This window comes from Lates calcarifer, linkage group LG23 (genome assembly GCF_001640805.2).
Source record: "Lates calcarifer isolate ASB-BC8 linkage group LG23, TLL_Latcal_v3, whole genome shotgun sequence".
Classification (NCBI taxonomy): Eukaryota; Metazoa; Chordata; class Actinopteri; family Centropomidae; genus Lates; species Lates calcarifer.
The window spans coordinates 13,781,697-13,853,785 of NC_066855.1; the positions used below are offsets into that span (position 1 = coordinate 13,781,697).

Sequence of the window (72,089 nt, forward strand, 5' to 3'; positions counted from 1 at the left end):
GTAAATGTTTGTTTCTTTTTTTCTAAACACATAAACTGAACTAATTATTCAGCCCAAATACAGTTAACTCACAGCAGCAGTTTCAACCAGTCTGAAACTGAACAGATTTCCTAGACAAGTATATATTTTTACTTGATAAAAGTCTAAGAACAGCCTGATGGTGTGCTGTTCATTCAGTATGGTGCACTACTCTGACTGATTTTTCCATTAATTTCCTCCACCAACGAGGTAATTGGAGGTAATAACTGTCTGTTATCTGTTGGCAGGATTACGCAAAAAGTACTGAACCAATTTGCACTGAACTTGGTGGAGGGATGAGGCATTAGCCAAGGAAGAACCTGTTATCCAATTCTGTTGGTGATCTGGTTAAAGGGGTGGATACAGGAATTTCTCATTGATTTTCTTAATATTTCTTTTAATATTTAGGCCTTGGCAGACTTCTACTGAGTGCCATAGTGGTTACAGCTGCGTCTCCAAAAAGATGTTTGACATTACAAAATCATTAAATAAGAATGTATTCAAATAATCTTTTGGCTAGGAACAAATGTACAGTATGAGAAACACTGAGATACTATTTATAGTTGATTTAGCTTTGCTACTGTCTCAAGAACAGACAGTGTGTTTCAGCGAAGTTTGCTTCTTCTTTCCTCATCTTTCGGTGAGCAAATAATGACACAGACGTTTTACGGTGGTTACGCCCCCTGTGGGAGTGCATTGGTAATAACTTTATTGCAAAAATACAGGTTCCCTCTTTCCCCGAGCAACAACACCCCAGAACTGACACACACAGTCTACACACACCCACAAACAGTAAACCATCCTCAGTAGTCGTCACTCTCCACACTTCTCTGTCTCTCTGACCGTCATGTCATTCCCAAACACACACTTTCATCCTTTAGTTTACATTCATTCACTCGCTGTCTCCATTTCGCTCTCTCCTTCTGTGTTGCTCTCTTTTGCATTCCATTGGTTGAAACATAGTAGTAGATGCAGAACAACAAAGTTCACCAGCAGCATTAAAACATGAGATTCTCTTTCTCCTCTCTGCGTCTCTGCCAGAGTCCATGAGAGCGCCCGTGGGTGGGTGTGTCTGCCTCCTGACTGTCTCTGATACAGGATTGTGAGGGAAGGTTGATTTGCATAGCGGACTCATGCGCTACAATTGGCTACATTCTCCCACATCCAGAACCCAAAAAAAAAACCAACCAACCAAACAAACAAAAAAACAACAACAAAACCTGAACCTAAATGAAAATTAAAAACAGCAATGTTAAATATGCTCTCTGAGTTAAGTGCCAACCTTTGGTTTAGTTACAACGATCAATCAACATCAGTAAATTCTTGAAGAACTTGACATTGGCCAGTTGTTTAATAAGGACTTTGTTATTTTATATGATATTTAATAGAATAAAGCATATAATAAATGTACTCTACACATGTCAGAATGCTACTCTGTAAAGGGGGGAGTGAATTAAGTCATAACTGTTCATTACTGTATAATAACTTCATACAACTGAGGAATGGTTGACATCTCTGAAGAAGATAGCTCACTGGCTGAAAATATACCTCTAATACATATATATCATATAAAGCATATTCATATTAGACATGTCACTGTCTCAGGCTGAAGATGAGCGTTTTTCTATTCACATCTGAGGTCTCAAAACCAGTTTCAGTGGGTGGGAGAAATAATAAAGTGTGAATTCATAAGTGCCACTGAAGTTCACCTGAGGCCTTTAAGTAAAACAAATGCCATCGACTTCTCTCCACCTGCTTCTCAGTCAAATAGCCTTCGGAAAGTGCACTTCTGCCGAGTAACCTTGCAAAGCGCACTTGAGTCATCTCTGCTTTTCATTGATAAAGCCTAAAGAGAAGGGTTCCCTAACCTACATTCTCTCATTCCTTCTCGACTTTCCTCCCCTGCTGGCCTATTTCTGGTGCTACTGTTTCCTGTTTGGAAGAAAGAAAGCAAGTGAGAATAAAAGAAAGAGGCAAGAAAGGAAAGAAGGAAAGGAAAGAAGCAGAGAAAAAGGAAGCGCTTTTCTTGTTTAATCTCCCGGTAGAAACGGGAGAGCTGTCATTAGGTCGGCGAGCGGTTTGGGGGGCGGAAACTCCAGCTAGACACTTGTGAAGTGCACTCCACTCGTATTTGAAATGCAGACATGAGGAAGTACCACTTTTAAGTTTATCAATATTCGTTAATTATCATTATCAACATTCCATAAGGTCTTATTAATTAACATACAGGTTTCATACATGAGTTTCTGTACATGACTTTTAGTTATTAGAGAGTTCGGTCTCGGGCGGCTTTACTGTGCGCGCACACAGGAAGAAAAAACCAAACAAATCCTAAAACAAAAAGAGAAAAAATATGGCTGTCCATCTGAAACAGACCCAGTTCGGCTACGTGTGCGTCCAACAGGAAATGCCCGTGAAGAAAGAGGAAGAGGCGTGGCTACTTGGTAAGAGCCTCCCCCTGAGCTGAGGGTCCTGCGGCATGAAGGGCGAGTCTGCCGAGAGCTCAGGTCCCAGTCAGACCCGGCCGAAGAGCCGCCAACGCCAAACCGACAAAACACCACTGAAAGCGGCATGCTCGCCAGGCTGACTGCACAGGGATGCCCTCTGAAAACCCAGGGGGAGACAAGAAACAACAGTCCTGGGAAGTAGGGGGGAAAGGTTGAGGTTGTAGTTGGGGGTCAGAGTGACTGCATAGACAGAATAGTAGGTTAAAGGAGGGAAGGGAGGGAGGAAGGCAAAGAGGGGCTAAGCAGGGTGCTGCAGGCGCTGAGGGAGGCTCTACGTCAGTGCAGATGTGCATGTGTGCGTGCATGTGTTTGCATGTGCATGTCATTTGAGGGAGAAGGAGAAAGAATCAGGAGAAGGAGTTGAGTTTGATCCTCCTGAGCCAATTCCAGGTCCGTCAAGGCGAGGCCGTCGAGGACCCCGGCGCTACTGCCCCAAGTGGAAGTGGACGCGGTGAGACATTAGTGAAGCAGAGCAGGACTCTGGTCAGAAGACAGCTTGACCCCCGTCAGACACAGCCAGAAACTCCCTGCACCGCCCGACAGCTCCTGGACAAGAAGAGAGAGGAGAGAGTGAACAACAAGTCTGATCAACACAAAGGTGGAATTTAGATTGAGAAGTCTGGAGATAAGGTGAAGGGTTGAGCAAAGAGACAGATTTGAAGTGGATTCCAAATGTGGATTTCATTAGAGGAAAGATGTGTTGCAGTAATCAGTTCATTCACTTAGAAATTTGTTTGAGGTTTTCATGTGTTTGAGGTTTAAAGAGCTCAGGTCAAATCACAAACATGCTGATGCGCTAAAATAACGTGCTGTTTGGTGGAGGCGATAGTGTATATTGTAAAAAAGACTGTTGTGACGTTGTTTTTTTTATCTTGTATTCATGGTAATTTCTCTTGTCTAGTCTGTATAAAGAAACATGAAACAATCTCATTTACCACCCAGAGTGAGTTTACATGCATATGATTATCCTTCAGGATAAGACCTTTCCATGGAAAATTAGAAACTTGGTCATTCATCTCTCTGTATACATAATCATAACAGTATCCAGGTTTCTAAGCACCTGTGTGTAGTTATGTCTTGATCTGGTGAATTATCAGAAACCTGGATCAGCTGTTTGTATTCCACGGTTTCCCGTTTCTGTCGTAGTACTGCAGATAATATATCCAAGTTTCTGAGACCTGGATATGATATTTACCTGCACAAAACCATGATACTATGTCACTGGCATACTTTAGTGCCCATAAGTAAGCATACTACCAGATGAAGGTGAGATAGCCTAAAACATCTGGGGAATGAACCACTGTCTGCAGAAGACCGGTTGTGTTTCATATGGATCCACCTCAGATCCAAAACAGACTAAATACAAATCTGACAGGCTTAAAGAGTCAATGTGTCTACTTGTTTTCTAATTTGCTTATAATGTAGGTTCCAATATCTCAGACACTTCCTCCAAAAACGCTATTTTCTACTTTGAATTCCAGGCATGGCTGACAGTTTCAGTTTGATATTTTCTATATCTTTCTGGGGGGAACAAAGAGTTACTTTGTGAGGGACAGAGCCAGTTGTTCTAAGCTGTAATCTAGAGCAAAATAATGGAATTATTACCAATAATAGATATATTTAATAGTCTCTCTGTAGAGAATATTGGCATATGACATGTTCAGCGACATCTTGTAGGAATACTTCAGATCGATATGCATTAGCCCGAGCTCACGCTGTGGGGGTGTGATTTTTGCACTCTAAATGTGAAGAAGTGTAAAAACCTGAGCTGACACCTCTGCTTGTCAGACTATTTGCTACCTTTTAAGTTCTACAAAAGGGAGACCTTACATGACACAAACTGGGCCATTTCTGTGTCATTTTGGCCTAGAATAAATCTTCAAAGTTTGGAAATACAAGCCCTGATTCCGTTGGTTGCTTATTCCACAAGTTGTCTTCATCATCAAGTTACCACCCAAAAGAAGAATAGACTTATTTAGGTCATTCACTTCCCTGTCTTTTTAAAATTATTTTTTGAAATGACATTTTAGTATTATTTATATTTTAACTGTTAAGATACCTCCCTGTAGCATGTGGTTGCAGTTAGGGTACAAAATGTCCATGATTTCTGCTGGAAATTTTAAATAAATTTGACACATGACAGATTCGCACAGGGATGAAAATCACCTTTGGCTGTCCACAGTTATTACAAATCAGTGCACATCCCCAGGATATAGCTATGTGCAAATAGGGGCTTAGCCTACTTTTGTGCCAGATGAGTCTGCTTTGCCAGAAAGTAAAATGTTGACCAGAAAATTAATAAAATATCAGGAAAACACTTTTACTTTGCCATTCTGACCTGATTTTAACCGTGCACTGAACATACTCATCTGACACGCAAAGTAGCTCAACCATGGAAAATCCAGTAAGTAAACTGTTCCCAGTCTTTAGCAGATGACTAGTAATAGACTGGTAAAAGACTACAAGTGTAACTTTGTATGAGCTCAGCGCAGTGTTTACCTGTGAAGCAGTGGAGGGAGGTGGTGATGAGAAGGTGTTGGTGATGAAGAGGATGGAGGAGATGATAGTGGTGGAATAGCAACAGGGACTCAGAAGAGAGGAAGTAAGCAAGGAGAGGCACTGACATCAGCCTGCTTCACCTTTGAGAGAGAGAGAAGGAAGAGAAGCAGAGAGCAGGAGGACAGGAAATTGAAAGCAGGACAAAAGGAAGAAACAGGACAAACAGCAGGGAAGAAGAGCACAGGGAAAAGCAATGCGTAAAGTGCCACGGCGGGAAATCAGGCAGATGTAGTTCAATAGCACGGCCACAGGGAGGCAGCAAAGCTCAGGAAGTCACACTCACAAAGCTGCGGGTTGCAGTCAGGCGGCTGCGGCGCGAGGTCACCACTGTGCCGCTCAGGCTGCGTCCAATTCTCCTCAGATTTTCCCCATCATCAGGCTCCACCCCAAAACGCAGATCCCGCAACATCATTGGCTGCAGAGGGAGAAAATGTCTGTCAGATGCAGGAAAATGGATCCAAATGATGACTGTGAGTGAACATGTGAGGGTGTTTTGTTTGAGAGACTGCGTAGGTGTTGACCTTGTTGAGGTAGGTGGGGGTGCTGGTGCAGTCTGCCCCGTACACACTCCTCTCCATGTCTGCGTTGGGGGTCTTGGAGCGAGCCTGCCCTCCCACCCTGGATATGAGCCTCTCTGATGGGCTGCAGCCTGAAAACACACACAGGAGGTCAAAACATGAACAAAGTATGCTCTGCAGAACATGACGTGGCTTTTGATGGAGGATTGAATCTTTATATTCCCTGTGTTTGTCCCATTTCCCATTAAGATGAAGATGAAAAAAAAAATTGTCGCACACAATTTGACAACTTAATTTAGATATTCAGTATGAATGCTGTTCTAGCCCTTCACTGAAACAATATATCACACTTAGTGAGTAAACGGTTATGCTGCTTTTTAATGGTTGCACCGTTTCAGCAAAATAATATCTCTCTGTGTCGTGCATCAACATTTTCCTGGAACTTTAAGGTTTTGGCTAGAATTACTAAAATACAAAGTTCCGTGAGTTTCGTAAAGTAATGTGACAGCACACAAGACAGTCTCCTCAAGTACCACAGTGCTAATGATTAATGTCATTTTCAGTTTGTGATGATCAAGTCCGAAAAATCTGCAACAATTGTAAAAAAGCAATTATTAATTTCCCCAAGCCCAGGGCAATGTCTATAAATTGCTTTTTTTATTTGACACACAGTCCAAAATGCAAACATGTTCAGACTAATATTGTTAAAAAAAATTGGAAAAGCATAGTTGAAAAGCAAGAATCACGTAATGTTTGATTGATAAATGAGTAACACAGTTAGCATAGTTGTTGATACATTTTCTGATACATTTATCTGATCTGACTGATCATCTCGCTCTCTGTGCAGCCTATAGGGATTAATATTTTACTGATGCACTTGTTCATGCAGTCAGAATAAATTTCAATCAGTATTAACCTTGCGCTAGTTTGAAGCTGGATTATAGTAGCTCTTAGTTTTGAGCATATGTGTGTGTCTGTATGTGGGTGAGTGGGTGAGTGTACCTGTCCTTCCAGCCTGCAGACTGGCCTGGTAAAGGGAGTCAAGCTCAGACAGCTCAGCCTCTTCGTGGTCACAGCAGGGATCACTGTGTTGGCCTGGGGCATGCTGGGAGCTGTAGTGCCCTGGAGAGGACTGGCAACTGTAGCTGTGGTTCTGGCTGGACATCTGCGGCCTGATGGGAACACAGCGGTCTGGGGGCGTGCTGTAAGGCGTCACCACGGCATCAGGGCGGTCCAAACTCCAGGAGGACCAATGACGCGTGCCGCTTTCGGAGGCGGCTCCGTGCCTCGGCGAGTGCTGAGCGGCACCGGTGGGGGAATGGGGCCGGGGGGGCTGCCAGACTGGCGTGAGAGGTTTCCTTTGCCCGGAGGCTTCCAGAGGGGAAGACGGGGGAGGAGTAGAGGGCAGAGGGGGAGGGTATGTGTGTGTGGGTTCAAGGTGTGTGGCATGTACGGTGTGTGTAGTGTGTGTATCCCAGAGACGCAGAGGAAGCGAGGGCAGAGAGATGGCTAAGTGCTTCCCCAGAGGTCTGACACTCACCCCCCTGCCTGCAGCAACTCACAAAGCCTCACCCCCGTCCCCTCCCTCCCATCCTTGCCCTCTTCCCCTCTCCTCCCCACGCATCCCCCCTCCTCCTCCTCCCCTCGGCTGGAAGGGGCACAAGGGTGAGGGATGGTGAGGGTGAGTGGGGGACGATAGGGTGGAGGTGGAGGGGGCGGGTCCGGGCCCAGATCAGCGTCCTGGTTGGGCGTTGCCTGGTCCTCTTCCTCCTCCTGATTGGGTGTCAGCAGTACTTGGACCGGGCCAGGCTGTTCACTGGAGGACACAGGAGAAGGAGGGTGTCAGTCAGCCAGCAGCACGAAAAAGAAAAAGAAAAAGAAAAAAACAAAAACAGGACTGCTCTGACGTCAGGTGAATTACTGCATAGAGGGAAGGTCACAACAGCATACCAGGATAAACAAGCAGACGCACACAAACAAACACACACACACAACACAAGCTCACTTACATACAGAACAAACAGCTACAAACACACAATGACGCAGCCTTGTGCAAGCATCGCTTTATGCATGGGATTTCACAGCCATGCTGTTTATGAGTCCGGCAGAAGCTCAGCCGCACTGACAGACAGATCACGAACTCAACTTTCTGATCTGAACATACGCAGCTCAAACAACCAAAGATTTGACTTAAATCTGATTCTCTAAACAGCAGTCTACCCTGCTGCACTGAGCACTGGTGCAGTACATCAACACTGAAAATAAATGTGGCCTCTACTGTATAGAGTAATTCAGCCTCACAGGGCCACTACATTACTTTATTGATTTACATACATTGATATGTGGAGGATATGATATATGTTGAACATTAGAGGATCCTCTCTGTAGAGACATCGTACACACACAGTGTGTAGTAAACTAGTGTGTGTCCATGTGTGTGTTGCGATGTGCGAACAGCAAGTCTGTAAATTTGTGTGCGTGTGTCTATTTTGATGTAAGTGTGTGCAGACCTGTACTTGTCTACGTGAGAGCCAGCCCCCATCCCCCACATTAACTCTCCCGTCTCTTTTCAGCCTCAGTAATTACCCAGCAGGCCTTGCAGCAGCGAGCTATAAATCAGAGGCTTGTGTTGATCAATAGAAGAGAGGAGGAAGGTAATAAAAGAGGCTGAGCACTAAGCTTCACCTCCTCCTCTTCCTTCCCTTCAGTCCTGCTGTTAACAGTTTATTAATTTTCAACAAATTCAGCTTCAGTTTAAACAGAGACTAAACCCAACATTAACATGACTAAATTAGCACCTACAATCAGCGTATCTATGAATTCATTCGGTTCCAAGTGCAGCATAAAGATTATAACAGGATAATGTGTTAGATTAGATTTTAAGATTCTAATAGTCACCTTTAAGGCACCCACAGGATTAGCTCCTGACTATATTTTTGACTTGTTAACTCCATATGAACCTGAGTTGAACCTGACGTGCTCAACGAGGTCTTTGTTTGTAGTTTCTAGCTCAATAGGCCACTATTGAGCTATTATTTTAAAGTCTGTGCCTCTCATTTTTATTTTATTTATGTTCTGCATCACTCTGAAAAATGTATTTATCAGGTTTGATTGTTTGGTTCATAAATGCCAGAAAATAGTGGAAAATGCCTTTCACAGTCTCCTAAAGCCTAATCCGACATCTTCAAATTGGATGTTTTGTTTACTATCACATAAGACACAGACGTAAGTCCTCAAAAGTGTGAAGATGGAACTAGGAAATGTTTGCAATTTCTGCTGCCAGTAGCTGCCAGTTAATTTTCTGATGATCAATGAATCAATTAGCCAACTCCAGTATTAGTGAGCCTTTGGTTCCAAAATCTGCGGGCTGCTTGGACCCTGTTATACATTCTTTGGAAGTCTAATTATTATCATTATTTAACTACTAAATGTGTGTGGTGTATTATCTCACATTCTAGATGTGCAGCCTCGCTCTTTTTAAATATTAAATTTGACGTTTTTTCACTCAGCACTTCTTGTACGAAAACTCCGCTGCTGAAACTCACGTCTCCCTACTCGCACAAAGAAACTATCACATCAGGAGGGAAACAGTCTGGCTTACTGTAACACACAGACAACAGCGGCAGAGAGCAAAAAGCAAACCACAGCACTGGATCTGTGACTGCAATCGCACGGCAGCACACAGGACAGAAACATAGTGACGGACCGCAGCTTTACAGCACACAGAGGGACAGATCAGCAGCACACAAAGAGCAGAGGGAAGCCTTGGCAGCACACAGCTACAAAGAGCAGCACAACAACAATGAAGGGAAGCAGTGAAGCACGGAAAAGCAGAGAGCAACTCAGCCTCTCTCTTTTTATTCTCGATGGCCACACAGAGCCCAGCAAAGCAGGTTTTTACTGCACTGCAACAAACACACAAACACAAAGGGGGATAAGAAGTTACTGTATATAGTCAAGTGTGTGTGCGTTTGAGAACACGCACACACATACACACATACAGCAGGATGTGAGGGTGCAGTGCTAGGGGTTACAAAAACAGGGGTTCTGGGATTTTTGGACAGCCAGAGCTGAAGACACATGAGGGTGCTGAGGTGTTTTTTTCAGACAGCCAGCACCCAGAGGACACACACACACACAGGGGTCCTGAGGTGGGTTTGAGGACAGCTTGAGCTGAGGACACACACAAAGTGAGGGAGGGAGGAAGCGGGGTCTGAGGTGATACTGAGACAGGCACCGTTGCGGACACATAAGGGGGGACAGTGGTGGTACCTGTGATGCCCCTGTGGACGGGCGCTTCCTGTCTCCCGTTCCATTTCCTGTTCCTGCCTGCGTTTGATTGGACCCCCAGTGCTCCTCATGCACGCAGCTACAGCCAATCCGCTATGAGCGTTAGCCTCATGCAGGGGTCTGAGCACAGCTGAAGATGTTAACAACAGAGCGGGAGATAAAAAGGAGAAAAGACAGGAAGATATAACGACAGAGTGGCAGAGAAAAAAAGTGAGGAGACGGAAAAGGAAACAACAAAGAAGAATATGAGAAGGAATAGGAATAGGAGATTTAGATAAAATATGGTAAAACAGGTGAGACAAAAGGAGACAGAGAAAAGAGAAGCAGAGCAGAAGGAGTGGTTATGAGGGGGCTTGCATGCATTACGCTCCTCTAAGTCAATGTGTGTATTTTATACATGTATAGAGTTGCAAAGTAGGAAGATTTACTACAGTTGTGCTCTTTTCTGCATTAACAAAGTTAAGTTATTGACAGTTGGAGAACTTCTTTGGATTGGTTAAACCAAACATTAACATTACCCACTGTGTTAGCAATTTATGGTTGTTGTTTTTTTTTTATGTCAACAGTAAAAGCATGTGCACATAAAAGCTTTTGGAGGGAAGTAAACTACAACCTCCAAGGAGCATTACACTGAGAGACATGCCACCACAGAGCCTACAATTCACTTGTGTGCGCTGCTAACAATGAGCTACAGCCAGAAATTACACTTTGTAGAAACCTGATGAAACATTCAGTTCTCGTTCAGACTTTGGATCAATTTTAGATAAATTCATGGCGTGGTATTTTATTCCCAGTTACAACATAAAGGCGTTCCAAATTTGCTGCAGCTCTGAGGCTCATGGGTATCGTAGTATTTTGGCTGTCTGCCATACCAAAAAAATGGAAAAAAATATTTCTCAGAAACAAAAGTGAAATAATTAAAACTGACAAATAATAATAAGGATCTAAAGATGACATAGCACATTGAGTCTCTTACAAATGGAAGGTTGAAGTCATAAGCAATAATTATAACAAGTAGCTTATGTTGGAAAATGTTAGCAAACTTAATATTGCTGTATAACAGACTGAGTCAGTTCTTTGAGTTGGTGACTCTTCTTTACTTGTGCCATTGTACCGTTACAGTATGCTTAATCAGCAGTATCTTGTAATTTCCACTTGGCCATGATGGCTACTGCTCAGTAAAAGGACAGTCACTACAATATCACTAGAGGAAAAAATACCTCCAGACCCAACATCTCTTCCCACTTTGCAACTGTATTGTAAATGTATCAGTATGTAAATTTGTAATGTAGTTAGTAAATCAAAAAGTCAACATTAGATACGTGAGGAGCAAAGTTGAGGCTACGTTCATTAAGCTACAGACACCAGACAGGGGGGGAAGAAGGGAGAGATCAAAAGATTTGTTTTCAAAGAAAGCTTTCTTCAGTGCGTAGCCTTGTGAACGCACCCTGAATGGTGTTAGTTTGTTATAAAAAAGATGCAGAGAAGGACAACAAAAGAGCAGCCATCACCCATCTTGGCTTGCATTTTGCATACTTTTGATTGATAGAGACAGAATAAAGGAGGGTTGATGGCAGCTCTGTTGCTGTTGTTGGCTGTAACGTCCTCTAAAACACTGAGGCAGATTGTCTGGAGTCTGCCTGAAACCATCGATACGGATGTGGGAACCCAAATTCTGTTATGTAATTGCACTGATAGTGATGCCATCTGTTCGTTCGCAAGGCGTCCTTTCACTTTCATCAAGGTTGAGTGTGCTCACAGGGATGTGTGTGTCTGTGCGTGTGTGTCAGGTACATGAGGCTGAACACACCAAAGCACACAGTAGGACAGGCAGGACACAACATAATAATCCCTGATATAGATTTAGTTAGTGCTGAGCTGGAGGGGAAAACCTGCACACCTGCAGTTCATACATGACTGTCTCACTCATACACACACACACACACACATTTTCTGAATAGAGAAACACACATACACAGAAAATGTAAAGTTGTGGATGTATGGATGTATGGATGTATGGATGTATGAACCAAATATGTATGAAAATATACACACACATGAGCCGTCTGTCGAGCCAAGTCTCAGTCAATTTAAGTCTCGTCCAAGTCAAGTCATCAGTTTGTAAATTGCAAGTCAGGATACGTGTCTTGTGTCTGAATACTTATGAATAATGTTAGTTGTGTAGATCCTTTCAATGCATTCATAACTAAACAGCCCAAGTGTCTGTGCAGTGTCATTTGCCTTTAAGTCTAAAGTAAGTTAACTCACATCAGTCAAGTCTTAAGTCTTGGTGGTGACTTGAGTGTCTTAGTATTGCCGACCCATAAAGGCAGGAGACCTGTGAGAGACAGATTAAACAAGGCTAAGAGCCATGCTAGCAGCTCCTGTGAGGCTGCATTTAAGCACAGCTGTGCGTTGAGCTAAATGCTGATGTCAGCATGCTAAAACGTTCACAGTGACAGTGCAAACATGCTGATGTTTAGCATATTAATTTTAGTTTAATGTGCTAGCATGCTAACATTTGCCAATTAGCACTGAACACAGACGACAGCTGAGGCTGTCTTTTTTTGCAGGTATTTGGTCATAAATCATATTATTGGACACATTAAGATTTTGACCTGATGACGGTGTTAGATGAAAAGTGAAGTGGTCGCCAAAGTCATTACAATTAATCCTGTAGGAGACATGAATGTCTGTGCAAAACTTCATGAAAAACCATCTAGATGTTGAGATATCTCAAATCCACAAATCTCAAACTCACTGTGGCGCTGGAAGGAAAGTCAGGGCATCACCAAAGTCATTAGGATCCGTCTTTTAGGTATCATGGAATATCTGTAGGCTACCAAATTTCATATTAATTTGTCCAATAGTGATGAATTGACGCACCAACACTGCCATCCATAGAGCATGTGGAACAAAAGAATGTGCAAAATGAATACAAAGGTTGAGACATCTCAACATTTAGTCCCTAGTATGAGACAAGATCCAAAAGCACTGGATCCTACACTTCCATAAAGTACATTTGTATATGTTATGTTAGACCCTCCCTGTACCCTGGAATTTTCAAAACACTATGCCCCCATTTTGTAACAACAATTTGTAGTCTTAAAGTCCAAAATGAGATTATTCACCTGATGTACATTGACCAGTTGTGCCAGAAATTGACCAAATTCCTCCAGAGCCACAGCAAACATTCCAGTCTTAATATTCCCTGTGACTTGTAAGTTGACTGTAATGTGTAACATTGGTGTAGCACTCCTTAAAGAATGACTTAAATCCAAGTCGTATGTCTGTAGCTCTCTAGCTCACAGTCTCACACACACGAAGATGCACTGTACAGAACAGGTACATACATCACTATTTATGTGTACGTAAATGAATAAGCATGAACACAATCAACAACACAAGCATACTCAAACACATACTGTATGTAAAAAAAAAAAAAATCAGAGGAGAATACACACACACTCAAAAAGTTTTTGTAAATTAAGAAACACACACACACACACACACATTGTAAACTCCCTAGAGTTTGGTCTGAGACATCAGAGCTCTGAACTTAGACAGGGATTTTGATTTTAAATGTAAATCACTGAGACGCACGCGCACGCGCACACACACTTATTCTGACATAAAACATTCAAGGATGACACACAAAAACCCAATATATACAGCATGAGTTAGAGTAACACACACTGAACTAACAGACAAATAAAAAATACCAACGTAGGGAGACAGATGGAGAGACAGACGAACAGATGGGAACGAGGACAAAGAGGAGGTCAGACAGAAGCATGGACATACAAGTCACTGTCACTGCTGAACTAGACAACAGGTGATAATGTGACCTTAAAGCTGCACCGGGCAAGATTTTAACATTAAAATACACTTTGTCACGAAATGACGCAAGAGCAAAAATAACACAGCCCCACATCCCTACAATTGAAATTCCAGAGATGTGCCCTGGTTTCCTTTTTTTGGAAGTGGCTCTTGACTATCTGGACTTTCAAGCATACGATGTTGCCCCGTGCATCTTTAAATGCAGTTCTTCTTAAAGGGTCAGTTCGCACAAAGTTACAAAAGAAAACATATGCTCTCACCTCTCACTCGTCATATATAGTTATGCAGACAGTGAAGTTTGGAACTGAAGTAATTCTGACCAAAGACATAGTCCCTATGAACTGATGTGAACATGATCAATGAAATTCCATTAACCTCCATTGTATTGGAGTTGAGACAGAAATCTAATAGACATATATCGTAAAACTTGGGCAAATAAAACCAAAACCATCTTCATTGCTAGATACCACTGGTGAGACGATGAGAAAATATGTTATTCATAATTTTGGTTGAACCAACATCTATGCTCTCATACACCTCTTCCCTCTCCTGTGCTACCAACTCCTACCCTCTGTTTTTCTTTCATCCGTACCCTGGTGTTGGAGCTGGTCCAGGTCCATGAATTTACTGGGTCTGGGGTTAAATCCCATGGCTGCCTCTCGCTCGGCCTCCCTCCGCTTCTGCTGCTCCTGCTGACGGGCTCTCCTCGCCACCTCCTCCTGTAGCTCGTCCAGCTCACTGCGCCCTGAGCCTGAGCACACACGTGTAGACACACACATAATGAGATGAAGAATAATGTGAGAATCAATCAAGTCAAATGCAAATTACAGTTGATAACATTTAAATACATGCAGAAATATGCACCTGTGTTGGTGCCGCTACCCCAGCTGGGTGAGGGCAGCTCCTGCAGGATGGCACCGCTGCTCTTTGATTTGGGCACCGAACGCCATGAAGGTCCTGACATCAGCACCCGTTTTTGTTGCCCCACCTCCCTAAACAGACAGAGAGAAAGAGACAAAAGGGGAAAATGTTGAGCAGACGATACAGACACACGAATGTGTTTATTGATTGAATTGTTGTTATGATCCAGTACTGTTGGACCATTTGTCGTGGTTAATATCACTTTGCTGATAAAGTGAAATTGAATGGAAAATCAAGAGTGACAAAGAAACCAAGAGAGGGAGAGACGACGAACAGCTGAGACAGAAAGGAAGTGACAGTAATTGTTATTTGTGAGTTTCCTACCTGTCGGGGCTGCTGCTGTTCCTCTCACTGCTCTCGTAGCCACTCTCCATCCTCTGAATCAAACGTGGCTGGTGCTCCACCCCTCTGAGAGGTGGAGGGGCAGGGGGACCCATCGTCCGCCCGCTGCCCAGAGACCTGGGCTGCCCGACCAGCCCAAAGCCCGCCTCCAACTCCCCGATCTCCCTCCCTTCCACCTCTTGCTGCCCTGGTTGTGTCGGTGGAGCAGGTCCCGCCAAGGGAAGGGAATCCTGGGGCTCTGGGGGGAGAGAGGGACCGGGCAGGGTGTTGTAGCCCAGAGAGGAGCCTCGCTGGCGGTTGAAGATGCTATCGATGTTCAGGGCCTCTCTCCTGGGCCTCCAGGTTGGCCTGTAGCGGCTTCCAGAAGAACTAAACACAAAGGTGTTAACACAGGATGTTACACGTTGTCAGGAGTGGTAAATACAAGTTGCTTGACTTTTAAAAACTACTACCAAGAAAGTAGAATAGCTCAAAAATACATGACCTACAAAATGACTTAATTACAGTTCAGGCAGGACACTCACTTAGAGCTTTAACCATTTATTGCAACAATAATATGTGTTTTAGTTTGGCTCTGCTCATGGGCTGCTTAAATATGAGAGGGCACAGACTGAGATATACATCTGATGAACATGAAGACATATTGTAAGAATCATTTGAAATTCAAATTTAAATTCATGTTAATTCAGGCAGAAGCTGGGGAGATGAAGGCAGTTAAATTGCTGAAAACAGGAAATGGTGTAGCAACAAGGATGCAGCGCTTGTATACAGATACTTTAGAAAGAGTGCCATATGTCTGTATAAAACAGTGTTGGATATTGTGGTTGTGGCCATCTGTCATTGGACAGTATTAGGAGCATGTGACCACAAAACCTGAACTTAGAGGATTTAGGATTCATTAATGAGTCCACTTGTAACTACCTTCAAAATACCCTATAAAGTTTTGTTTTATTTAAATAGAGCAGCATGACTAACACTCCTGAGCAAATACCAGAGGTGGTGAGTGATTTTAGTAAATAATTAGTAAATTCACTCATGCACTTATGTGCATTTTATGCTACTTTAATCTTCTTGTAAAACTGTAGTAAATTGTGTTTAAATCCAATATTTCACAAAAAAGCAACAATTATAGACACATCTGCATTAATCATCTCAGGACCCCTCAGATTTATCCTAACACCCTTTATAGAGGGAGCCTGACCTGTTGTGTAAGTGTATGTTAAGTGTTTAAAATAAGTTACAATAGTGACGATGCATCAGTGTTAACAATCTAATAATGTGCAAGTTTATATTGTTTGAGAGTGAGTTCTAAGGCAGGACGTCTGAAGTCCATGTGTGTCAGTGGTGCAGTACCTGGACTTGCTCTCACTGCTGGTGCTTTCATCCTCCCAGTGGGGGCCCCCAACCCCACCCTCGCAGCCCCCTACTCCTGACGAAGAGGAGGAGGACAGGGGACGAGAGGAGGAGGAGGAGGAGGTGAGAGGCCGGCGGGAGGAGAGGAGGAAGACGGCCGTCTCCTTATACTCCTGCAGGGGAGGAGAGGGAGGACGGGGAGGACCCTCCACCGCTAACTCTGAACATGGGAGAAAAAGAAGACAAAGTAAATCCAATAACATTTTTATTTATCCCACAGGGGGCAATTACGTAGGCAGCAGCGCAAGTAAATATGAGAATTACCACTAACGAGGCGCATAACCTGAAGAGTCTGCAGCAATGAAGCACAGGAACAAACAACTCACTTCATTTCCACTGAAATTTGAAAACTGACCTTTGTTTGCTCTTGTACTTACAACAAGTACTGCAGTTAAGTACTTTCTCTTACTCTCTGAAAACACTGTATTTGCAGTTGTTTGGAGCTTCCGGGATGTCTCGACTGAAGGTGCAGCTGCACTTTGTGAGTATAGATAACTTTGCTTCCGGACTTCAGTATTACCTCTGGCGTCAGCACTGTGCGGCGGTGTGCCGATTTCGTAATTACAGACCACCGTGGTCTGGGATTCACTGGAGAGGTGGCTGCCCGTGGACTGGTGGAGGGACCGGCTGCGAGAGGCGCGGTGACTCGAGCTGTCCGTTGAAGAGTCAGTACGAGTATCGCTGGATATGGACGGCTCCCGACCTGAGGGTGGGGGTGGGACAAGAGAAACAGAAATGACCTTTCAGTTAATCCTGCAATCCCATATGTTTAGAGTCAAAGGCAGGAAAATAAGTTCAACCTCTGCAGAATATGGAAGCAGAGGTTGGATTATAGGGTTTAAGGTCAGAGCTTCAAAGCTGTAACCTTGCATGCCCCTGGATGATAAACACAAAGTAATCTGATCTGATCTGTAGCAGAGTGTGTCATCTTTGCTGTACCGGAGTCTTCGCTGTCGTAACCAGCCTTGCTGCTGCAGTGCTGGAGCTCCAGCTGCGGGTTGGAGCTGGTACAGGGGTTGGGGCTCTCCTGCAGTATCACCGGCGTCCCACGGGGGTCAGCGTAGAGCAGCAGCAGGGGCTGATAGTGGCCTTTGATACAGCGAGACACCACGTCCTTCCACTTAGGGCCGATCTGGAGGTGCAGCAAGGGATCACACACACACACACACACATTTCCCAGCTTTATGGAACATAACTCATACTCAAATATACAGTGATACAACATAAGACCAGTTTTAGCACTGCACCAAGATTTAAACAAAGACAGGGATTAAACCTTAAATACATAATCAATCACAATCCGCCCCCGCTACAAAAGAACTGACCGTGCAGCACACAAACTAACACACAGCACAGTTCCAGTTGTTCCTGCTCTCACAGGCACAACTGGAGATGCAGCAGATACTGTACAGTGCACCCTCCCCGTGTTGCAGCATGCAGACTCTGTGAAACTGTGTCTCACCTCTTTGACGTGGGCGTCGTCGAAGTACATCCACTTGCGTATCTTGGTCTGGAAGAAGAAGGTGGAGTAGTGCTTACCGTAGTAGCACACCATGCCCACCAAGTAGAGCTCCGCCTGGCGAGCCCTCTCCTCTGTCACACGGTAGAACAACTACAGAGAGAGAGAGAGAGAGAGAGAGAGGAGGAGGGAAGGGAGGAGGAGGGGACAGGGAGGGAGGGAGGGAGAGATGCAGGGAAGAGAGGGAGAGGTGTGCGGTACGGGGGGAGATAGAGACAGAGGAGTTAATGTGAATACAAGCACATTTTTGCTCACCTAGTATATATGCTGCATGCAGTAATCCTTCACATACTGCCTTTTCTCAAACTCTTCACTTTCCTCTCCCTGTATACTGCACACAGCGTACCGTGCTGCATATCTGCTGCAGCTTTTCATGCAGAAATAATGCACAGATCTCACATTGATGTCTCAGTAAGGTCAGCTGCTGCAGACAGCTCTGCTGCTTTTTGCAGGTTTTACACAAAGACTGTGACACAAGTACTGAAGGTGTTTGTTCAAGTATGTTAACGTAACCTTCTATATAATCCCATCTCATTGTATCCCATATGGTTCAATACAGTAAACTTCAACAGTTACTTCAATACTTATTGATTACTTATTTTTAGTCAATTGATCATTAGTCTACAAAAGGTCAGTTAGTTTCCTCAGCCCAAGACAATGTTTTCAGATTGCTTATTTTCTCCAACCAACAGTTTAAAATACACACAGACACAATCTCATACATTAATCGATCAAAATAGATATTTATCATAAAGGATTGTCTATAATCTAATCTAAGGAGAGAAAGGACATAAAAGAGTGGAAGGTGAAAGCAGATGGAGACAAAAAGTGAAAACAGGACACACTGGATGCAGATGGATTCACTTTTTGTGATCTAAAAACTACACAAAAGCAGAAAATGCGATAGATTATGCCTCCGATTCTTATCTAACGACCAGCCTCGTCTCACAACCGTGGGATAAAAACTAGAGAAACGGCAGCAGGCAGAGACACGAGATAGAAGATAGAGGAAAGAATTTGACTCACTGTAACACATATTCATATTCACTGATCCATTATTCATACATATCACTTCAGAATGCGGCTGGAGATGTTACAGTGGCATTAAAATGCATCAACATTACTCAGTCATGACACGGAGCATCGGGGGTCGAACACGTGTGTCTGTGAGGTGTGAAAGCTGCAGCAGGAGATGCTCTGTATCAGACTAATGGAAGTGCTGGAACACGACTGATTCCATTCTGTATTTGTATTTATCATTAAGTATGTGTTTGTGGGATTTTAAAAGTGCATCCTTGCATTGTGTATATGTGTGACTGTGTGTTTGAACATGCTTCTGGGTATTTGTACCTCTGACCAGGAGGCAACGTTTCTTTTGTTACTGTTTTGTATTGTTTGTTAGCTAGCAGTCAGCGAGAACTTCATAGAGAATTTGAGACAAAGTCAGAGGGAAGTTCTGCCCTGGGACAAAGGATTCAAAGAGATTTAATTTATTTGCAAGTCCATGAATTCACTGTATTAACCCTTTCAACTCTCTGGACACAAAATACTTTTATAACAACTATCCTGAAACATGTATAGTTCTACTCTCATGCAAAATTATGGCATTTCTGAGTGGCCAAACTTGTCCTGACTGTTACCGTTTTAGTTTAACATGTTAGCATGCTAACATTTGCTAATTAGCTCTAAACACAAAGAAGGTTTTATTTTTTCATTTTTATTTGAAAAATACAGTGAAAATCTGTCCTGATGGTGGTGCTAGATGAAAAGTCAGGGATAACCAAAGTCATTTGGATTCATCATCTGGAAATGACAAATGTTTGTAGCAAGTTTCATTAAAGTCCGTCTGATATTTGGATGGGCTGTGAACCACACAGCTTGACACTGCCATCCCTCGAGTGCTGCCACTAGAGATGCTGGCACATGTGTGTTTTTATACTTTGACTGTCACATTTTCTATTATTACAGCCTCAAAATTAAAAGAGCCTTGTGAGACACTTAAAAATGCAGTCACCTCCACAAACATCTGTGCTTTATTATTTCTGATTACTGCCATTCATCTTAGAGTGCCTCTGGATCATTGGTACACACTGTGCACAAAGGCCTTTTCACTAACAAATCTAGTGCATTGTGTCTGTGTACTTGTGTCAGTGGTTGTGCGTAACTGCCTGGCTGCTCACATAAGCATATGTAACATACGATAATGGAATAATGAGTGTATAACAGTGTGCGTCATGTGTGTGTGATTCCCTTACATCTCCCAGACGAAGGCAGGTCCCCAAGCTGTGTATGACGTCCTCCGCCAGGTCAGAGTGGTCTGAATCCCACACCAGCCCGATGGACACAATCTCTGGTGAGTTCATCAGCACCCGGCGGATACGCAACACCTCCCCACAGTTACTCTGTAAAGGAGGGAAGGAGGGAAGGAGAGGAGGTATTTAAAAAAAGGAGAGCATGTGATCAAACAGGTTTATTCATCCTGTGTTAGGAGGCACGCAGTGTAACAGTGGTGCAAACCATCCCTTTATTTGGCAGTGATGAACACACGCATGCATGCAGATACGCACACAGATAGAGTGAACAGTACAAGAGTGAGGGGCAGAGATAAAAGGCAGGAGAAAAGAGATGATGAAAGGACTGTAAGAGAGAATGACAGAGGAAGAAGCACTGTGCTGAGTTGTATTTGTCCCTTGGGCCTTCTGTTGAGTTCAGAACCGTGTGTTCTGAATCCTTCCTTTGAGTCATGACCCACCGCAGAGCTGGTGCACACACACACACACACATACACGCACAAGCCTCCACACATGCACACACACAGGCATGCACACAGTGCTGGCGGAGCGGGCTCGGAAACAGCCTGAGAACACCCTGGCAACCAGACACTTTGCCAAACACAACACACACACACACACACACACACACATATATGCACAAACACACACAGAACCTCTCCCTTTGTGGGCGGCGGGCTGTCTTGCACTGGCACCAGAGATGGCAGGAAGGTATTTTGCCAGGGTCTGCTTCTCAATTCTCAGAGAGGGACACAAACACAAGCCTGGGAGCAGCAGCCAAACAGCACAGCACTGAGACACAAGCTATCTGTTAGTTTAGGACACGTTGACGGGACCCACAGTCTCAGTTAGCTCTCTGTGGTGTCTCACTGCTGAGAACAGCCGCTGACAACATCATTCATCAAATGATCGTACAAACAGATTTGCCCTGCTTCATAATACAACATTGATCGGTGCAGTCTCATCTCTGAATTTTATATGCAAAGATTTTTCTTTTTTTTTCTGCTGTGGCTATGCAGACCTTTCCCAGAGAGTGTGAGTTATATAATAGTGCTGCTGGTCAAAGGATACTGTAGGTTTGCAGAATGCTGATAGTGGCATTCTTCAGAGCAAAATGAAACAACTTTAGGAAAATATTTGCGCTTATGCTTCCTCACGATTCATACGGCACCAAAATAAAGAGACAATCCCACTTTTTATCAGCGTAAGGGCAGCTGAGGAGGCAGACTGCTGATGTAGGACTGATGAACAGTAAAACCACTGGGTGGAAAGTTACTGAGTACATTTATTATACTTAGAGGATGATTCCAGTTTATTACAAGTTAGGTCTTATTTTCATAGTTTTGGCTATCATTTCTACAAGTCATGATACCATTGTACCCACCCAAGTTATTGCTGGGATGTGGTAACGTGGTGACCTCGCTACAACAAAGTCCGACAGGGCAAGAAACATGAGCGACAGGTTGTTAACAAGTAAAACAGTTTAAGCTGGATTGTTTGAACAGCTTTATTAGAGGGTAAAACTAAAGCTGATGCACAGGTTGAGTGATAATTTTACGTTCTTACTGATTACTGATTGTTTGATCACTCATGGTTCGGATCACGTCAGACTCCTTTTTAGCGATTTCTCTGTGTCCCCAGATCTCAGCAATTAACTTGGCGAGTACAAAGTTATTATACCGATAAGAATCATGAAATCTACAAAATCTACAAAAACAAAACCCAGAGGCTTGTTCCACAAAACCGACAAGCGCTGTTATCATGCAGAATGCAAATGATCGCAGTGTAATTGTTGCTTGCAAATTGCTGATACAGGGCTCCAAAGGGCTCTTGCATGCTTGTGTCTGGGAAATGTGTCAAAATGAGCTGAGGGGCATTTTCTCCCAGTTTGCATGTCTCAGATTTAGGGAAACAGGCCCCAGGTTATAAAAAAGTAAAATTAGTCTTTAAGAACAATTTTGAGATACTTGTATTTGCTACTTTATACTTCTATGTGTAGGAAATATCCAACTTTTATCCCCTCTACTTTTATTTAAAAAGCAATAATAAGTTGTTACTTTGCAGATTAAGATTTTACATAAAAAATGGTCAGTTTATGAAATGTGATGCACTGTTGCAGATTAAAACAGTGGTAAATAAGATCACATGAATCTAGTATAATCTAATATGTTTGATACTTTAAGTACATGGAGCTTATGCTTAGAGCTATCATCAGATTCTGATTCTGGTCCTATATTGATAAATCCTGATTAACACATGAAATGTACGTGATGTCACTTTTTCCTACAAAGTTCTGCCCACTTAAAATGACACAGAAGGCTCTCGTGTGAAATTAATAAAATTGATCTAATTTTTTTCTAAAGTTGTGTGTTACCACTTGCGGCAAGAGGCTGACTGACAAATTAAATTCAATTTAGTTTCTAACCAACCAAATTTCAAACACCTGAAAATCATGTACCCAGTACTTCACAGTCTCCTCTGTCCTGTCTCCAATCTGGCACCTACAGTATCCTCCAGCAGCCTCACTCCATCCAAATACCATCACTTTGTTTGAGCAAAGCCCAAGGCGGTAATAACAAAAGATCAGTGCTGCAAGTGATGGAAGATAAACAGAGGCAGGTTATGTGAGTCCCGCAGGACTGCGCACACACTGTCAGCGTTTGGACTGTGAATAAGCTAATGGTGTTCATTAGTGTGGTTGCGGTGGTGGTGGTGGGTGGTGCCGCCATGCGAAAATAGGGGCAGCTGCTTGACTGTGCCCAGAGAGGAGGCTCTTTGTGCGGACACTTTGGCAGAGAGTGGGGCGGGTGAGAGGGGCCAAGCTGGATCTATTCAGCAGCAGCACTTTCCCATGTGGCAACAACAACAACACACAAACCTCCAGGACAAAGGAATTGCACACGTTCCTCTGTCCACCCCTTCACTACCTACACCTCTCTCTGTCTCTCTCTCTCATAGTTTCTTCTTTCTTTCTCCTACAGTAAACTCTCTTCAGTTTTTTTCACCCATAAATACACCCTTGAATTTAAAGGGAGTATGTTGGTTTTAAAACAACTTGTCCTGCTCACCTTAGCGCTCTTTAGTTTCCTGCTACAAGAAGGTGATGATCAGCACGTTTTTACTGTACAGGAGGTCAATGAGGACAGCTCAGTAAATGTTTTCAGCAACAGAAAGAGAGAGAAAAATGAATAGAAAATGCTAATAAGCCGATGGTTATGTAACAGAAACCGACCAAGTAAGAAGGTAAAAAAACAAATAAGACATGATGAAACTACCAAATTGGTTATGCTGCAAATTATACTTTAAAAAATCTGATTTCAGCATGTTTTTTGCATTATTTACTTTCTTACATTAGGAGGGGAAGTTAGCAGATTATTCTTCTTTTCTGAGAAACAAAACTCAAAACCAAAAGTTCAAGATGAACACGTAGAGGGACAAAAGAAAGAAGAAGAAGAAAGAAATGGCCCTAATCTGACGGGGTTTAGTTGCCGAGTGGAGTATGTGTTCCATATGTTGTGAGTGTTTGTTGTGTGTGTATACTGTGTATGCTCTCACAGGGCAGTTGCGCAGGTCTCCCATGTTGCTGGCGTTGCGGAGCAGCTCTCCAAACATGTCCGGTGTGGGTTTTTCTCTGCACTCCAGCATCCTCACTGCCTGGTTACTGCAGCATTAGACACACACACACACACACACACACACACACACAATAATTGTTATGAATAGAAGAAAACATCTAAAACAATTTCAGTTCTTTAAACTCTTGTGTCTTTGTTTCTCCGGGCCGCATTTAGATATCGACACATGTGACGAACAACACGCCGTAGAATTCAGAGATTTGCTCGGCAGATGTTCAGCCAGAAATACCACAGAAAATAAAACAATTGTCTGCAAATTATGTCTGGCCCTGCATATTGCTTAGGCAACCATTCACACACAGCTACACTGACTCTGAGTCAGTCCCACAGGCATTTCCTCATCTGCTTTAATAAAGAAGAGGAAATGAAGAAAAAGAAAAGAAGGAAAAGTAAGAACAAATCTAGATTACACAATCAGAAATTAAGGCTGTGAAAAACAGCAAGTTTCGAAATCCTTTCTAATCGTGGTCTTTGACCTTCGTGAAGTTGCTGTTACTGAATAACAGTGTAGAAACAGTGATGTTGTTACAGTTATTAAAGGGCAAACTCATCTATAACTAGAATCATTTGATCAAAAAGCTTTACTTGTGGAACAAAACCGTATTTTTGAGACAGGTTTCCTTTGGCAAAGCTGAAAGCAGTGATACAGAGCTGCATTCATCCCTTTTAAGTGCAGTTGTCCTCTGAAAGGACAAACTCAAATGTACGTTATTATTATCTGTGAATACCAAATGAACTTGTGAGAGCTTGTCTGCAGTTTGGTACCATGTGTGGGATTATGTGTGCAATGAATCAGCATTGTTTTTCCTGGTGAAGTATTCCTTTAAGAATAACGATTTTTAAAAACCATCCAAATCTCTCCTCTTCCCCGCTCTCCTCCCCCCTGTCCTCTCCTCCCCCCTGTCCTCTCCTCTCTTCTCTCCTCTCCCCCTCTCACCCCTTCCATTAGCCTGAAATGAACTCAACCTCTTCACTCCCCTCTCTCAGTCGATTTTGCCCTCTCCTCTTCAGATGCACAGGCAAGATGTGAGGCTAAGAAAGCAGAGAGAGCAACAACAACAACAAACACACCAGCCGGGAACACATTTGTGCCTCTGTTTACTTATGTCTGAGTTCTGCTTGAACCAGATGTTTGTTTTATCTTTTTGTTGCCCGCTGATTATCTTACTCATGTTGACTTTTGCATATTTGGCTATCGCGACTGTAAACAACAGGCTCCACTAAGGGTAAAAATAGCTTGGCAGTGCTAACAGGCACAAACACGGAGCGGTGGCACCACTGCTGTGCCCCACAACTACCTTGACACAGTGTGTTTATTTGTACTCCCCCCCCCCCCCCCCCCCCATTCATCCCTCTATTTCCTCCGCCGTGTTCCATTTCCAAAAGGGATGTGGAGTGATATATCCTCTTATTTCCCTCTCATTCGTAGTCTTTTCCGACCCACTGTTCCACTTATAGATTTATGTTGCCCCCTGGGTCTACTGAATCAAACAGCTGATTGATTACTTCCCCTGTTCCTTATTTCATTGACTCAGAGCATGTGCAATTTTTATGTAACAGCTCTGAGGATGCGCACATGCTTCTCCCTTGTGTGTGTGTGTGTGCAGGCTACCTGAACACAGGAGGGGCATTATGCACAAGCTCACCTGCTCTTGCATATGCATGAACATACACGTGCGTGTGCATAATGTGTCTGTGTGTACATGTGCATGTGTGTGTAATTGTGCTCACAGTTCAGTGTTCAGCAGGGACCCGTGCAGGAAAGAAGAGAACACGCTGTACCTTCCTTTACTGCCACCCAGCCTCAGCTTGCTGCCAGATTTACTGCAGTGTGTGTGTCCGTCTGTGTGTTTGGGTGTGTGTCTGTGTGCGCGTGTGCGTGTGTAGGTGTGTGTCTGGTCTTACCAGAGGGATGTAGTGGAGATGTAATGAACCATCTGAATGAAGGGCAGGGGGTCTGACGTGGCTCCACAGCTGTTACACACACACTGCAAACAACAAACACGTCCTCAGATTCATCACAGGACGTCATGTTTTTCAAAATGTTTGCGCTGAGGATTATTTTTTAATTAAAGCCCCAAAAGTGAACCAAGTAACAGCTCTTTAAAGTGACAATCTCCTACCTGTTCGAACAGAGTCATGGCAAACTTCTGGTGTGGTATACAGTGTTTGGCTGTGCAGATGTCCTCTCTGCTCTCAGCGCTGATGTGGAAGTGGATACGCATCAGGAGATTCTCCTGAGAAACACAGACAGCAAAACGGACGTCAATTAACGTGTTTGTACGTGTGTGATAAGTTGGGATATGCGCTTGTTTATATTGTATACATGTGTGCAGCATGTACATGTGTTGGATGTGTGTGTGTGTGTATGTTTGATCGTTCCTCTCTGTTGGTGCTCTTGTTAATCCGACCGTGGGAGCAGCATCTATATTTCATAAGAAGCCGACGGATTCCCTGACTGAACACATTTACTACCAATCGATCAGACAGCGCCTCTCAGGCACACACATAAAACACACAGACACACACACACACACACACACACTGTGGAGTTCTTGAAGCCAGAAAAAAAGAGACAGAGAAAGAGAGTGAAGGTGGAGAAAGCAACAGGAAGGCTTGAGGAAAGGGAGTGTTGTGTGAAAAGAAGATGAGGAAAGTGTAAAGACTTTTCATATTTAAAACCTGTACTAATAACATTTTCTTATCGTAATTTTCCCCTTTTAATAAATGACCAGGTTTATTCCAAAATAAGACACGCACCGTTTGAAAAATACAACACCCTCGCCATCGAATATAACTACTGTGAAGATATTTGCATCTGAGGAAGTAGACTTCAAATGTTATATGATAAAAGAGCATAAAGGCTACATACACATTACTGAGCAGTGTCTTGATCAAATCATTAATATGAGATATGTGCTACTAATGAGTCATGTAGTGATGTGGTGACCTGAGTGTGATCAGATCTTAATAGTGTATTTTAAGAACTTTCATCTTCAAATATTCAAATTCAAATTCAAATTAGTCGTTTTAATTCGTTTTTCTTCACTGTTGTAATTCAACTTCATAACTTTATACAAATGATTTTAAATGGCAGATTAGCCGGTGTGCTTGGATGTGTCCGGTTTCTTTGTTGTGCTGGTCGGTGTGGTCACGTGGTTAAAATTAGGCCTCCACTTTCTATCAGTTTAAAGACACAGGGGCCGGACAAAGTAGCAAGGAATACCTCACAACACAATGCAGTGTAATATACCAACAAACACCAACTGCATCCTCATGAACAAGAGTCAAAACACCAACTGAATATTAAACACTTGACAAAAAACACATTTCTTTGAGGCAGCTGTACTGGATATCCCCTGTCCCCTGAAGATTTCTGACTGCAGTCAAGATCTGGGAGTTCCTCAAACAGGGCTTTAGGCAACCCCTCAGCTCTCCCATGTGTGTGTGTGTGTGTGTGTGTGTGTGTGCGTGTGTGTGTGTGTGTAGCCATGTGTTGTCACACACTCACAAAGCACTCGGCAGCGTCGTCCATGATGCCCAGTTGAAAGCGTTGTTCGTCTTGGAAAGTCTTGGCCAGAGCGCTCCGCAGTGCATCTGATGGCAGCACACGCTCACTGCTGAACTGGAACTGAGCAAAGATACTCTGCAAACACACACACACACACACACATACACACACACACACACACACACACACACACACACACCATATAGAAATCCATTAATTCTTTATTTCGCTGCTACAAATATATACTGTGCCAAAAATGCTTTTCCTGAAAGACCCCTGCATTGTTGGAGTGCGTCCATGCACACATGTATATATTAATGTGCCTATGTATTTTTATTTATTTCTCTCAGACTGAAACAAAACCCTCTAAACACATTTGTCCTGTAAATCGGCACCATGTTCTGTCAACTGACCCATAAAACAGAACCAGTGGAACTAGTTGTCAGCTTGTCAGGACCAAAGTGCTGCACAACAAAACCCAGACTGGACTAAAACAAACGCCTCACAGCACAGCTGGCCTCAATATCAGCCCATATCAATAATAAATGGCATTTGTAGTGCACTTTTCTCTGACAAAAACAGCTCTCAGAGTGCTTTGTAGCAGTAAAATAGAAACCAAATCAAACTGTTGCGGGGGGGTGCTCGGAGAGAAAGCTAGGCCACTTAAGTGTGTTTTGAGGGCAACGTTCAGAGACCAAAGAGGAGGATCAGTCAGTTTGGAGAGGGGAGAGTTGTTTACACTCTTTACATCCAGGCAGATCCAGACAACTCCTAGACCAGTATCATGACCTCTATATGACCATCCAGTGTTTTCTGTTTTGTCCTGGTGCTGCTGTATTATTTGCATGTGTAGGGGTATTATCATTATCACCTCTGCCATTTCAAATGCTCCTGACAGATTTCCACTCAGTTGTATGGAACGTTTGGTGAAGGCGAAACGTCTGTATTTGTAGTGTGAAGCACCTTACATCTCCTAAACCACTGCCCTCCAGTTCTGTTGGCTCGTGACCCCTTTTAATACACCAGTGTCTATTTGAAACTCCTCATCACAGCTGTCAGGAGTCTATGAGTTGAGAGTTTTCATCTCTACACTACTCAGATTGTGTCTTTTAAAAAAAACTAAAAAGATTTGACTGTTAGATTAGTTTATTTTAAGTTCATTTTAAAAAATCACATCTTTTTTGCTTTCCCTTTTAATTATCATGTGACTCCTCAGATTTATCTTGTGATCCACCCGACAGGCCCTGACTCCCAGTTTGGGAATCACTGTCTTAAACTGTGAGGCACAGAAGTAAAATTTATTCAAGATAAAGCTTGATACCGATTTTATACAGTCATCAACAAATTTGGTTCATAAAATATTTGGATGACCTGAGAAAATTGATTATTGATAATCAAAAATTGATATTCATATTTGTATTTCCTGTATAGTTGCCACATTTCTTTAGGCATACATTTTTGACTTAAGCACCTTAAACACATTGTGTAATTAGAAGCAACTTTAGTTGATAGGTGTACATGTTTACTCTGAGCAACATGATCAATTCAAATGGTCGTAACCTTTATTTTCTCCTAATATCTTGGCTATCAAACAGCAGGACCATGTGTACTACTATCTGATCCAGATGCAGAATTAACATCTCTAAATATTTTGTTACATTTAAAGGACAGTGCAGTCTTTGTGGAGTTAGATACATTCCGAGTTCTTTCTAGTTGTTATTACTGTTGTAAATAGTGGCAGAAACAGCAGCAGTAGCAGCAATAGTTTTAGTTGCAGTAGTAACCGACAACATGGTCAGTTACTCTGTGGCCCATGTGGGTTAAAAATTACTAAGTCCAGATTAATCATCACTGTAAATGTGGGGATTTAAGTCTGAACATGAGAAGTGAAACTACAGCTGAAGCAGAGTCAGTGAGACTAACTTTTGACTGAGGGTGAACTGAAGGGAGCTGAGGACGTCTGAAGTGGGAGAGATAAGAGCATGGATGCCTCTCTCCAGATTGCCAACGGATAAAAATGACCTAATTTTTTGTTGGTAAGAATTCTCAGCTGGAAAAAGCTAAACTATTTTTGACCAACACTAAAACAGCCCAAAACAGAAATAAACAGGAGCCGGTTTGATGTGTCAGAGCAGCGGTTGGTGCTGTGGACTCAGACTGCTCCTGGTTTTCCATCCCAGCAGTAATTCAATCACTGATTAGACGGCTGGACTGAAAACCAGCAGGTGCTCGGTGTCCTGAGGACTCACAAACAATGTATTAAGTGACAGAAAGAAATTCGAACATAGTCATTTCAGCAGCCCACATGAATCATCGGTTTGTATCCACACTGGCTCCATTCAAGTTACTAAATACATTTAAGGAAATTTTGGGACTAAGACATGTATGTTTGTCTCTCATTTGTTTATCTATGGAAGCAGCTTACAGACAGCGACAGAAACAGTGCATTTAGACATATTTTAGTGTAAAATATGAACATTTAGGAAACTGAACATCTGGTTGGACAGCGCCGAAGCAGGTCACACTGCAGGGTTGATTGGAGAAATGTATATGAATGTTTTGATACTGTTCCCACCATAAAAACTTTTAACAATCGTCAGTGATTAGAATTAAAGCAGAGCACAGCTGCTTTTCTTTATCATGGATAAAACAACAAACTTTTAACAGTTACCTTTAAAGGGGATTGAATGCTTGATATTTAAATGGTTCTAGGTGGTGCTACTTTAAAACAGAGACTAGTGCAGAAACTGTTAGTTGATTCATTGATTTATTGAGCAATTAATCTCTGTCATAGTTTTTCATGCACAAATGCCAAACATTCACTAGTTCAAGCTGCTACACTATGAGGATTTTTATAACAAACTCTCTGGGTCTCTCTTTGGGTTTGGGAATGTTTGACTACATCACTTTAGGCTTAAAAAGTTTGGACAGTGAAAAATCACCATTTTCTGACACTTTTAAACCAAACTATTCACTCATTAATCCAAAAACATAATGGCAGAATAGCTAATGAAAATAATCATTAGTTGCAGCCCGAAAAAAGAGATAAGACTTTATTGAGCCATGAGGGGAAATTCACAAATAATAAATATTGCAATATGAGTAGCAATATACACTAATGTTTGTAATGTTTGTCGTGTTGTAAGTTTGTAATGCATAAAATCCAGTTTTTATGTTGTGGCTGATCAATTTATATCTGAATCCAAACTGAACTGTTTTAGTCTGGCTAACAGAGAAAAAAGTTTTTTTTTTTAAATGAATTGAAATGGTTTTAAAACTTAAATTATAAAACAGTTGTTGAAAATATTCAAAAAAAAAAACAAACTTGGTGCAGGTCAGATGCTGCACTGTGACTGAGCTGAAGTGGAGAGTGAGTCAGACAGCAGCACTGATGGAAAATCACAGCTTACTCACTTCTGGTGACTGGTGAGCTTCAGTTACTGTAAAACTTGAAAACTAAAACGCTGTGTTAAGAAAAGTCATCGGCTTTGGAAAGAGGCCATTTTAAAATACTAAACCCTATCACTTAAAAGTTAGATTAATATGTGACTAATTTGCATGAGTGGATACATTTTGTAAGAGACTTAATGCCTTAATTGCCAATGCAAAATGCTCATAGTGAACATATCTGCAACATTCACTGTCTGTGTGTTTGACTTGTTTTCCAACAGCATTGTCCCAGTCTGGCAACTAAAGCATGATGAATGCTTTTCTGGTTATTTTTAGAGACAAATGTTTTGACTTGATTAAGGTCAGCAATAGATCAGTTAATTAATATATTCATTATTGATTGATCTACTGATTATTTTTTAGATTTTGTTTATTCAATTATTTAGTCTATGAATTGTAAATAAATAAAGTGGATAAAGTTGGAACAAAAGAATATCTGGTATATATGAAGTCCTGTACTTCATATGTCAAACCATTCAGCCCGACCTCCACCCTATAGCTTCTGCGCCATACAGGGATGTCACAATATGCAATATACAAGTTTGAAGTATCTCTGACTGGTTACTCAACCTAAAACACAGCAAAAAGTTTTCTTTCCTCAACCACAACTCTACCTAGGACACCAACTTTAACTTTCCAAACTTTCCAAATAAGTTAATGAGTGTTCAAATTAATATGAGATCCAGCAGGTATTCACATCACAGAATCCATCACGAGTCAAACCTAAATCTGTGTGAGATTCAGAGGAGTCGTTTCCTGGATGTAGTCACAGTTTTATTTCCCGTCTTTTTGTGTTTGCTTATTTTGAAATGTCAGAAGTCGTCATTGACATTTTGGGAGCAGATTACCTGTTAAAGATGGCTGTAGGCCACAATAGGCTTCAGCCTGTGAGTGTGGCTGAGTGCGTGCAGGCTGAGGGTTGGCAATGGGAAAGGTAATGCAGTCCTGCTGACAGGGAGCAGAGTGTGTGTGTGTGTGTGTGAGAGAGAGAGAGAGAGAGAGAGAGAGAGAGAGAGAGAGAGAGAGAGAAAGGGAAACAGAGAAAGAGAGAAGAGGAAAAAGGCAATGTGTGAGCAATAGGGTGTGTGTGTGTGTGTGTGTGTGTGTGTGTGTGTCTGTGTGTGTGTGTGTGTGTGTGTTATGGTGGCTGTGCTGACTGCAGCAATGCGCCAAGGAGAATGGAGGGGGAATATACCCTACAGAGAGAGGGAGGGAGGGAGGAGAAGAGAGGAGAGGAGGAACAGGGAGGGATGAGGCAGAGTGAGTAAGAGAGGGAGGTTTGTGTGTGTTTAAATATATATATATATATATATATATATACGTGTGTGTGTGTGTGTGTGTGTGTGTGTGTGCGCGCGCGCGCGCAGTGCTCTAAGTGTGAAGACAGGAGCAATCTACACCAACTCCCACATTCATTCATCTTTCTCCTTTCTTCTCTCCCATTTTCTCCTCTTCTTCTCTCCTCCTATTGCGGTGTGTGTCTGTGTGTGTGTTCAGGTATCTGCATCTAAGTGTGTGTGAGTGTTTTGCTGTTGAGAGAGATAAAGTGTTGCAGTGATTTCTAGAGGGATAGCCACAGGCAGCCTCTGAACTTATGTTTACTACAGCGGCGGGCGTCTTTATCTGCTGCAGATAAACCGAAATTCACACACAATCCCTCCAAAATAAAAGAGCCCATCACAATCATTTATCTCTTTGGTTCCCTAAAATGGATGTTTGAAAATTTAACACACCATTAAAGTTCATTTGGTGTGTGTCTCGGCTGGTTATTCAAAGACTTTTATCTCCGTTGCCGTGGGGACTACAGCTACAAACAGACTTAAAGAACAACGTTACATCTGTTCATTTCTGACAAAGGGGAGGTGGTGACAGGATGGTTAATGGAAACTGACAGGAAAATGTGAACACTTAACACGGCGACAATACCTTTGATTCGTACACCCACAGCTGAGTCACACACAACACGCCCACAAGCCCCTTTGTGTGTGTGTGTGTGTGTGTGTGTGTGTGTGTGTGTGTGTGTAGCATCCCAGAGTGGTAAGAAAGATTTGTGAGAATCTCAAGGTGCATGTGTGTAGCGGTTTAATGTGTGCAGCATGCAAGTAAGATTTGTGTGCAAGCGTAGGGGTGTCTGTGTGTGTGCATGCGCGCACAGCATCCCAGCGTGGGCTCTCTGCTAGCTCAGCGCTTTCAGTCAGCCAATTAATTACAGAGAAGCGCTTGAGACAGAACAGCGTGTAGAACACACACATCGACACTGCTACACACACACACACAGGCACGCACACACACTACTACACCACAGCACATTACACACAACTCTTCCCCTCACTCAGACACATATTTGTCATCATTGATGCAACAAATGGCTGGCGCAGAGCTGCATAAGCCTTGTTCATTATGAGGGTTTCATGATGTTACAGATCTTCATCTTCTGTTTGGCCACTTTCTATCAGCAGCTGCTGGAACACAACAGTGATTCAACCTGTAACTATGTTATAAAAGCTTTTCCGTGAGCAGTTCCTGAGCAGCTCTTCACTGGTTTAAAAAAAAAAAAAAAAAACTGTCTGGTGCAGAGTATGTGATGCTTTTTACACAAGAAGAGAGAGAAAATGGCTAGTAGGTAAAAGTCCTGCATTCAGGTGTTTAAAAGTAAACAAGCGAAATATCAAGTATTTAGTTTAATTTAGTTTTTGGCAAAGGAAAAGAAACTAAATGGGAATTGAATGAGATGGGAAAGAAGGACAAAAAGAAGGAAGCGTGAAAGGAAAAAAGGACAAACTGAGAAGGAAATGTTTAAAAATGAAGGAACACAGTGACAAACCAGACAGAAAAAAGGAAAGAAGGAAAAAGGTAAAGAGTAAAGACAAATCATATTGTTTCACCCCTGTCTCCTAGAAGTGACATTTCTACACAATGAAACTGCAACAGCAAATACTTTTTGTAGGAAACGAAACTACGCCCAGATTACGTTTGTTGTTGACTCCTGTATTTGGCAAATATGTTGATAGTCAACATATCAGCTCAAATTTAGGGTCAATAATGTTTTTGCTTTAAACTGCTTAAACTATACGTAAAATGAATGATGGACATTGACACTGTATCTCTGATCAGAAAGACTTTAAAAAGCGCAGCCTTGTTTTTGTCGTTAAAAAGATGAAAGTCAGGAGGGGAACAAGAAAGAGTGTATTAGCGATGACATGACTGTATGTAAAGTCGTGTTACTCTAGTTGACAGATAAATGTAGTGAGGTAAAAAGTACAGTGTCATCTTCTGAAATGTGGTGGAGAAAATGTTGAAAGCCCATTAAAAGAGAAACACTCAGGTAAAACTAGTACCTCATAGCACACGAGTACACCACTTCAGGTAATGTACTTCAGTACAGACCTATGTTTACATTTCTAATATCAGTGTTTGTGCATCAAACAGAAGAAATAAAGAGGAAAAAAACTTTAAAAACTCAAACTTACTCAGCAGCAAATCGCTGTTCTGTTAGAAAAACAAGTAATCTGAGAGAAAGTGCCATAGAGAAAAACGTCAGAGTAATGTTCGCTGCTTCAGGTTTACAGTTTAGACCACCATAAGCCATTAGAGGACAAAGAGATTGTTTTTACCTTTAAAGCGCAGAAGATACACGAGTCCTCCATGCACTTGTGCGTGGTCAGCTGTCGAAAGCTTCGGCGAAAGATGTCGAGATGCCACAGAACCTGGGAGATAAAACACACGCATTTATTCACAAAGAAAAAAACAAAACAAAACAAAAAGGATCAACATCTATGATTTTTAATGGGATATATATTTTGTTATTAGCCCTATGAATAATGTTTGGTCACTGGACCTGAGGCCTATTTCCCTTTCTGTCTTAATCCTTTTCTCACTGTACTTTGTTCATTTGCTACACTTTTGCCCTCTCTGTTTATTTCTCTGTGCTGCAGCAGTTTTTTAAAAGTTTGTTGTTGTTTAATTCTTCATTCCTACAGAAGTTACCATCCTGTCTATTTCACAGGAGGAATGGACACAGTAGAATCTACTTAAATATTATTTTCACTGGGCTTTCAAAGCTATCATGTTAGTTTAAAACTTGTGTGTCTCACATGATGCTGCTTTTTACCACAGTGTTGCTTAAGTTGTAAGTAGGCAAACAAATACAATATTTTTAGACCAGTGGTTAACACATCCAAAAGTCCCATTTCCACACATTTAACATGTGACCTGTATCTAGATCTGATGCGATTTAGGGATAGACCAAAAGTGCCACAATATTTGCTGATTCCTTTTTTTGTACTGTAAATTTGAATAACCACATCACCACATAGTAACAAGAAAACATTTACTTGCATCACATGACATTTTACACAGAAATAAGCAATAATCACTGGAATAATCATATTAAAAACCCTGTTAAAGGTGCAGATACACCTCAGCTAAAATTGGTGATGACAGCTCGCAGTTGCCCATTGCCATAGTAACACAACATGCTTTCTGGCAAGTTTTCCAGGTGCACAGCAGTCGGAATTAGCAACTGACAGAGCAAGTGATGATAATATTTGAAGGGAAGCGTTATTATGGAGGGGTGCTGTGGTCAAAAAAGCTTACATTACATTATCTGGATAATGTGTGTCAAATATCAGATGTTTGAATCGACAAACAACTCATGTCTTCTGCTCGTGAGTGAACCTTTCTCACAAAAGTTTCTCGCTGAAAATGATGAAGCTGTTCTGTAATATTTTTGTATCAGGAGGTTAAAAGCTCAACTGGCTGTCAACTTACTATGGCAACCACAGCCGTTCACTTTTCTGTAGGGCTTTCTTAATTATCCTAAATGTTTATAAGGAGAAATAATGTTGAAATCCTGGGGTCTGGTTTATCATAAACTATTTTTTTCTGTTTTGAGTGTATACATTTAGGCAAAACATGATTTTCAATCAAGTTCCCTGTTGCTTTAAAAAATTAAGCAATATTTGCTGTGCTAAAATTGAATCAAATGACTTCCTGTAATGCAAGAGGTTTGCGGAGAATCAACACCACAGTCTGCAGCTCTGTGTGGCGTTCAGCCATTTTCAGCTAATTGTTTTTCCCAACAGCTCCTACTGAGTGTGCTCTCTACTTTGTATATTTTCAGCAACCAAAGAGAGGCAGAGGCAGAGATTCGATGAGACAGACAGACAGAAAACAACGAGGAAGAGCACATGGAAACTGGCAAAGAAGTGGTCTGCAAGAGGTAGACATCTTCTTGTTCTCTCTCTCTCTCTCTCTCTCTCTCTTTCTCTCTGTCTCTCTCTAGTGCATAATTAGAGGAAGGAGCTCTTAGTACATTCATTCAGCATGCTGAAAGATAATATTGACACAACACTGTCCCTCAGGCTTCGACTAAAATCTGCAGCACAGGACCACACACGCACACACACACACACACACACACTTACAGTATGCACACACAGTTGAAAGTCTACACAAAAGACACTCACACTCACATACACAAAACCAATATATATGGCAACCTTAGCAATACAGGTCTGCTCTGTGTGTGTGTGTGTGTGTGGTGTGTGTGTGTGTGTTAAGGAGAGAGTGATAGGTGGAGGAAAGAGGGGGCGGAGGATGACAGACTGCATGCTGACGCCAGTGTATGCGTTCTATCTTTCCCCCCTCTCTGTTTCCCCTCCTCTCTGTAGTTTATTTGGTCGTGATGAATCGGCTCCCTGCACAGCACTGCAGCAGCCACAAGGAGGGCACACTCTCTCCATGCCCATCTCTCTTTATTAGTATCTATCTATCCATCTATTTATCTATCCATCTCTTTTTCTCCTCCTCTAAGTACACCTCTCGTCTTTCTCTGCTGTTCTGCCATTTGTGTCATTTGCCCCCTCCCCCACCCCCCGGCTTGAAACAATAGAAAGACTGCAGGAGCTTCTTAGGGAAAAGAAACTACAGTAAAAGTAATTAGCAAACATAAAAAGTGATGAAACAAACACAGAATAGAAACTGACCTCATGAACTTATGCTTTTGGGAGGTCGCCATCTCCCTGCTACATGTCGTCACTGTAATTTGTGTGACTGAGTTGAAGAGCCTGTATTGATTGCTGCTGGTGGTCGTGTCTCCTTGTTTGTGATGTCAGATGTTTACAGGCTCATAAACATGATGAAATACTACCTGTATTTTCATGGTGTCTAAGTTAATGGTATGGTATGGTATTAACAGAAATTTAATGTATAACAGTCAGTAATTATCTCTATTATGAAATCCAGTGCAGTTCTGTCATTGATAACAGCATCACCGTTTACTGTTCATACTCTTAACACCTTATCAGAGCTGTATAAAGTCACAGCTAACGCTAACAGAAGATCTTACTGCTTTAAAGTCATTTTACTGGGGCGGCTTGTATTGTGAAGCAGCCACAGGAAACACAATGCGTTTGTCACCCCAGTAAGCGCTAAACGTGTTTTGTGAAGTAGCTGCTCAACAAGATTTTACTCTACTGTTACACCTTTTTTGCCGTTCCCATGGTAACCTCGGGTGTCATTAGGTCATCAGGCCAGAAATCTTACGTGTTACAACTTTTGTTCAGAGTGAATAACCACGACACCAGATCACAGGAAAGGTTAGCTTTAAAGTTCCCTTGTGCCACTTCTGAACTGGGGAAACTGGACACTCATACTTTGAGGGACTTTAAAGTCCTGAAAGCACTGATCAACAGCAAATGTGGTCACAAGTGACGATACTGGAATAATGGTGAATTATAAGTATAAAAAAGGAGATTATTACACATAGATAAAGGCATTTGATATGGCTTATAAACCCCTCATTACATAGATTTATTTTAAAGTGGCACCTATCATTTTAATAGGTATCACTGCACAAATAAAAGCAGAAAATTGTAAATACAGATAAATCTAAAAAGATGAAATGTTTAATCCTTTCATTATACAGGCATAAAGGGAATTAGAGACACGGCTGCTGTTGTTAATGACAGGAAGTATTATTGTTGTCACACTGAGGTGTTGCGATTTCTGGCACATCACTGAGGTTGTGTGCATCAACTGATGAGCGTCAGACGGCTCTTATGAACTCTAATCACATTCAATGTAGACAACAAGGGGATCTATCTAATCTGACAAGCTCAGTCTCACTCTCAGTCATAATCTGCTCTACATGCCTCATACCATTGTAGGTTGATTTCTACCCTCCATGACCGCAGCTCCTCCTGTTCTAGTCTCTTATTACCACACGTGGCTCTGGCATCTCTGCATTTTATGTATCACATGATGCTGCTTATTTCTGCACTTTTGACCTCTAGTATGTTATCTGCCAGTCAACAGACCCTTGTTTTCACACAACATTTTAACTTGTCATAGCAGCAAAACCACAGTTATTATTAATAATGATAACAACATCTTTGTTCTATTAATGTGTCCCAGGAGGCTGAAACTGAGGCAGCTAAATGGAATTCAACCATTATTCATTTCATTATTCACACCTGTGTTTTTCCTACTGTGACACATCTAAAATATCCTCAGTGAAAATGGCTCTTAAATTTGCTGGCATTCCAGCTATTCCCTCCGTGCCCTGCAGCTGTCCTCAGCATTTCCTGCCTCTCATCATAACCTGACCTCCACTTCGACCTTCACACCTGCTCCCAAACCTTTCATCAACCCCTGAGTATACAGTATATACAGTACATGCCCCTTTGATTCTGAACTCCCTGCTACAAACATCAACAACCACAGCTATTACAGCTGTATTTTTTGCTGGGTGCTGCAGGCCTGGTGGGGTTTTTTTTATACTTTCTCCAAAATCCTGCATTGCTGCTTGGATAAAACTGGGGATCAAATCTTATACTGCAAAATAAAAGTATATAACAGTCTATGCAGTAAATGGCCCTGTATCCTCTAACATACTGTACCAGAACCGGTAATACAGTACCATCACATCAGCAAAAATACTCAAATATGGTATCTGTCTTGAAAATGTCCATCGCTGTTTTCTTGTCGGTGGTTCAGCTGCAGTGCCAAAGTACAGCTGGACACATGCAAATACTGTATAGTGAACATGATTTGTTCTTATTGCTCAGTGCTACGGCCAAAAAACATAAGCAATCGTGGGAACCAGTTTTGTAATGGGTCCTGGAGCAAAGCAAAGAATCAAAGTTACCACTGAACTAAATTTGATTTTGATTTGTAGTTTCTGTGGCACTGTATGGATCATACTGAACATAGTACCAGTCAGAAGTTTGGACACACCTTCTGATTCAATGGGTTTTCTTTGTTTTTATTACTTTTTAAATTTACTTTCTACATTGTAGATTGATGACAGGCTTTCAGTTAACAGGTGTGCCTGTGAATAACCCTATTTGACACTGTTCTAATCTATGTTATGACATTAACCACTCAATTAAGTAAAGAGAAACGACAGTCCATCATTACTGTAAGAAATGAAGGTCAGTCAATCCAGAAAATTTCAAGAATCTTGAACTTATCCTCGAATGCTATGATGAAACTGGCTCTCGTGAGGACCATCCCAGGAAAGAAGACCAAGAGTTACCTCTGCTGCAGAGGATAAGTTCATTAGTTACCAGCCTCAGAAACAGCAAATTAACAGCACCTCAGATTAGAGCCCACATAAACGCTAAACAGAGTTCAAGTAGCAGACGCATCTCAACATCAACTGTTAAGAGGAGACTTAATGAATCAGGCCTTCGTGGTCGAATTGCTGCAAAGAAGCCACTTCTGAGGAAGAACAACCAGAAGAAGAGAACTGCTTGGGCCAAGAAACATAAGAAATGGATGTTAGACCAGTGTACTTTGGTCTGATGAGTCCAAATTAGAGATTTTTTGATTCCATGTCTTTGTGAGGTGCAGAAAAGGTGAGCAGATAGTTTCTACATGTGTGGTTCCCACCGTGAAGCATCATTGTTGGTGATTTATTCTACATTCAAGACACACCTAACCAGCATGGCTACCATCCCATCCCATCTGGTTTGCACTTAGTGGGATCATCATTTGTTTTTCAAGAGGACAATGACCCCAAACACACTTCTAGGCTATGTAAGAGCTATTTGACCAAGAAGTAGAGTGATAGAGTGTTGTGTCACATGTCCTGGTCTCTACAGTCATCTGACCTAAACCCACTTGAGATGGTTTGGGATGAGTAGGACCACAGAGTGAAGGCAAAGCAGCCAACAAGTGCTCAGCACCTCTGGAAACTCCTTGAAGACTGTTGGAACACCAATCTAGGTGACTACCTCATGAAGCTGATTGAGAGAATGCCAAAAGTGTGCAAAGCTGTTATCAAAGCAAAAGGTGGCTACTTCAAAGAATCTAAAATCTAAAACATACTCTGGTTGGTTTAACATTTTTTTGTTTACAACATAATTCCATATGTGTTCCTTCGACATTAATCTGCAATGTAGAAAATAATACCAATAAAGAAAAACTATTCAATCATAAGGTGTTTCCAAACTTTTGACTGGTACTTTATACCTTTCTTTATCTATATAAATTGGTTTTATTTCTGAAGGATTAGACATTATAGCTTTTTATTAGTGACTTCATAGCCTACTGTGAACTTTAGTAGATCTCTCATTTGTTCTTTGACTTTATCTGAATTTGTGCTTGAAAACCCTTTTCTCATCTGATACAAAACTGTTAAACTTACTATAATTTGATCACTTGATTTCATTTGCAACATTTGAGTTTTATAATTCATTCTGGTATTACTGTGAAGTGCCAAAATGTGAGTATAAATGAAAAGAAAAGGCAAATTTCTCCTCCCTACACTGCATCACACACACACACACACACACACACACACACACACACACACACCACTGCCTGACGAGTGAACCCATGTGTTTCTGCTCCATCATAGCTCACATACTCTGTAACTCCTTTAGCTATTTTATTTTTACCTGCGTTTACACAGTGAAAAAGTTGCTGAGCATGTACATAGACTATACCTTGCAGCACCCTCCTTCGCTCTCATTAAATTACACACATCCACAACAAATCGCAGCTGATGCTGCCACCACCCAGCAGCTCCACTGCAGCAGCAGGGAGTTAAGTGCCTTGCTCAAGGGGCTCTTAGGGGCAAGGAGGCAGGAGAGATTATTTTAACTTACTTTCAGCGCACTAGTTTTAGAGCATTAAACAGAGCTTGGTTCTGCAGTGCTAAAATAATCAGTTTTATATCAGCTTTGTTGATCGATTAATCATCAGAAAGCTTTTTAAAAGGAAAAATCCAAAACATTCAATGGTTTCTGATAATTTTCGGATAACATTTTTTTTGGACTATTGGATGTGATCTTGGGCCCTGGGAAATTGCAATGGCCATTTTTCCTATTTAGTATTTACATTTCATAGACCAAATGAAGAAATGAATTCATTAAGAGAAAATCATCAAGTTGCAGCCCAGCTGCTAATAGAGTGAGTCTGTTCTACACCTGAACTTTGACCCCTAATTGTTCATGTCAAACTTTGATAACATAAGCAAACATGCACATACACACAGAGAGAAATACACTGTAAAACAGCAAACAAGCATCTCAGTTCTTCATCATTCTCTTGGTTTATCCTCACTCATCTGTGTCCTGTTAAACATCCTCTGCCCTCATGTGTGTGTGAACATGTGTGTGTGTCCTTGAAGTGGCCCACTTCCCTCCCCACTGAAGCTGCTTTGCCTTTGTTGAAACATATTCTTCATTTCACAGATAAACTTCATGTCCTTCACTTTGTCTTTTCATCCATCTCTTCCTCCTCCTCTCCATCCTTCCTTCTTTATCTATCTTTTTCCCTTTCGCCGCAAACACTCTTTCTCTCCCTCTTACCTTATTTGACTCTTTAATTCCACTCTTTCTCCCAGCAGTACCCCTTTTAGTCTTCTCCTCAGTTTTTTCATACTGTATACTCCTCATCCCTCTGTCTTCTCTTCTCCTCCTCCAGCAACTTTTCCTCTTCTCATCTATCCCTCTGCTCACTTCAACTCTCCCTAAGCTTCTGCCCCATCACCTCCTTCCCTCCTCAGCTTACTCCAACCTCTCTCTCTTCTTCCCTCTCCCTCTCCCTCTTTCAAGCCAGTATTCAAGAGGCATTTGTGTGTGTGCGTGTGTGTAGGTATGACTGTGCCAGCTGGAAGTCTTGGGAGGAGGGAAGCGTGTGTGTGTGTGTAAAGAGAGAGAGAGAGGAGATGCAGCAGTAGCAGCGCAGTGTAAGCATCTCCACACACAGACTGGATGTCCACACTGAAGCCAGACCGGCAGCAGTGCCAAAACCCACCAAAACACGCAAACGCCCGTTAATATGGCGCTAATCTCATCCCTGTTCGCATTTAAATACTGCAGTGTGATGAGGGGGGAGGTATGTGAACTGTGGGTGCATTGTGCATTTAGTGCCCATCACTAGAATACAGACGCCTTAATTCTTTTTTTGCCAATAATGCATAAACACATTAATGACGTTTCACATTGCTGCGACAGTAAAGCACAACAAGAACTCTGGCACAGCGCTTTAACAGCCTGTATTTTTAGCATGGAAGGGTGCGTTTTTGAAATGCAGTCAGAAAATTTTAAGGACAGAGACACATTTTTTGTCATTGTCTTGGCTCTGTAACTCCAGCATGTTGGATTTGAAAGGAAACAATGACTCTGAGATTAAAACGCTGATTTTCATATTTCATATAATTCTGTTTGCACTCACACCAGATAATTGGTCTTGGAACTGTATCCCTTTTTGTCTTTTTTTTTTTTTAAACTATTTGACAACATTTGTCTAATTTGAGGGAATAGAATGTAATAGGACAAGTTATAATGGCATAAAGTCAAATTGAAGTCATCATATTTAATATTTCAGTGATTAGTTGAAGTCTCCAACCCACAGTTTTCAACTGGACATCTTCCTGTACTGGCCTGTGCTGCTGCCACATTCATTTCTTGTGTCTTTTTGGCTTAAGTCTGGTCTTCAGTAAGGGTGGAAAAAGTTTGTACCCACTAAAGTGTCCCAAAGCCTCCAAATGGTGTAGTTTGACTACAAAACTATTTGGAGTCCTTGGACCAGTGTCACACTTTTCTTCTACTTTTGTGAAAACTGGCTTGGTCAAACACCCCCCAACTAAAAATAGTTGACACAAGCCTGTGGATTGAGGTCAGGTGACCGACTTGGCTAGTCAAGGCCGCTACATGGTTCAAAATATCTCCATGAAAAACATGTTACTCTCCTAATACTTTCTGACTGCCCTGAATTTGTGTGTGTGTGTGTGTGTGCATGTTTATCCAACTGACCTGCAGAGCGCTGTTGAGGAAGCAGCTGTTCTGTCCCGGCTCGTTGCTCAGGCCTTTGCTGGGTGCGATAGAGGTCATGGTTCTTGGGGTCACCAGCCCCTGCACCCCACCTACCGCTCCACCACCCGACGCAAAGTAGTTCCTCTTCCACGACATCACTACCTGGACGCCCCCGTTTCCACGGTGAGGCGGGGAAGGGGCGGGGCAGCAGACCAAGCAACGGCCTCTATGTCACTCCCATGAGAGAGAAAGAGGGAGAATGAGAGAAAAGCAGAGGAGGAGGAACTGGAGGGAGGAAGACGAGGGAGGTGGCGGCCGTAGATTGAGGAGATGCGGTGTGTCTTGAAAGGGGATTTGGCACCCATACAACCCTCCCCCTCTCCAGCCGTGTTTTTCCTTTAAAATCTGTTCGCTTGCTGGAGCCAGCGGTTGGCTTTTTGTTTTTTCTTTTTTTAGCTCCTTGGATTTAGCAATTTGTGTTTGAGGACATGAGAGCGTGTCCAAGGCGTCCTTTGGCAGATTCTGTCAGATAAATGTTGATTAGGCAGCACTGCTGCTCCCATGTGGAGACTCCTTCAGTGCTTTTCTTCTCTTTTACTTTGCCTGCAAGACACAAAGACCAAGCTGTTAGGACTCACACAAAGCCGTAAGAACTACCTTGAGCAGTTTTTTACCAACAGATGCTGGTATTAAAACTATTAAAACTACTAAATTAAAACACACAAAAAAGTGGTTTTGAGCTGTTCACTGTATATATTACATCATATAATGTATATGGAGAGTTCTGTCAGTAGTGGGAATATTGCTAGCAATGCAAATAGAAACTCCAAATGTTGTTTTCAGGGTTAAAACTGGACTTAAACACCATGTTTGGATTAAAAAGGTAACCACTGTTGCTAAACTGATTGATGACAACATACAGATGATTTTGGGGCAACTTAAGAAGGCAAAAAATATTTATAGCTCACCCTTTAACTGGTGGAAGGAGAGTTCATCTGCATAGTGATATGTAGCTAACACTATTGACTTAGCCTTGCCAAAACATTTGGTTGATTTTCATGTGTGTGGGGACAGTATTACACTAAATATTTGTAATATTGCATTTGGGGATTACAGCAACATAATGCATTAATCATTACCTATATGTGAGATGGTTGCTTATAGTGCCAAAATCATAGTAGTTTAACAGCCAACTTTGCGGCACTACTGAGACTGTTTAGCCCTTCTTACTGCATTGTTTTGGTTTTTCTGTACATTTTGTATATGGTTTAGTCTCATCACGCTCACCAGCCCATGTTTACATAAACAAGCCCCACTGTGCACAAAGATAGCAACAAAGTTAGCAACTAGCTTTTAAAGAAAGTTGAAAATGTGGCAGCTAAAGAGCTAGGTATAGAGTTGTTGGAGGCCAAACCAGAGCTAACGTTGCTCCCTGTCTTCAGAGGGTAACTGTTTACCCTGCCAAGGGCCAACAATCGACTGCAGCTTTAAATGTATAGTTCTGATTGTGTTTGTGCCATCAATCATGAAAATCATCACATGAACACAACAATGTTAGTCAGGGTAACATTGCATCAGTGATATGACAGAGGGGCCGCTTGGAGAAATCTGTTATGTCATTTTATAATCGGTACTTAGGGACTTCATCTGGAGCTTATGTTGGTTCAGCATCGCTATGCAGAGTTTCCAATCATGTGTTTGTGAGATGAGAAAAAAAAATAAAGCAGTCCGTGTGTGTTTGTCACCAGACAGTATGTGTGCGTGGGTGTATGTACACGAAGTTGCATAACACCACAGGGCAGTAACTAACAAATCCGCAGTGCCCCCCTCCACCCTCCCTCCCTTCCTTCCCCTATAGCCTCCCCACTTTTTGGCAACGCTCCCTTGCCTGGTTGTCGGGTTGCATTGCCGCCACAGCACCCCCTTTTGGCGAAAGGCCAGAGGGCGCAGGGATGCTGCGGTGAGCAGGCGAACAGCGTGGGCTATTGCCATGGCAATGGCCACATGGGACTGGGGTGGCGAGGTGAGGTGATGAGGGGGTGGGATGGAGGTAGCGGGGACATCGTGACAAGTGAAATGCATCAGAGCGAATATGAAAGGAAACATTATGCAACTGTTAGATGGCAACTTTGCAATGTCAGTTCATTTACTTGTCACACAGTCCTCCTGCCATACTCTCTCTCTCTCTCTCTCTCTCTCTCTCTCTCTCTATCTATCTATCTATATGAAAAATACAGAAATTCACATTGGATACATTCATCCATAAACAAACAAATCCAAATTGCCAGAGGATTTATAAAAGGATTTGGCTGGCATGCCCTTGTGTGCCATTTTTCCTCCACAGCACAGCATCCTGAGCTTCTGTCTCAGCATACAGTGTGTGCATGTGAGTGTGTATGTGTATGTGTGTCTCCCGCTGAGCCTGTGTGGAGTGTGTGATCACACATCCTCTCTGACTGCACCCTACAGCCACACACAACCGCGATCGCTCTGGCAAGCCCTCGCACAAGCGCTGTTTATGTGGCCTGTGTGTGCGTGTGTGTGTGTGTCCACATCTTCGGCTAGTTACCATGGAAATAGGCCAAGCAGCAGGCACGCGGGGGGAAAAGCCGAACCATGTGATTTAACAGAAAGACACACTGTGCTGCACTGGTTGAGGAAACACACACACACACACACACACACATACACACAGACACACACACAGGGCTGGCGAATGATGATGATGTGTATTGATGCTGGAGAGTTCCTGGAAGCCAGAGTGAGTCAAGGCACAAGTCAATCAAACTCCCTGACCCTGCGCTTGCAGGCATAAGGAAACCAGGACCTGTGGTCTCAGCCCAGACAGCGACCACACATGGAAGACATTTCCACGTGTGATGCTGAGGTGAGGACACTGGTTGTACATCCACACACAGACGCTGTGTGTGTGTGTGTGTGTGTGTGTGTGTGTGTGTGGCTTCATAGTCTAACCTTGTGGAAATCAGTCCCAGTTTGACTTTAAGTGTGGGGAAATTGTCAGAAAGTGAGGTCCTGACTTCTTCAGTGGTCAGGAGGGAGATGTAGGGTCATTTTTAGATTTAGGACCAAGTGTAGATTATACTTAAAAGGCTGGTATACCCAAATCACAAAAAAAGACTAGGTTTTGATATTTCTGTCACCACCCCAATACAATTAAAGTAAATTATATTTGTGGTGCTCGAAGTACGAAAAATGACCTTTGAAAAACTCAACAGAAGTGTCTCTTTGCCCTGGATAATTCGCAGACCTCAGTGTCAACAGTTTGCATTGGAAATACTTTCTACTTGAGAAATAGTCCCTATAAAAACAGCTGACAGATGACTGTGAATTTTTAAATGTCATTTTCAATGCTGTGAGCACCACAAAGAAAATTCCTTTCACATCCATTGTCCTGGGATGGAGGAAGAAGCCTCCAAAACCTCAACTATCTCAACTATCTGCATGGTCAGATACTACAGGCATAAGTGAAGAAATATGCTTTTTAGTCATTTTAGTAAACAGACCTTTTACCCTTTTCAACTCCACAGACATTTGGTAGGTTCATCATTACCCAGCATTATTCAAACCCACAGAGCTGTATTTTATATTCTACTCATGATTCAAATGTTTCTAAACTTACCAAACAGGTCAGATTGAATTATAGAGACATGTTCTATGTAAAGATTACATTATGTAAAATGGAATTGAATTTTAATACACTGAGTGGCTAGAAAAAAGGAAATGGGACTCTTGTGATGCAGTGCAATACAAGTTGATTGGTTTGTGTGTTGACTCAGTTCTAAGGTGTGTTTTAAGGTTGCTGTTCATGGTGTTGTTGCGAACAAAACAATTAAGGGATATGTTTGATGATAATCTCTGCTTTCTTTTCTGGTCATTCAGTACTTTACTCACAAGAAGTGTGACACAGCTTCAATAATGATTTTGAACGAGCACATACGGGATGTATATGTGATGCCAAATGGTGTGGGAAAAGGTTTTATTTGACTCTTAAACTACTTCAGGAAACATAAAGCCAGCGAGGGCACAGCTGGGAGCATTGGGGGACAGGTAGCTGTTTTAATGGTTTCACTACACTGTCACCACTGCTGCCACACCTACTGACACTACTAATGCTACTTCAACTACCACTAATACTACTCCTCCCCCTATGTTTACTGCTAATAATCCTTCTGTGACTAATCTTACTACTGCCATAGACATCAGCTATGCACAATACTACATCAGTTGCTTCTACTCCTTCCTTGTAAAACCTTTTCGATATCAAACCCACTTCTTTCCTCCTCCCCTGTCCTCTCTCTTGCTTTCTCTCCCTCTTACCCTTTCCATTCTCCAACTTTTTCTTAAGTCACCAAGTGACGTGCAGACCATCTGAGGTTTGCATGAGTTTGTCCGACAGAATCTGAAGGATGGCTCCATGCCTATTTGATCCCCAGTGCACTGTGACACCTCTCTGATCCACATCTTGACGATTAATGTAAACATTCTGCAAAAACATCCCCCCACATCCATCTGTCATTCTGCAGCTCCATCAGATCAACATTTGAGAGAATGGCACGACATATGACACACGGATCATGCATTCTTTCCATTTTTCTCTGTTAATCTGAGTGCCAGTGTTGGTTTTCAAATTGTTTGCTCTCTTTCTCTTCCTCCCTCCATCGTTTCTTTCCATCTTTCTCTCTCTGCTTTGGAAAGAACATGAGACGTGTGGTGTTTTGGTGATAAAGTCTCACGTCAATGTGAGGTCATTTATTTCTCCTTGGGACTGGATTTCGCATGTGGTTGTTTTGCTGTGGTCTGTATTGGAAGTGCAAGGTTTCCCTCCAAGTATGCAAAGCACAAAGTATCAAACTGGAAAAGCTGAATGGAAATAACAAAATTGCGAAGTATGACCTCTCATGTCTTATAAAGACTTAAACTCAACTATTTGTATCAATAACAGTTACTCAATAAGTGCGAATATTGAGGTGCCAACATTTGTCTAAAACAGTGGGTCCCGAGTTTTTGGCTTATGACACATTTCTGAAGGGTGAAGCAGTTTCATATGCATATGAGCAGAGAGCAACTAAACCAAAGAATAATGCTGCCCTGTCTGATTCTTTTACTTGAATAGTTTTTAGACCCCTGAAAAACTAACCAGTACCTCTCATAAAAAGAACAAAGATTAGATAAAAATTGAAAAGGAAATAATGTATATTCCTGTTTTTATTGATTAAACTTGCCCTCCTATGGGGTCCCAAACTCCAGATTAAGAACCACTGTTAAAAAAAAATGAAAACATGCTGCATGACCTTAGATATGTAGACACCCAAAAAAATGTATGTGACCATCTGAACATTACACTCACATCTCATTCTGTATTATCATGCTGCTTCAACAGCCTCAACTCTTCTGGTTTCAAGCTTTGCAGATTTTGGAACCTGGCTGCAGGGATTTCCTCCCATTCTGCCACAAGAGCATTAGTGAGGTCAGCCACTGATGCTGGGTGATAAGGCTTGGCTCGCAGCCATCCCAAAGGTGTTGGATGGGGTTGAGGTCGCAGCAACTGTGCAGGCAAGTCCAGATCTTTCACACAAACTGGGGAAAACCTTCTCTTAATGGACCTCACTTTGTGCATAAAGGGGACTGTCATGTTCAAACAGGAAAGGGTCTTCCCCTAAATTGTTGCCACAAAGCCCGAAGCATACTATTATCTAAAATGTCATTGTATTTTGACAAAACAGTCTATTCAGTAGCTGCTGTGGAGCTTTTGATCGCATCACATGATCCTCCTCAGCAGATGAAGTTGCCAATTTGTCACTGAAATCTTAATTTTTCTGCACAACTTCTTTGGACTAGGACTTCAATGTTGGAAACTGCAGTTGGCAAAACAATCTCACCACAAGGTCCATTAGTCGCTGGACTTCATCTTGTGCTTTTGAGCCAACACAGTGAAAAGTCCTTAAAATGCTCAGAAAAAAATCTATTAAAACTGGGTAAACTCTATCTGCCGAGGATGATCGTGTGATATGATTGAAAGCTTCTGCAGCTGCTAAATGGACTTCAACTGCTAATTGCAGTGAGATTGTTCTGCCAACAGCTGTTTCCAAGGTCAACAATAAACTTTGAAGCTCGAGTCATTGTACCATGTAGCCTTATATTTCCCTTAACTGGAACTAAGAGATCTAGGCTAAACGTATGTGGAAAGGGGTGTCCACATATTTTTGGCTATATAGTTTGTGTCCAACACGTAAAATATAGCCTCACCAAAAGGTCACGTATTTCCTTTGTTTTGATCCTCAGACCCCGTATGTCTAAAATTATAACACAAAAATCAGCATCTTGCCCACTTGTCATTATTATTTCTTGTTGATGCTGATTTGTTCTCTGTTTTATGATCCTATTTATTCCCCTCAGCCGCATGGAATGCATCTTAAAATTCATAAACTGACCTCAGAGTTAGATGGAAATAAAATGCTGTTAATGACACTGTTATGGAATTTGAATTTACTGTCGCTGCTTCTCTCTCTCTCTCTCTCTCTCTCTCTCTCTCTGTCTCTCTGTCCCTGCTGTGGGTTAGTGTGGCTTGGTGACAGTGACACCAGTGTCAAGCAAGCTGAACAAAGAGCTGATATTGTCCCAGAGGACAATAGCCTGTCTCTCACGCTGTCTCCCTCCCACTCGAGCAAACATACAGACAAGAAGTATATTTATATATCGCTTTAAAAGAAAGAAGTCTCAAGCTTTTCTTTCACAAACCGTGCTCTCTCTCTCTCTCTTTCCTCCTCCTTTCTCCTTTGGCTGCACTTTTTTTCGCTCGCTCCCTCCCATTCACTTCATTCTTGTTCCCTGTCTCTCACTTTCTTCCACTGACCTCTATTTTCCATTCTCATTCACTCTCTCCACTTTTTCCCCCATTCATCTCCGTCTCTTTTCTTTTCCATTTCCGAAAAACTTCACTTCACATGCATGTGCTCTCACACACACGCGCACACACACACACACAGTGGTTTTCCTGTAACTGGGTTATGTGTAACTTCAAATAGCCCTAGTTGACAATAGGGAGAGCCCAGAGTTCATCCTCCCCTCTGTGCTTCACTTTATCCCTTAATGAATCTAAGGATATATATATATATATATATACATATACATATAAGATATATATATACAATATATACACAAAATATATATGAAGAGAGAGAGATAGATATATATGTGTGTGGGTCTCGTGTGTGAACATACAGTAGGCACACGTGTAGCTGCATGTGTGAGCATATTACCGAGACTGCGAGACCGAGATCTTTTTTTTTTTTTTGTGCAAGCTTCAAGGTCATTTCCTCACTCAGACTCTGTTACATTAAAGTATACATGTGAGAACACACACACGTAATCACACACACACACGCACAAAGACACAGACACACACATGCACGCACATGTACGCCCTAACCTAGATGCAACGCATTATCACCATGGCACATGTGCGGACCCAATCCTATTAGTAGAAAATATAAAGAGGGGAGAATATTTTCTTAATATTTGGGCGATTACATAATCATCCTTATTTACAACGCATTGGGTGGGAATCGTGAGATTTTTACAGTTTAGGTCAGAGTACAGATAAAGAGAGGAGAGGAGGAGGAGAAACCGGGATTTAAGGTGATAAGAGACAGAAAGGAAAGGAAAGGAAAGGAAATACACAGATAGGAAAGGAGAGGGGGAAGGAAAGAAAAATAAGGTGAGGAGGAGGAAGAACAAAGAATAGGAAAAGCAGAGAAAGGAAAGGAAAGATGAAGGGGGCAAGGAAAGACAGGAAAAGAGCAGAGGACAAGAGAAAAGAGGAGAATAGGGCACTCGGAGAGGGGAAAGAGAGGAAAAGAAAGGAAAAGAGAGGGAAGGAAAGACAAAGAGGAGACAAGAGGAGTGGGAAGAGGAAAGAGAAGAGAGGAGCAAGTGGGACATTAGATTAAATAACCAGCCACATGTCAAAGAAAGAAAAAGAGAGAGAGAGAGCACTCCAGTAGATGGTAAAGGTCAAAGGAGACATACAGTATGTGCGTGCCTTTCTTTTCCTCTCCTCCTCCTTCATCCTCTGCGATGCCTTAATCTCCTCTTCCTTATACCTCAACTCTCCTATAATCCCATGCATGTGGACCCAGCCAGCCCAAGAACACTTTAACCGAAATGCTGACGATAGATGAATCCCCCGGGAAACTGAGACACAAGCTCAGTCACACATGGCCACATCTAGAAAGAAATACTCTGAGGATTTAAAACAATTAGAGTGGAGAATTCAAGTGAATTTAATAGACTTACATTGTTTCAACACATGACTGATTGTCTGCGACTATGCAGAATAAGTCAATGAGACCTTGAGGACAATTGTTTCTTAAAGATCAACACTTCCCAAGGTGGTTCTCTGGTGGCTGTGTGTTTGCATTCAGGTGATAATATTTTCAACAGATCATTCTGAAATACAACCGATAAACTGTTTCTCATCAAATATGGCAAATCCAAACAATCAGAGAATAGCCAGAGAACTGACATAGATTCAAGACCCAAAGTTAAATCCTTCGTCGTCAGCTCTGAGGATGTTTTTGTCACGTGTCAAGTCGCCCGATCGTCCACCATAGTGACACACGACATCATAATAAATCTTCCTGATTGGTTTGAGTATTTAAAAAAAATCCAGTGGAAACACCCCCAAGTAAAGCCGCTCTGAGAGGGAAGAGGGAAGCCAGGTTTTTTTTTTCCTGGCAGTGAGGATCTGAGGCTAAGGACAAGCTATTTTGTAGATAAAGGTAATGTGAGTTCATACCTTCCAGGGCAACCCCTACTACACTCAAGCAGAATAAAAGGTTTGCACGGCCTGGGACAAGAATGCAAGGGTACAGTGCAGAAGCCACAGTGACAGGTCATAAAATATGGAAACAGTAGTGTATATAAGGACATGTCATTTTAAATAAAGTGAAAAAAATAGCTTTGAGCTGGTGTTTTTTAAGCTATAAAAGGGTGAGTGGGTAATACCCATATGCAGGCAGCAGATAAACACACACACATTAACACACACACACATATGCTTATATTAACCATAGTAGAGAAAGAACACATAGCAGAAAGCCGCTGCTTTCCAGAGTGCTTCATCTCCAAAAGCTAAAATTGATGGTAAGTCCGACTTTAAATGTCAAGGCGACATTTCAGCTCAGTTTGGTGGGTGGAGGTGAGCTGCTGTAGCTGAGTGTATCCGTGTGTGTGTGTGTGGTGTGTGTGTGTGTGTGTGAATACCTTGTATTCATGATGTTGTGGGGACTGTTCAGCCAGCCAGATAGACAAAACCCTAACCCTAAAATAAAGGTTACGCCTTTTAGTTTTAGGGTTTGGGTTTTAGTTAGACTCAGGCTAAGTTTAAATTAAGGGTTAAGTTTGAGTTTAGGCATGCGCAGTAAAGGTTAATGTTAGGGATGAGGCTTTAGGAGTCACAAGAAGGCAATGCAATGTCCCCACAAGTAGCATAAACAACTGTGTGAGCTCCTGCTTAATGAGGGGATGGTCAGTACCCTGTTTTCTCTTTTTTTTTTTTGTAAGTATTCACGTGTGCGCGCGCGCGTGAGGCACGCGGCGGAGGGCTGTGTCACCATCGCTATAATGTGACAGTACTTGTAAGACTGGCGGTGATGCGGGGGCCCCCGGTGAGGAGCCAAAGTCATCAATCACGCGGATCGAAACCGCAACGTTAAATCAATAGCGGCCCCCGGGAGCGATGACAGCGGAGCGTGAATCCGCCATGGCAAAAGGCTGCGGTCTCTCGGCCATCCATCAACAAGTCCACACGGTGTTCAGTCCGGCGAACACCGCACCGCCCCGCGCGGGAGCGAAAACACGCAGTACGGGACGGACGAGAGCCACGCGCGCAGAAGTGGTATGTGCTTGACTGGATAGATGGGACGGTCTGAGCAGTAATAACACCTGTAACTGCGAAAAAAGCGAAGCCGGACTGTGATGCAACCGGGATGAACTTGAGGGGAAGGGATGCTGCTGTCCGTTAAACTGGCAACTATAGCACGAGGGAGAGCAGCTGCGTAGGGCATACCACCTGGTGAAATAATAAAGCTGACAAAAATACACAGCAACGAGGGGGCAGAGCAGCACGAGGAAGAGTCGCTCGTGCTGCTGATGAGAGTAATGATGGAGATGGAGGTGGTGATGGAGAAGATGACAGTCATCCTCAGAGACTGTGACGAGAACACATCTGGAGAGGGTCACATCTGGCCGCTACGCTTACTGCCCCCCCCAATAACGACACACACACACATTGAGTTGAGAGGCACACACCGCACACGCACTCATACACACCTACTGACGGTGTATTCTGTCCGGTGCGGTCACATGCGCGTGTCCCCCCTCGTTCCCCTCTAGCCGTGATGGAGTTCGTGCAGTGCAGCAGCGTGCAAGGTCTTTACTCACCCCGGGTGCTGTCGCCGCCAGTCTCCGTCCGATCGCGTGTCCTACCGTGTGATTTAACGAGAGAGAGAGGGCGAGCCGTGGGCGCATCCAGCCCCCACCAGCGCCATCCAGCGCTCCGGTCGCGGCACGCCGCTCTCGCGATACCGTTCCATGTTTCCCAGCTCCCTGCGTTTTGCGAGTGCGTGACGTAGCGGTTTTGTCAGGCGGGTTTGCTCAGCCCGATGCCGCCGCCTCCCGGGCACGAGGCGAAAGGAGGATGGCGATGATGTTATTCTGTGGGTGACCGTGTGGCCTTTACCTGTTCGGGCATGAACGCATCATGCGCACATACAGTAACTGGTGCAACCTGCTGCCAGCATCATGCAGGCAGTGTTAGAATGTAACTAAGTAGCCTACATTTACTCTAGTACTGTGTGTAGATTCGAAGTAGTTGTACTTGAGTATTTACATTTTATGATTATGATACTTGTACTTCACTATATCTCAGAGCAAAACATCTTTACTTCACTATATTTACTTTACTGCTTTAGTTACCAATTACTTTGCAGATTAATATTTTTGAACAGGAAACATTTAAAGGGCTTATAAAATATTATGCTTTCCCTATGGATTAAACTACATACAGTGTATTCATACTGAAATTGAAAGAAAATTAATTGGAACCATTTTGGTCATCGTTTAAGTCATTTTCATGTAATGCATGTCATGCTGACATGTTGAGTACTTCTTCCACCGCTGCATGCAGAGGACATCTGTTTAATTGCTGTCATTGGAGACCCGCCAGCACTGGTTTACAGTCACAGCCTGAACACACTGACTGATCACAGTGCAGATGAGAGGTCATGAGGACACCTTTTAGTTTGGCAGAGAAGGTGTGCAAGAGAGGGAAAAAAAAGTGTTACAAGTCCAATTTTTCAGGAGCCTGTAAAGACACATTTATCAACTTTGCAGTTAAACTGTATACTTTCGATCAGTCTTGGCCTCTTGGTCACCACAGAATTTTTTAGTTTTCTCATCTAACTCTCAGCAAGAAAGCGCCTAAGCATTATTCCCAAACTAACTTTCTGATAGTCAGAAAGTTAATTACTTTTATTTATTTTAATGGCATTTTTTCCTTTATTTGATGCATCAGTCTATAGAGATGGTAAAGAAGAGATGATAACAACATGCAGTGGGTCCTATGCTTTCATATGGCATGTGTCCGTCCGCTGACGTTCAACCACAAGGACAGCCCATAGCTATAGGAATTTGCACCTAACTTTGGAATATATAAATGGTTTAAATCAACTTCAGACAGTGTAAAGAGTGAATCTAGAGCTTTTAACCACATCTCACAGTTTTCATCACTCAAATTAGAAACTCATGTGATAACAGGTGGTTGCATATGTAACACCTGTCTCCATCCATTGAAGACTATGGTTGAAAACTCCAGAAAGGGCTACCAAGTGATGCTGTCAGAAAGAAAAAGTAAGCTTTCCTTAATAATCCAATATTGTTCCTTGTAGTAACAGTTCTCCAGGACGAGCAGCACATGCAGTGTTCAGATGAGAAGCAGTCAGATGTTCTGTAAAGGGGAACTTTATTGCGTAAATACATTGTTTTAAGAGTGCAGAGTGCTTATCTGTTTCTGTTCACGCAGGTCTCACATTAGCTCACAGTATGCAAAAATCATAGTAAGACTCATTCATAGTGGAGGATGAAAAGGTAAGAAAGCACACAGGAGACCAGGGGAGATACTTAGTCCTTTTCCATCAAGTCGTTTTTAAATCGTTTTGTTTTCCATGCAATAAAAGTACATTTCAACATGTGTTCACGGGAGCTTCAGCAGTTCTAACGGTGCATCTCTTGTCAGTGTATGTGCTGTAAATTATGATCTGCCTTTATGCTCTCGTGTGAGTGAGTGTGTGTGTGCATGTACTTTAATGGATGTGTGTGTGATTCAGGCTACATGCATGCGTGTTCACAGGTCGTCTGTCTCTCCGTCAAAGGGCATGTTGTCCAGGTCCATGTGGATGTTTGAGCTGTCCTCATTGCAGACCCAGCCGATGGGTGTGCGGTTGAACGAGGGGCGTGAACGGATGTCGGCCTGCAGGTTGGGCAGAGGTTCCGGCTCCTCAGTGGCGGTGTTGATCTCCGGGAGCTCGAAGGTCAGCATCTTGGACGCCTTGTCGTAGCCGCCGTATGGCTGCGCCGTCCTGGGGAAGAAAAAGAGAGACACGAGGTAACATCAGGATAAGCATCTCTGGTTCTGTGCAGTGCAGCATAACAAATTTCAGCTTCAGATTTTGACATGTAGCATGATTTTGCACAAATTACAACAAAATAAAACTCTGGTGGTTGATTATTGCTCATTCAGACCCATTAATAATTATGAATCATTCAACTATGCTTTATATCGTCCACAACAACCATCAATAGCATTACAACAAACGTAGATCTAGGGTTCAAATAAGATAAAGATAATTACATCTGGAGCAAAATACTTTCTCAGTGCTAACTGAAACAAAACATCTCTGACATGCCCAGTGTGTTTGGTCCGTATCACTGCTGAGTGAAGCCATAGAAACAGTCAGGAAAGAAATCGCTTTTACTGCTGATGAAGCAGCAAACGGCTGGTTGTCATAGTGATGTAGGTTCTGTACAGACTGAGACTGGTGCTGCAGTTTATAACACTGTGACTACACAATTAGTGTAACAATAGCTCTGTTATTTGGGGTTAGTGTAAGGGGTTAGGTTTGTTTATTTCTACGTGTGTCTCCCCAGTTCTTGTGGTGGCAAATGATGGGTGAAAATAATTTCTGTCTACCTGTTGAAGCTCTTGTAATGAGGCAGTTCTGGGTGGATCTGGATGGGTCCTGGCATGGAGGCCTTCATGGTGGCTGTCAGCTCCTGGTTACCCTTCATGGCCCGTTCCCATGGCGATACATAGGTGCGTACATACTCCTTCCTCCTCATCTCCTTCTCCGCCTCCTCATCCACTGTTTTCTCCACCACTGAGATGCACACACCCAGGGACAGGGAGGAAACCGGAGAAGACCAGATGGATTAAGAAATTATAAAATGTATAATTTTATAAAATGTTAAATTTTATTATAAATAAAAAAAACCTTCTTCTTTAGGCATCTCGGGCTTTGGTGGGATTGGGGGAGGGGACATCAGCAGGTTCTGGAGGTTCTGCTGGAAGACATACGTGGAAGATATAGTCTGATCTGTACACACATATAAACACAACACACACGCACGCACACACACACATGTTCCCTGTCTCTTCTTCACTCTCACCATGTTCTCATTGGTCACAATGAACTTCTCAACTCTCTGCTGTCTCATCCTGAACATCTTGGAACCCTTGTTCTTTGCCAGGGAGAGCTCCTCCAGCATCACATCCTTGGGCGTCTTGATCTTGGTGCCCAGGTCGAGCTCGGCAGCCTCGTGGTCTGACTCATCATCTGACAGGAAGAGGAAGAAGAGGAGGACAAAATGAAGGGACTGACTGTGGAATAACAGGTGGGAGTGTCTGTAGAGAAAAGGTAGAAGGCAAATTGTCATGTTCTTTTATTGAAAAAAAAAATGATTCAATTGATAGAAGGTTGTTTTCAATAAGAGCATCTATCCATATAGAGATTACTGTATGCCTGTTTCATACTACAACCTAAATCAGCATAGTATACTATGAATTTAAGACTGATTCAACATTATTCAAGATTACATGAACGCTCCATCCTTGGTTCAAGTGATGTTCTCTATTTAAGGTAGAAATATATGAATATGAGAAATATGTGAAAAAGCATCTTTAAAGCACACTACGCATTGTTTTAAGCGTAAAAAGGATAAGTTGTGGTTCACACCAAGCTAAGCTTCATATTGAATGCATAGATTTAGGAGTGGTATTGATCTTCTCATGTAATTCTCTTCAAGAAAGAAAATAGGCATATTTTGTAAAAGAACTATTCATTACATTGAACATTGAAAGATATTTTTCACATTCTTGTGAAGTTCCGTACTCTCTTGAGTAAAATGAACCTGGCTCATGTGTCCCACGGTGATTTATCACTGTGCAGATGAACAATTTCTGCACATATTTTTTTATTATTGAAATAATAGATTCAGTGGATTGTGCAGCCTTGGTGGAGGTACTGTATACCCTCTCTGAGCCGTGCTCTCTCCTGTCAACTAAACCCATTTGGCAAATTAAAAGGTAGGTTTACCATCCAGAACATGTCTGATATTGAATCAGGGACGTATAAGACTCTAAACAGCATATACTTTTATCCTCTGGCTTTCATACCGTACTTGTTGTGATGAATTACGGTTGGAAAGCGTCGTGCTGCGGTACAGGATGTGTGTGTGTTTGTGAAACCAGGGGAGTTGTAGGGGTTACTAGGCCAAAGCAATATAGAAGAAAAGGGGCACTGGGGAATGTCAGAACAGGTTTTGTGCTAGTACTGTTTATGGAGGGAAATCCTTATAATACGCTGCCTCTCTCTCTCTCTCATTCTTGCGTGCAGTGATGGAAAGATCTGATGGATTTTACTGCTCCACAGAGCTCCTCATAAAACACTCTGCTCATCCACCACATACACTCTGATATCACTCATAACACCTGGAGTCCAGCCATAAACCAACACACACACACACACACACACACACTCGTACGAACACATCTATAAAGCGGGGAGTTGGCATTGCAATGCTGCGGAGAGCTGTTAGCAGTACCTCGTAAATCAGACTTGTGCAAGTGGGTGTGTGTTGAGTGTGTGTGTGTGTGTGTGTGTGCGCATGCATGTGTGTGTGAGAAAGAGAGAGAATAATTGAGGCTGCTTAGCAGAGCGAACTCTCCCATGGGGATATTGATTAGAGTGTTAATTCAGAAGAATGTGAAACTGGAGTTGGCTGCTGACTGGGAGGAAATTGGACAGACTGACAGAGGCAGGGGGTGGACAGACGGACAACATATAGAGGCACAGGGGCATGGGACAAACTGTTAGAGCGACACAGCGGCAGGGATGATGGATAGATGAATGGGCATTAACTGGAGCAAAATAGGGGATAAGCAGGATAAGCTCCTGAGTGACTGACTGACCGAATGAAAACAAACTGGTGGAAAGATACAGATGTGGCTACAGATGTGACAGCAGAAGGAGTAGTAGAGAAAACAGCAAAGGACTGTCATGGGGAAAGACATCGACAGATTGTTGAATGAAAGATATAAGCATGTGCACAGACAGTCAGAAAGCGGATTGTGTGCTCAGAGATGAGCAGAGAGTATATTGTTGGTGTTATAGTAATAATGTATATTATGCAACAGTTCTGATTCTCATATAGAAAACACAACATATTAAAACATGAGTCTAAGGCCATGCTAGGAGCTCTTTGCGCAGCACTTTTGAGCTAAATCCTAACATCAGCATGCCACCATATTCACAGTGACAACGCTAACATGCTGATAGCATTCATCTCAAAGAGGCTGATGGGAATGTCATCAGTGATGGCGATGCAAGATGAAAAGTCAGATCACAGAAGTTATCACAGTTCATCCTGAGGGAGACATGAATGCCTGGGCCTGATGTCATGGCAACCCACCTGTTGAAAACATCACCATCATGTTGGTGCTAGTGGAAAAGTCAGGGGATCACGAAAGTCAGTAGGATTCATCCTCTAGGGACCATGAATGTCTGCACAGGCCAGGCCAACAGCATGGCTAAAAATTGCTAATTTTTCCCCTTAATTCAAGTTTCCTTTCTGCACTTTGCTCAGTGATGGAAGAAGTACCAGATCTGTAAATTAGATAAAAGTACTGTACTTGTAATTGAATGTATTTTAGTATGATTCCACTACAGGTAAAGGTTCTATATTCAAAATCCTTTGGTAAAATTACAGAAGTAACAGCACATTGTATCAAAACTAAATCTACCAGTTATGCAGAGAACCCCCCCCCCCACCCCGAGTTTTACACTATATATTATTATATAGTTCTTGTTTATAGTTCTTATTATATGGTTATATATTATACATTACTATATATTATTGTATCATTATAATAATAGTTGATTATTTATACAAATTATGTGTAGGCAGAATTTTAATGTTTCATCTGGTTGAAGTGAAGCTTTTAACTACATCATACACTCTTTTGTAGTTCAGAGAACACTTCATTTTATTTCTTAAACTAATGATCTGTTTTTACATGTCAATATTAATCAGCAAAGTAACTAGTAGGTATAGTTGTTACCTTAAATGTAGTGGAGTAAAAAAGTACAATTTCCAACAAGTATCAGAAAATTAGTACAAGTAACTTGGAATTGTACTTAAGTACAATAGTTGAGTTGTACTTTGGGACTTTCCCCTGCTCACTGTGCTTTTTATGCCTGCATCAGCACTTTTTTATGGAAATACTGCAAATGCCATCTGCATCACCATTTACATATTCCCCCTGACACGTCTGGTACTTTTTTCCCTTTCTTTCTTTTTTTTTTTTTTTTTTTTTTTTTAGAAACTTTGGGATCTCCACTAGAAATAAAAATAACATTCTGAGAGTTTGAACAATGTTCAGCTGCACAGCAAGAGTTTGAACAGATGGACCTACTGGTGGGCCTGGCAGAGTGAAATGCATTAAACACTCTGTTTCTAGTGGGTCTTTTCCTACAGTGAGTCTCCGGTGCATGGGCAGAGAATTTTGGGACACAAATAAAGGAAGAATTTGGTGTTTAATATGAGCAGCCATAGCTAATATAGCTTGACAAAGAAAAAGAGCACCTTTATAAGGTGACAGAAAATCAGAGGACTAAAACAAACATATAGATACACTACAGCCATAACCAACCTAATCTTCTGGAAGATAACACAACTCAAGACGTAATTTGTTTGTCTCATTTTTACAAGTTCTGCTGATTCCAGACCAGATTTACACACAGCCTCAAACAAATACAGCAGGAGCAGAATCACAGTCTGGTATTTTGTGTAGCCTCTAATGGTGACAGATTTGTGGCTGCTCTGCCATCTGATAATGAGCTGTATCCCTCCAGGAAGATGCCACATGGATGTTAGATATTGTGTTACTGCTTGGAACAAGTGTGTATGTGTGTGTGTGTGTGTGTGCATGTGTGCTTGTATTTAATTGTAGTATCATAAGACTACATGCAACGATTTACACTCATGCAGTTCAATTTACAGACACAGATTGCACAGATAGCAGACACCAGAGAGCAAAACTTAACAATTGGATTTGACATTTACTGGGCTGGATAATCAGATCACAGGGGAGATGGAGGAAGGTCTTCGAGGAATGAGGATGGAGAGGTTGGGCAGAATGTCTCAAGTTTACATGCTGCATGTGAGCGTGGGATTTGAATGCTGTTTGAGTGTGTGTGTGTGTGTGTGTGTGTGTGTGTGTGTGTGTGTGTGTGTGTGTGTGTGTGTGTGTGTGTGTGTGTGTGTGTGTTACCATTCTGGCTGATGTTGGACAGGTCAGTGATGATCTTGTTGGCCTTCTTCCTCTTGTTAGAAGGGGCAGGAGTTGTGAGAGGCATGGCTATAGGACAGAACAGAGAAATAATGATTTTATAACAACTATCATCAACTGTCAACCATTCATATTAGAAATGCTCCTTTTTTTGACACTGAGGAAAAAGATTTTCTCAGACACAGTCTAAGGAAATCATTAAAAAACCAACAATAGTGGTTTTTTCCAGAGATTTCAAATACATCTCATAGTCTTCAACAGTTTGCAGAAGAGACAATACCATCCCAGCTCAGATTTTTTTTAAAATCTAATTACTACACTATTTTAAGGGTCAAGAACGTGAGAGTCAAAAGAAAAAGCAAAGTTGTAATAAGATTTCTTTAAATCTTAAGATTTAAAGCTGCACAAATCAATATTCTTACATTCAGAAGGGATCAATGGAATATGAGCAGTATGAAAGGAATCTCAGATCTGCAGTGACATTGTGTCATATTAATGTTTTATCATGTGTGTTGTCAAAATGTCATGTTGTAGCTTTCCTCGACTGACTCTTTTCTTTTACTTTGGCAATTCCTGCACCTCTGATGGCCCTCTGCCATTTAACACTGTTATGTTTAGGGTTGGATTTAGGGTTAAGGGTTGGTCAGTAGACAAAAGGTGTGACATGAAATGTAGTGATAACACATGAAACGGCTTAAGGAAATTATTCATTCATCATTTGGTGAGACCAGGCTGGGCAATGTGTATTGTCCTGCATATAGGGGTGTCAGGACATAAAATAATTCCATGTGTTGCTCTAATGGGCAGTTCCTACTTATTGGTTTATAGTTTGTTGTACTGCCACCAAATGATCAAAAAAATCTATTAACGCACGTTTAAAAATTGAGCTGACGTGTACATAAATCAGCAGTGGACCAGTAATAATAGATTCAAGGTAAATTCAATTTAGCTTATCCATGTGGTTTCTGTCCAGAGATCCAGAGGGAGATTATTAAAAAGTCTGGGTCCAGAAGCCAGTTTCACTCTAAGGCCTCTTTTGAAATTTTTGGTACATTGAGCAACAATAAATATACAAGCGTGTATCACATTTTCAGTGTTTTAAACACCAAAATTGGCAGAGCTAACCCGAAATGTAACAACACAGAACTTTGTTCAGCATTTGTCTTTCTATGAATAAATTCACTTGAATTAATCACTTACTGTAACAGTGGTTAAATCAGATATTAAAAATTATTGCCCACACGCTAATTTGGTCTATCTGGTGTCCAGCAGAGACCAGGACAGAATTAGCAACAAGACAGTGACAGGCAGTGAAATTTGATACAACAAAAGTTTGATCCATAAATATTTAAGAAGGTAGGAATTTGATTTCTAAGATATGTTTATGCATGACAAAGTTGCACATCAGCAGTCCCCAAATGCGAGGAAGCTCCAGCTGAGACCTCGCTGGGTTCCCTAATTAAGTTAAGCACACTTTTTAGCATAGTGTATAGCCCCCGCATACCCTAGGGGACACTAATTCCCAGTGGCAGCTCTTGACAAACCACTCAAATGGGGGCTGGCAGTATGTTGCTGTCTATTGCACAGGTCAAAAGCAATTATGTAAGGCTGGAGGTGAGTCCCAGTACAAGAGAAAAAGCTGGAGGGCCCGTCTACAGGGAGACAGTTAATGTAATTGCTTTTCATCCGCTGTAATTGAAGCTCATTTCCTAGCCGGGGATTCGGTCCTGTGTGAGCTATTTTTATGAGCACATGTTCTATACCTCTGCAACGAGTGGAACCGTCGTCAGCATGAGACATACACACAAATGCACCAACACACACACATACACATTTGCACTCAAATAGTTTTTTTGCTCTCGAGATTAATGTGAATCCATAGCTGGAGATTACAGGTGTTTTTCGGGTATAGTGGGAAATACAAGATGGAGAGAAATGGCTGCACTGATGGCGACTACAGGAGTTGTGTGCAAGGGCCTGGGTCCTGTTACCGCCTCTCTGAGGGAAGAGGCGCTCCTGTCCCCCACGACCAGCCTGTTTTAGCTCCAGATAAATCTCAAGGGGACAGCTGGGAAGGAAGGGCATCAGTCAGCACATTCCCAAACACACACATACATCCTATCCCCGCGGACTAAAAACTCCACTAGAGAGGGCTACATTCCTCACCTACCACAGTGTTAGGTAAGAGGTGGTTGAAGAAGAAGAAAGTCTTCCACCATCTGGCTTTCGTGATTCAGATTCGCTTTCATTTATATTTAAATTAACTATTTACTCAGCAATCTGCAATATAACCACCAAACTACACGTGATATAGTGAGAATTTAAAGGCTTTCTTGAGCAATTACTGTGACTTGGAACAAACAGTCCATTCTGCAATATTAAGCTGAGCATCTGCTTCTGATTCATTCACTCATTCATTAATTCATCTATTACAGAGGCCTCCACTGGCCACATGTAGGGGCTTCTCCGGCAGCCAAAATCTGCTGACCACAGGAATCACATTAATTTGACTGGAACCTGCTCCTTGCACTTAAAGAGGATACAGAATTATTTGACAACTCTGGTGACCATCAGCGCATGATAATCCACAAACACTCGAGGAATGTCTGAGAGAGATTTTTTTGAGTTTTATCGATGCCATCACGCACTTTCAGCTCTCAGAGGTCTTACCTAAGACCCAAGTATCCACAGGAAGAGACAGGTCCCAGAAGGTCCTAGAAAAGGTGTGTGTGTCAGAGGAAGCGGAATATAGATTCCCAGGTGGATTTGTGTCCCACAGATTGTATTGTACTGCCTGCCCTCCTCCTCGCCCCAGAGAGAGTGAAACCCTATCAGCAGGGCTGCTGCAGTGCTATGGACAGGGCCTGGAGGGTGGCATTGGGGGGTGGGGTGAATTGAGTAGATGGTAAAGAGGGTGTGGTGTTTGGAGTTCAGAAGTTGGTAGGATGACTGATAACAGCAGCTTGATAGTAAATTAACTTTGTTCATCAACTGTAATTGTGAGAAACCTCATAGATAGAATACAAATTTCAATATAAAGGTGAAAATGATTATTGCTTTTGGGGTTCATGTGCAAACCTCTCTTAAATGGGGAGGCATTGGGTTAATAGCCTCATGAAAATATCTCCAAAAGTCCAGGTGTCACGATTGCACAGATCACTTTTTTGGTCTTTAGCCTAGACTCTTGATATAACCGTTAGAACTGGTTCCGAAAGTCATCATTTGCTGGTGAAATGATGCCTGATGATTTGTAGTGATTTCCTCTAGCTTGTCATCCCCCAGCATCCCTTGTCCCACCCCCTCCAACTGCAGGAGAACGGGGGCTTTTGATAATGTGACAAACAACACAAGAGAACAGAAAATCTTTCCAGCAGTTACTTTCTTCCCCTGTCACTTGGTTTGTATGAGCCTACGGGCCTAAGGGATATTTCATTCAAAACCACATCATCCCAGTGATGAAGGGAATATAATTCCCAGGGTGCACTGTGGGTTTATTATCGAGCTGGTTGGTTATTACAAATTACCTTTTAGTAAAATGAGTGAACAAAATGAGACTCAGGGTGACCATTATTTGTGCGTGATCTGACGTGCTCCTAAACCCTGACCCTTGACCCCAAACGCTCGACCCAGAAACACAGTGTGAGAAAAGAGCCTCTCTGGCAGAGCAGTGAGAGGATACAGGATGTACGAGGTAGCACTGCCGCTCCGCTCACAATCACATTGTAAAAAAGCCATCAGAATTAAGAGTTTAGCACCGGTCCAAATAGCAGGAGATTAACGACTCCAAAAATAGGTGAAATGGGCTCTGTGTGTGTGTGTGTGTGTGTGTGTGTGTGTGTGTGTGTGTGTAGTTGAGTGAGAGAGGTATTATCAGAGATGGGGAGAGAGACTGAAAGAGGAGAGCTGTAGAACTAATTTGTTAATATGGCCAAGAGTTAAAACAGCCACTTCAGTCATTACTGTAAGTGCAGTTTTAGCTTTTATGATATTTCTAAAAATCCAGTGACCTAGTTTGTGGAAAATTTAATTTGCTTTCACACACTGGAGGGATTTTTGTGTGTGTTGTACCTTCCACTGGCGCAGCAGCTAGGCTTACCAGTGGACCTGAACAGGACTAAAGTTAGCTGCTAAAGTTAGCCCCCGTCCGTCACCTGATCCCAGTCAGGGGTCATAGGTTAGATCCCTTTCTGTGGCCATGGTTGGGTTTCACAGCTCCAAGGCCATCAGGTGACTGCCATTAAACTGCTTTGAAATGTAGGCCAACAATCCTACAAGGACATTTTCAACTACACTGATCAGATATTCAAACCAAAATAGAAGTACTAACACAAGGGAATATCTTTCAGCTCTTTTAATTCAGCTGGATTACCTAACATACTGTGTGTTTACAGTCAGGATATAGAAAATTTCAATTTAAGGTATAAACAAAATAGGAAATAAACAGAAATATATATATATGTATATATATATATATATATATATATATATATATATATATATTATATATATATTCCCTGACAGATGTGTATTACTGTTACATTAAATGTTAGTGACATTTTTAAAATCTGTCATGAAACAAGGGAGGAGACTGGAAACTGTGGCTGTGCAACATGTCTGTATGCCAAATCCTACAGTGCCTCCATGTGGTGAGAGTTAAAAAAAAAAACATTTTCTTGATGACTAAACTATCGCCTTTGAAAACTGTGTATTTGATCTCTCTCTAACTCCTAAAATCCTGAGAGAACAATTAAGCTATTATTCCAGTCAGTAAATGCCTGAAAGAGAGAAAAGGGTAAAAACTAATAGGGAGGAGGGGAAACTGGGGCCTGGCGAGGGAGCCGGTGGTGACGTGGGTGACAGAGGAAGAAACAGAGTGACAGCTGAGGTGAGTCACGTCTATTTTTATTCAGCCGCATGTCTCTGTGTAAAAGAATCACAGCTAAACAGACACGTTATACCTTTCTTGTTCCATATCAGCAGATCAGAAATCAAGTCTACTGTAAAAGGCTTTTCCCCTCTTCGTGACAGCTGTGGCTCCTCGCCCTATGAAAAACTACAGAAAACAAAGCACACACCGCTGCAGAGTGCAACTACAAAAAGACACTCAGAATCATCAAACACAAATCTTTAGAATATATGTTACACAAGGGGAATTACAGTAGTAGTAGCTACTTCAAATTTCTTAGTACTTCAGTATATCTGATATAATATTGCTGGATGGCAACAGGTACTGCAGGATTTTTACAGATTGTCAAGCTATAAGTCGAATCTGTACCTTTTACACCTCATCAGACATTGTTTCTATTATGTCACTTCATCGGTGTCTTTTCATCTTTTCCCCATCCTTGACTACATCTCTCAGTCAGTCTCATCAGTCTTGTCTTTCACATCCTCTGTTCTTCTTTTTCTGTTTTAAATCAATTCTTTCATCATTCAAAACAATATTTACAGCTCTTTTATTATTCCCAGCATCTCTTCCTGTTCTTTCATCTGCAGTCTATTTTTGTAACACCTCTCAGGTTTCCACACCACATTTTCTTTGAAAAACACAGTGTTCCCTTCAACTATAAGCAAATGCATTTGATAAAGAAGTCAACAAGATTAAATGTCAGTGATAAAATGTGCTACATGTGTGGCTGATCCAAACAGATATTGTGATAAAATGTGACAAATAAAGCCTAAGCTGCAGCGCTGAATAACAATATTACAATACTAAAAACACATGGACCTATTTCAAAAAATGTGGCTCCTTGTTCCCATAGAGCCCTGATTTCTTATGTCCGGATCAGAATCCATTCAGTGCATAGTGGATCCAGGGCGCCAGACGCAAGGCTGCAGACCCAGGTTGGATGTGCTGAACCTGGGCCTGGGTACCCTGGTAAACTGAGTGCCACTGGATGCTGGCTGAGAGGCTCCAGTGGGACTCAGGGGACTCAGATCCGGAGCGCTCTTAAACCCCTTGTTGGCCTGCGCAGTGTTGGGGGGCTGAAGGTGGGAGAAAGTAGGGGACTGGACTGGGTTTGGTGCAGGAGCAGAGGAGAAGGTGGGGAGCTGAGGGAGTGGGGCATTAGGGGCAGGAGGCACTGAGGGAGACATAGGGGCAGAGGCCCACTGAGGCTGGTGAGGTTGGGGTTGAGGCTGATAGGGTTGGTATGGGGCGGGGCCAACTACGGGTGGAGGAGACAGGACATCAGAGCGCCACAGTGGTTCCCCAAGGGTCGTAGCTGATCGAGGGACGATAACTTTGAGGGCAGGCCCTGTCGGAGGGGGTGTGGAGAAGCGCTTCACTTCGTATACTCTTGCTGTTTTCTGAGGACCACCTGGCATTCCTCGCTGCTGCTGCTGCTGCTGCTGCTGCTGCTGATAGGTGGATATGTCCTGGGGAACCCCGCCCCCATAGCTGAACAGGGTGGAGTTGAGCTGGTAGGGTTGGTGGCTCATAATGTCCACAGGCTTGATGCCCGCTTTCTGGCCTTTAGATCCAGCTGGCCCAGACTTTTTCACCTCAGGTTTCTTCTGGGCCTTCAGGGGACAGGAGGGAGACAGGAGGGGGTTGTAGCTGATGGGAGGTGGAGCACGGATGTTAGAGGAGTACTTCCAGGTGGCAGGAAGAGAAGGAGTGGGTGACAGCTCCCTTGTCTGGGCAGGAGAGTAAGGAGCTGCAGCAACAGAGGGAGATCGCTCTACAACATACCGATCCATCCTGCTTTGTCTGCGGGCAAACAGCTGACCCCCCTTTCCTGCCAGCTGTGGCACCTGAGGGGCTTGCGGCTTTGGGGCTACGGGGGGTGGCCTGGGTCCTCGCTGAGCCTGCATGAAGTTGCAGGCCTCTGCCCCCAGTTTCAGCCAGTCCTCCTCAGGCCCCGACTCATGCCCAGCCTCCCCACTGGGTGCAACTCCAGATTCTGCACACGGGGCTCTCCCAAAGCGGTCGTCCATATTCTGGACCATCGACAGCAGGTCCGGGTTTGGAGAAACATCTTTGTTCTGGACTGCACAAAACATTGGCTTCTTGTTGCCACGACGACGGGCTTCGTGCAGGATGCCGGTGCGAGCAGCAGGAACGGAGATGCGCTGCTCACGTGTTGCAAGGGAATCGGCAGCAGGAGCCTGGGGAGGTGATGTGGTTGCCGTGGCAGCACGGGAGCCAGGAGTCACTGCACCTGTCATGTTGATGAAAGGGTTGACAGATGGAGATGGAATAGGCTGGATGGGAGGGGGAGGATGGACCTGAGTGAGATCAGTGGGATGTGGTTGGGAGATGGGAGGAGCAGAAATGTAAGTGGAGGGAGGTGGGTAAGTAGGAGCAAGAGGAGAGGGAAATGGCTGTGGAGCTGGAGGGGAGAAAGGTTGAGCAGGTGACGGGCAGACTGGGGGACCTTGAGCTGTAGAAGGAGAGAATGAGGTGGAGGGGGAAGCATGCACTGCAGGCTGAGGAGAAAATGTGTGTGGGTTTGCAGGAGGCTGAGAGAAAGGTGCAGAAGACAGAGAGGAGGGAGGCGAGAGAGCTGAGGGGGGGGAGTTAACAGAGGGATGAGTGTTGCTGTTGTTATTTCTTGGAGGGATGTACAGAGAGGTGCTAGACACCGCTCTCCTTGCATCTGACCCCGATGGGTGGTGAGGAGGTAGAATAGTCACCATGGACACGGCGGTCACGGGCTCAGTCGCCATGGTTATGGCTGTGGGTTTGGGTTGGGGAGGGCGAAACATCACAGAGGTTACAGATGCACGAGGAGGGGTAGGTCCAGGTGTGAAGGGGCGTGCAGTACGGTTCAGAACACCTGGATTAGGACTGAGGTTGGTGTTGAGGTGATGGTTTGAGTCTGTGATTGGGGCAGGACTAAGATTAGGGTTAGGACTGGGATTAGAGCCGTCATGTTGCCCATTGTGACTTGGAAGTGGTGTCTGAGAGGGTGGGCTCAGGACAACACTAGCCCGACTAACAGCTACTGACCCCCCATTGGTCAGAGCCACAGCTGGGGGAGACATGTGTGCAGGGTGGTTACTGATTGGCTGCTTCGTGACGCTGTTCTCCAGCCTTGAACCCTGATAGGCCGAGCTCTCCAGCCCTGAAACCTCCAACCCTGGGCTTTGATTGACAGAGGTCACAAGTCCTGGAGTCTGATAGGCTGAGATGTCCAGCCCTGGGCTGTGATTGGTTGTTGGTGTCGTTGGAGTTGCTGGGGTCGTTGACGGGCAGGCAGAGCTTCTCCTGTCTAACAGGTCTAGATAACCGGAATCCCACGTAGGGTCAAATGATGCTGAGAATCCCTCTTCATCAACTTCTGATCCACTTAAGAAAGAACTTCCTCCTTCCTCCTCTGTCTCCCCACCTGTCTCGCCTTCTGTCTCCCCTCCTCTATCTCCCTCCGCTTTGCCAAAGCAGGTCAGTGTGTACTTCTTGGCCCTCTGCCGGCGCTTCTTGAACATAAGCACCCCTTTTGAGTTGGGGTTGGGAGCATCAGTCAGCAAAGAGGCAATAGAGCGACATTTAGTACGAGCTTCTTTCACCTGTTTCTCCACCAAACTCTCCCCACGCTGTAACTCTGCAAGACAGGAAGAAGGAAGAGAGAGACCAAAATAAATGCACTGATAGAGTGAAGCGACTTAGGTGTGAGCCGGTAATGGGATTTTTGATGAATACATAATAAGGCACAGGCGACACATAACGGAAACAAAACAGCGTGATAGCCCTCACTGGCTGCAAGTAGTGGCTGATTTATACAGTATTATCACAGTATGTAGCTGTGATGAGGATTACCAGTGACAGACAGGAGTGTGTGTTGTGGATTTAGAACAAAGAATTCCTGCTGCTCTCCAGAGTTGAGTAACAGACACTCCGGGAAGGTTAGATCAGAACGACTGTCCTGCACAAATACTTTTTACATGTGTGTGTGTGTGTGGTGTGTGTGTGTGTGTGGTGTGTGTGCACATGTGTGTATCTCCCTGCTTAGTCCAAGGCTATTTGTGTCGTTTTAGTATCTTGGCTCACCTCACATGAATATCCTCACTGCATAACTATAGTCTGCTGCTGTCAAGTTCACCTAGGCATAATAAACAATATTCCCAATATCAAACTTTTTCTGTTTTTCTGTCACACAGTTAAGATATTTCTATTTCCGTTAATTAATGCCACCACAAGACTTGATGTAACAAGGCTTAAAGGAGAAAACAAGTCTATAGACATGCTGGTGGTATGGCCGCCTACAGCATTTGCTAATTAAGAGTAAACACGAACACCAGCTGAGGGGAGTGAGAATGACAGTAGTTTAGTGGGTATTTGGACATAAACCAAAGTATTACACTAATTAAAATTCTGACCCAAGGCTGGTGGATCCAGAAAAGATTGGACATGAATGTTGTACATTTTATGGCAATTCATCCAATAGTTGTCATGTCATTGTCTTGTTCCTACAAAACAAAAATGCCAGCCTGTTGGCAGCAGTGGAGGAAAAGTCAGGGGATCATCAAAGCCATTAGGGTTCATCCCCTGGGGACATGAATGTCTGCTCAAAATGTCATTCTAATCCATCCAATAGCTTGAGATAGCGGTGTACCAACAGACCATTGCCTTTTGCCGTCCCTAGAGCCACGATGCTGGCATGGCTACAAATAACTATAAATAATTTGTTACTTGCATCAGTGTAACCAAATCATAGTCATCAAGGTAGCTTCATTAAGTCGATAAAGCGTAGAGAGATGTGAGATGCACAATCACAGGTAGAGTGACTTACTAACTCATCCTCATATCTAAATAATTTCAACATCAGGATCATTAGTCGAGTCCACTGAATACAACAATGACAAACACAGCACTGTTCACTCTATGCTGACATGCATAGACATAATGATTCCTCTTAATCTGAAAAAGAAAACAAAGCTGATATGCATTGCCTCTAATGTGAGTAAATGTGTTAGTAAATGAAGTCTTACCTGCGTACACAGTGTGTGGGGCTGTGTGTCCACCTACATCTGAACCTGAAAGAGATGTGAAGTCCCTCATCTCATAAGTGTGTGTGTGTGTGTGTGTGTGTGTGTGTGTGTGTGTGTGTGTCCTTAACCTCCCTCAGACCCTCCCACACACTCCCGCACAGATTTCAGGTCTGCTCTGAGCAGGGGGAACGGTTCAGTCTCTGTCTTCCAGCTCTTCTGTCTGGGCACAGCCCATGTAAAGACCTTTGTCTCTGTCCAGCAACCAAAACCAACACATGATGTCAACCCACTATTCCTGTCTGTCTGACAGGCATCAAACACCTGTCCAGTCTCTGTCTCATACACACACACACACACACACACACACAAACAAGGATAGGAAGACCCCCTCATCAGAGGATATTTCGACAGCAGTGTCATTGAGTGTGTATGTGTGTGTCTTTTGTGTGTGTTTGTGTGTGTGTTTGTGTGTGTGTGTGTGTGTGTGTGTATGAGTTCATGAAGCCAATTATAGGTTATAGAGGGAAGCGTGGTCATAACTCTTCGCTGATGTGCCGTTCTCTGCTGATGACACTTCATACCTAACAACCACTGCACACAGACACACAACTCTACTGCAGCAGAGCTAACAATCCCGTATCCAAAGCCAAAAAGCAATGTGTGCGTGTGTGTGTGTGTGTGTGTGTGTGTGTATTTGTAATGTGAGAAAGGGCAGGTCCCTGGACACCTCAGTCATCATTTGTCCTATAGTAAAGCCCCAACACAAGTCACTCATAAGTCACAACTCAGTCAGTGCATAGTTATTCAGTTTGATCAGCTGGGGTCATTATTGCCTTGTTAAGATGATTAGTTAACCAAACAAGGTCAATAAAAGTTTGAGTCAAAAGTGAAATATACTATATCATTATATTCTTGGTTAAATCAGATTGATACCACTATATTATATATTTTTTCTTACTTATAGCCTGGTACATAGCCACTCATAAAGTGGTAAATTGAGGTTTTTACATCTCGTACATGGATTTGTTACTTTTGGACAGGGTCAGGCTAGCTGTTTCCCCCTGTTTTCACTCTTTATGCTAAGCTAAATTCCTCCAGGCTTTAGCTTCATATTTACTCTACTAACTCTAAAGCAAATAAACACATT

The 72,089-nt window shown here is 42.7% G+C and overlaps 3 protein-coding genes across 4 annotated transcripts in view; all 3 read right to left on the bottom strand.

Annotated features, from left to right (window-relative positions):
* Positions 1 to 681: 681 nt before the first annotated feature.
* LOC108882880 (inactive ubiquitin carboxyl-terminal hydrolase 54) lies at positions 682 to 53,897 on the bottom strand. The gene is given in 21 exon segments (XM_018675625.2): positions 682 to 3,071; positions 5,368 to 5,499; positions 5,606 to 5,733; positions 6,605 to 7,147; positions 7,150 to 7,418; positions 9,875 to 10,022; positions 14,325 to 14,483; positions 14,597 to 14,724; positions 14,978 to 15,364; positions 16,349 to 16,568; positions 16,929 to 17,111; positions 17,348 to 17,540; positions 17,871 to 18,020; positions 20,183 to 20,329; positions 23,774 to 23,879; positions 25,759 to 25,841; positions 25,977 to 26,090; positions 27,365 to 27,499; positions 34,429 to 34,521; positions 43,084 to 43,686; positions 53,548 to 53,897. Coding segments are annotated over 20 exon segments (3,561 nt in total). The 5' UTR covers positions 43,240 to 43,686; positions 53,548 to 53,897; the 3' UTR covers positions 682 to 2,984.
* A 1,212-nt stretch (positions 53,898 to 55,109) lies between these two features.
* On the bottom strand, positions 55,110 to 63,946 carry myoz1b (myozenin 1b). Of its 2 annotated transcripts, none has more exons than XM_018675717.2 (6): positions 63,680 to 63,946; positions 60,992 to 61,078; positions 56,830 to 56,996; positions 56,655 to 56,721; positions 56,354 to 56,540; positions 55,110 to 55,742 (listed from the first exon to the last, which is right to left on the bottom strand). In XM_018675717.2, the coding sequence occupies exons 2-6, from the start codon at positions 61,074 to 61,076 to the stop codon at positions 55,508 to 55,510; spliced, it is 741 nt and encodes a 246-aa protein (XP_018531233.1). In that variant the 5' UTR covers positions 61,077 to 61,078; positions 63,680 to 63,946; the 3' UTR covers positions 55,110 to 55,507. The 2 variants fall into 2 exon arrangements, with proteins under 2 accessions (XP_018531233.1, XP_018531226.1); XM_018675710.2 differs by having other exon boundaries at positions 56,655 to 56,724; positions 63,680 to 63,942.
* Positions 63,947 to 65,890: 1,944 nt separating this feature from the next.
* The window catches only part of synpo2lb (synaptopodin 2-like b), a 12,480-nt gene continuing 6,281 nt past the window's right edge, over positions 65,891 to 72,089 (bottom strand). The window contains exon 5 of the mRNA XM_018675666.2: positions 65,891 to 69,555. Coding sequence (XP_018531182.1) covers positions 66,806 to 69,555 — 2,750 coding nt within the window. The 3' untranslated portion in view covers positions 65,891 to 66,805. The remainder of the gene's footprint in view (positions 69,556 to 72,089) is intronic.

Excerpts from the sequence above, each read along its gene's own strand:
- myoz1b (XM_018675710.2), bottom strand. The coding sequence starts at position 61,076 with ATGCCTCTCACAACTCCTGCCCCTTCTAACAAGAGGAAGAAGGCCAAC. Across the intron at positions 56,725-56,829 it reads TTGTGACCAATGAGAACATG|CAGAACCTCCAGAACCTGCT; the intron begins GTGAGAGTGAAG and ends TATGTCTTCCAG. Across the intron at positions 55,743-56,353 it reads CATTACAAGAGCTTCAACAG|GACGGCGCAGCCATACGGCG; the intron begins GTAGACAGAAAT and ends TTTCTTCCCCAG.